This window comes from Cucurbita pepo, chromosome 20, assembly GCF_057944985.1.
Source record: "Cucurbita pepo subsp. pepo isolate OVF chromosome 20, ASM5794498v1, whole genome shotgun sequence".
NCBI lineage: Eukaryota > Viridiplantae > Streptophyta > Magnoliopsida > Cucurbitales > Cucurbitaceae > Cucurbita > Cucurbita pepo.
The window spans coordinates 8,881,803-8,951,886 of record NC_141817.1 but is presented as its reverse complement, the minus strand read 5'-3'; the positions used below and the strand labels follow the sequence as shown (position 1 = coordinate 8,951,886).

Sequence of the window (70,084 nt, the reverse complement as noted above, 5' to 3'; positions counted from 1 at the left end):
ACCCTCCCTTCCAAATTGGAGGTTAAATCATCTTTTCTTTGATGCTCTACTGTTAAATCTCCTCAACCATTTATGGCCCCAATTGGTATTTGATCCCTTTAGTTTGATCTACTTGCCACTTCAAACTTATTACCTCTCTCTATTCGGATCTTCAAAAGCTCTTTCGGTTGGCTACCTTCTCTGTCTTAGCCTTCCTAGCTTTATTTTATTCCATTTGATCCCAGCTCGTGATACAGATGATGTTAGCTTCGACGAAGATTGACTTACCTATTCAAAAGGAATTGGGTTTCTATGCCATTCTCTTGAACCAGGACTTCTCATAGCCCGAGCTTTAGTATAAAATGGAATTCTGAGTCCAGGGTAGGAGGGTAGGGTAGGGTAGCGACAACGGAAGACTTTCAGGAAAAACCAGGACTCTTCCTCCACTTGGTGGAAGGAAGTTTTACCAAGGAGACTTAGAGCCAAATTGAGCAAGACGCAAACTACAGAGATCAAATCAGGTCTAGAAGCATGAAGGCAAAATGTTAGAAGGTACTACGACTACTATAAGGTTGACTTTGGATTAGCCCTATAGTACAGTAAACAGACCACCAGAGAACGTAGGAAAATCCTGTTGGTTATATTGTTCTCTATTACTCAATCCCATCACCTAACAGAACTTTCTGAAAAGATACATAAATGATTAATACGCTTGTGAACATCACATAACCAGATCATAAGCCACATCAACTATCAAAGGAATTGTTATTATTCAAAGCCTAATTCATAAGAGCTAACCTGCCTACTGCAACAGTTATAAAAAATAGATCTTCATTTCATAGATTCTCACTAATATAATGTACCTAGTTTTCCAGTAGATGGAGTTAAATTGAATACAGGTTTTATGAGCTAGCCTACAGTCTACAATAAATAAAATACAAAACCGTGGATGTGTATAAACATGAATACACAAAAATTATACTACATGGAGTGTTACCATGAAAACGGGCTCGCACCCAGAAGAAAAACTTCATTTTCAACATCCTTAATCCATTGACAAACTCGATTGCAGATCTTTATCGCCATAGCCTGCGGAATCATATGTTCTACAATCAGAAAAGCTTTCGTTTCCCCCAAAGGGAATGTAATTCACATTACCAAGGAAACATAACAACAAGGCCACAGGCACACACAGACACAAAATCGGAACATAGGGGGAAAAAATAAATATTTACGAGGATGTGTTCCAGTGAACAGTGATAAAGAAGGGAAAAAAAAAGGAAGAAAAAGAAAGGAAGAGTAGAAAACCATGGAAGAGGCTCCAAACTCTAATTTGATTACTTCTACCCTAAACAATCCATCTAGAGCACAAACAACTAGCTTGCCAAAACTTCCTTTATTATGGAGGAGGATTCAGTAAACCTTCTGTAACAGATCTCTATCCTCCCAATACAAGCACGGTCATAATCAGATTAGCACAAATAGGAGTGTAGCATTGGTTGTTTTTTGTTGTTTCCAAGGATAACAATGGAAAACGTTCTTCAACTGCTAGTCGGGATTTCTTTGGCGCCAAAACCAAACTTACCATGGATTAATGCAATTTTTTGAAGTCAATAAGCATAGATTCATATGGTTTGATGCACTGAAAACTCTATAAGTGGAATTATGGTTGGAAAGAAATCAGAGAATCTCGAAAGCAAGCAACTTAAATGGTCAGATCTTTTAAGTCCACGAGATTAAAGGCCTCATGGTGTTCTCTTCCCAAGTCTTCTGTTGATTTTTCTTTACAAGATAATGCTTAAATTGGGACGCTTTCTATTTCCATTGTAATTTTATTTATTTCCCTTCCATGCAGAATTTTTTAGCAAGGAACTTGTATCTTATCAAAAAAAAAAAAAAGAGCATTAGTATCTTCTCATTTATTTAATGAAAAGTATCGTTTACATGTTTCATTTGTTATTTTAAAAAAAATGAGTGTAGGCACAAGAAATCAGCATGGAAAGACTTGATGTTGCCATCAATAAGTATGCAAAACAAACGGTAAAGATGATAATGAAAACAAACGATAAAGATGATAATGATAACTTTCTTATCCAAATCTCTAATGTTGAACATGGATAGCACCGTGAAAGACATGTATCAAATTTAAGTAAACGATAAAAAAATTTCCTTTTCTTTTTATTTGTTTTCAAAGGAGAGGATGAAATCAGAATTGACCACAAGAAAACGCATAAAGGTGGATCCGTAAGAGAGACCACTCAAACTAGAATCTCTACAAGCAGAAAAGCCAACTAGCTACGATACATGAATCGTCATCCTCCAAATAACTCATAAGGTTTTGGAGACTATCTTTCAAGATTCTTACGTTCCTTCATTTCAAATTATGAGTACGAGAAACTATTCCTCCACAAACTTCGTGCATCTAAATCATGTCCAAGCTCTTGTTTTTAACATTAGGAGTTAAATCCAATAAACCGTTCATGTATTGAAGAGTTGAGGTTCTAATAGCTAGAGTTCATATTGTTTAGCTAGAAGTTTCAAGTGTGTAACTTTTCAAGCATCAACAAAAAGTGTTTTTCTTGTAAAAAAAAAAAGAATAGAATTAAAATTCACCATATCAACAATCATGGAAGACCAACATGCAAGAATATGGTCACTATGCCTTCATACAAATAATTTTTTAGCCAACCAGAATACTCATAAATCTGACAAAAAGAAATACCTTATCAGCCAATGGATCAAATGCTGCATAAAGCTCAAAATCTTGGGTGACCCAGCAGAGTAGAACTGCCAATAAAAACCAACATTAAGACTTGACTGTCTATATGTTCATGCATCTTTATATCTAAGCAGATAATGAGTTTAATGCAGCTGAAACAGATTCTCTCCTCTTGCATAATTCAAACCTAAGCATACTATACAAGATTCTGCAAATTAGAAGGTATTGGTTCTTATTGTAAAAAATTATGTTCAGATGTTTATGCCACACAATAATATGTTGAACGTGGGGCATACTTTGATTAAGGCTCTGGAATGAAAAAACTCCAACAAAAATCAAACTCCTTAGCAGGGTGGTGGATTGGTGATATAGAATAGACAAAGTCCAAAGGGATAAAATAGATGTAGTAGAGCAGAAATTGATTGTGATGGATAATCGGAAAAAAATATATATAAGAGAAACTAAAGTCAAAGGAAAACGTCTGATACTGATAAAAAGAAATATAATGAATAAAGAACAGATATGGCCAATAAAGTTGTGAATTTGGATGAAAAGACAATAAGAAAAAAGAAAAAACCTTACCATCAAGAGTGAAAGGCAGTATAATTATGAAAACTCATTAAATGATTGTATTAATCCAATTGGAAATGTCAAGGGAAAACAAAAAACGTACCATAGTTTTCATCTCTTCTAAACTGGGTTTTGTGAGGGCCAATTTCTTTATCATGCATAGAATCATAAATATTTTGGTATGCTCTGTACAGTCTGCAATGATAAATAAATCAAAACAAATATGTAAGGAAATAAAATTTACAATCTCAAAATGCATGATTAATAAGAAGGAAAAGCCATCTAAAAGTTATTGTATGGGATTAGAAATTTGCCACAAATACCTCTTCTGTTGTTGACGACTGCTAATTGGAGATGAAAATTCAGAAGCAACGTACTGATCCAGATATATACTGCGGTAAATGAAATGCCAGAGTCCACCAGGACCACCCATCCCAGCAGAAGATTCCTTGAATCTTTCAGTAAATTCTGATGGAACTCTTTGTTGGCCCAAATGAGGAGATATGGTTCTATAGCGAGGCAAAGAATCAACAGGCACATCTTCAACATGCATCCCACCATCTAACATAGATCTCTGAACTTCACTAAGAACATTTGACTTCAAAAGGACAGTCTCAATCCGAATCCTGAAGTGTCAACCAGAACATGCAAAGAAAAAAAAGTATCAACTATCAATCATTGAATAAGCACCCAACAAACGTCTTACAATAACAAGAAAAACTGCTTTGTGTAGTTGGCTTGAGGTTGAAATAATCATAAAGGCATAATGAGGTTGTGATCAGCCTAACTCTTGACAAAATTTTCAAAGTCATCTTATGTTGCTCCAATATGCATTTTAATCATGACATTTTATATAGTGCATCATCCTTCTAAAATACATGATAAAGAGGGTCAGGAAAAAAAATTCTTGATAGAAAGAAAGTAATTTGGTCAAACTTAAATGCAATTTATGTAGCCGACCTGAATTTTTAAAAGTATGTCAGGTGGGTTGGCCGGACAGGATATTCAGTGTAAGGAAAACAAACATTATGGATAGTAAAAACATATTCCATTTTTTTGCCTTAGTTGACAGCCAAAATACACTCTGAAGTACTGACATATGACATCTATTCACCTGCATTCCTTTAAGTGATAGAAGGAATCTGAATTAGTTGTAAGGAGCATAAAGTAAGTGTTAGCCTGCCACAAGACATTTATTCCGTCAATATACAGTAAGGATAATATATACAACATCACAGTTATTTATACCCACACTATAAACCTATTAAATTACAAGAGTTCAGCCGATAAAGAAAATCACAATACTTCCATTCTTACTAATGGCAGCAGTTTACAATGGAAAAGAATTGGACTCTTAACATTTAGACTATTAATATTAAATGAGGGTGAAGAAAACAAGGTAGGAGTTTTGCAATTAAGATCTCTGATACTACGTTGAAACAAAACAGAAAATCTTAAAGTCATTAAGTCTTGAGTCTAGAGTCCACTTCATTCAAAAAGTTTCAAAGAAGTACAAGCCTAGGAGAAGTTGAGAGTTCCTCTCTCCCTACCTCATACTCACTACAGCCAGAATCTGCTTCTCATCCACAGGAGAGATTCCTATTTACTCTCTAGTCTAGATATGCCGTCTGCTCCATCGTTAACTTAGTTATAAAGGACCACCACACTTACATCACAAAACTTACACGGCAACATATTTTCCTCCTATCAGCCTAATTTCATGTCAATACCTCGAGGACAAAATAGAAACTAATTATAGATTTCAAAGAATAAAAGTGTTAGCCATGAAAACCAAGGAACCACATAGAGACTAAATTGAATCCTAGACTAAATGAGTATTTTACCTAATAAAATTTAAAGGAACAGTCTCACTCACATCAAAATAATGAACATATGCATACAAAAATGCCATAGGATTGTATCTTGGAAGGCATATTGGAGAGAAAGACTCGGATGTCCTGCATTAAAAGGGTTAAAAGATAAAATGAAAAATTAACCACTTGAGTATTGATAAGACGTCAATTTAAGATAATCCACATCAACCAAATCAAAGATATCTAAAGTACCCACAGCTCATTCATCAGAAGAGCCTAATGTGAAGTTATAAAAGAGTGAATCTGAAAAGACATGGGAATGAAAGGTAAAACACAAAACAGACAATAGAAGATGATGAAGAAACCTGTTTGAATTTCATAAAGACAATGACGTTGCCTCTTAAATCAAAGGAATATCTCATAGTAATGAAAACAGCTTAGGGCTTCTATAAGAAATCAGGAAACTACAATCGTGATTTAACTATTATGAGCATATGTGCATGTGCATTCACATACATAGATATAAGCATGTAAAGCACACATACGTATAAGAAACAATTATACAATCTCCCACATGAAGTAGCAATGGTATGCAAAGGCAGCAATCTAATAAGGATAGAACATTAACTATTACAGCTTCATTTGTGAAAAAGTTTTTTTTTTTTTTTTTCCCTTTTTTTTCCCCTTTTCTTCTTATAAGAAACCTGAAAGGATGTATTGAACAAAAAGAAAATAAGGCCCGAAAGAAGATGGCTCCCCCTCCCAAAACAGAAGCTAATACAAAAACACCTTCTAATCCCGAAACCACCACCAAGAGCTAGTTACAAAAGAATTGCTCGAAGTGTGAAACCACCACCAAGAAGCAGTGAACTGAACATTGTTCCAGAAAATAAGAAAATCAGTAGACTTCCTACAGCTGTGCCAAAGTTCATTTATTGAGCTCATGTCAAATGCAAAATTTGGTTGTTCTACATGAAGCAGAATAATATAACCTAAAATTTGAAACTAACCTAAAGGACTCTGATGACATCACAAAGTTGGCAAGTAGTAACATATCATCGGGATGAAGAGAAGCCTTTTGAGCACCAACAAGACTGATAACCTGCAATCTAGATTCAATTCTTATATATTCTATGGAGAACATGATACGCTGAACTAAGGGACAGGAAGGGGGCCAAGAAGATGAAAGTTCACCTTATGTTTGCACATTAAAATTGCAAAAAGAATGCCAGAATCAGCAACATCTTGTAATATCGCACCTGCAGCTTGTCTTGTACCATAAGCGAGAGGAAGACAAGTGTATGCATGAAGAAAAGTAGCAGGGTTCCTGAAGTTGGACCAATCAATTAGAACTAAGGAAAACAAAATCATAAATTTAAAAATGAAATTCCATTGCCCTTCACTGAACATGATACCAAAAGTACACCCACCCACACTCCATCATAAAGAAAAGTTGAACATACATTTTATACCAAAAAAAAAAAAAAAAGGAATTAGACTATACATTAACTGAAAATTGAAATAAAACATAAAAAAGGGAACAGTTGCTAGGTTATGTGTAATAGAAAAGAACAATCCAGAAATAGATGCTCGTAAGATCCATATACAAGTATTATCGAATAAACTGCAATATCAAGTTAACAAAAATTTGATGATGAATTTTTCTATTCAAAATCATTAGTTAATAGAGGTCTTATAACACTGGAGTTGCCTGGGTGGTGCCAAATTTTTGCATAAGCAGAATAACAGTTCAAGAACGAGCACAAGCAATTTACACGGAGAAAAAGAACAGGCTGGTGTTTCTCATCCAGAAAAAAATATAGGTAGGTTAAGAGCGCTGAAACTAACCAACCAAATGAATGGATGAGAGAGGAGAAGACAACATCGGTTCCTCCAAGAAGAGAAGTCATATCAAACTTGGGATTTCTCTCAAAACATCTATTTACAGACTTTGTTAGAATAAGTATCATCTGCATGCACATATGACAATATATTAAATACGTGAAGAAACCATGATAGAAACAAATATTTCATTCATAAGAATTTAAGAAAACAATAAGAAAGATGATCACTCGATTGCACAAACAAGCCAATTCATTTAGGAATGCTAGAGACTAAAGACAAGAAGAAATATTTCAATGGGTTACATGCAGAACCAAGGTTACCTGACCATATATAAGTTCCAACTGGCCTCTTAATGATTCATAAGGCTCTTCTGTGCAGCTGATGCAAACCAAGTAAATTGGACCCTTCACAAGGAAGACCACCTGAAGATGGGGAAATGATAAACATTTTTTATTTATATTGCAGAAGAAAAATATGAAAGTTGAAAGCAAAAAGAACAGGATCTGTCTCTCCAGTTTCTAGTTTCAGTACACTAGTATCATAAGCTCCAGAAGAAAATTTAACAAACACAGATAACCATTTGAAAGTGAAGTTATAACATTTGCGTACAGATAATTTCAAAGATCGGATGAAACTACAAATTTTGCACACACATAAATTACTCAGGTTGAAATCAGCAAGTAAAAGTAGCCACTTCAACCAGTGAGAAAAACATTTTTGTATATCGCGTGTCACAACCCCGCTACGAGAAAGTAGGTTGTGACCCCCATACGTCAAGAAAGACAAGGGGTGACCTCAAGTGGCGCCCATCCGGCCACATGAGAGCCAAGATTGAGAAGTTCCATGATGCGACCGAGGAGAACGGTGCATCATCCAACACACCAAGAGTGTGCATTGAAGCCAGTCGAGGCATACGCAAAGTTTGAGAGAACGAGGCGACATGAATGTCGAAGACGAGCTTGAAGAGGGCTGGGTAGGGCCCCGGGCCATAACCTCAGAAGTTGGGGTTTCGATATGAATTTCGACATACAGCCCAGGAATAAGTTCGTCGATATGAAAGATGAAAACTCACTAAATTCGGTGTCAATTGGATACTCGACGGACCATGCACGAGGCTATGTCTACTCGCCAAAATGATGTCTACTCAAGAAGAATTGGAAATGTCTCAAAATGTACTATAGGGGGAGACATGGTGTCAGCTCTCCACCACCCCTAGGCCCTGTGGCCTAAGCGAGCTACCCTGTGGCACATGTGTATGTCACAGTGAGGGCGAGCATTTTGAGACGAGTGCCTCGGCACGGGTGTGCCGGTATTGCGGCCTAGCTCGTGTGTCAGTGGCTGGATTATGCACCCGCTATCCAAAATGGATGCCGTAAATGGTCTAGCATGGACACAGGAGAGTCTAATGCTCGATAAGAACCCGGGTGGATGGATGTTTAGGATGTCCTGATGAGATGATCAACACATGGGTCAATTCCCAACGGATGTGTCCAAGCAAGTCAAGATGGTCGAGCTGTCCCGAGACATGGGATGACATCACGATGCATGGGCGTGTATGCGACGTTGTTGGTTAGTAGACGATTGAACATGCACGAACAAACGGCGTGTGTGGCCAAACAAACTTGGATTCCGCACAAGTAATGTTTGGTTGGCGAAGACAAATTTCACCCAAGGTCCAACAAAGCCGCAAAGCAAAAAATGAATATGGGACTTGAGTTACCCTTAAGGCTTATCATGAGCGTGTCAAGATCAAGACACCGCACAGTTGAAGAAGTACGACTGTGACAATGTGCACACACACCTTCCCTACTCAAGAAGAAATCAACACACCCATACGTTTATATCCACACCCATTGTGAGGGATATCCATTCATTTTTTTCAACAATTTTTCATATGAATTTTTGCTAGAAGAGCTCAATATCTTTGTTTAATGCTCTCTATTCTCCGATCCACTTGGCACTTGGCACTGAGAGAGGGAATTATTGAAATTTGCTATAATTAACAAGATGAGTGTCGTCTGGCACATTGGCTCCTTCGGAGAGAAAATGTCTATATACCTTCTTGATGATTTAGATTACGTTTGTAGGCTTAGAAAATATAGAAATACAGTACATTAGGAGATTAGTGAGAGTTGCTTGAATATTTGTGAGTCAACAAAGAGAACTAAAGACCCATCTACTTAATGAGAATAAGAATCAAAGTGAAATGGAAACAGTATTGACTCAAAAGAAAAATTGTGGAATGGGAGCTGAACTTCTAAAAGTTACGGAATAGAAATTGGAAGGAGGAGGATGTCATTGATTTTGTATACCGGTTCATAAAATGAGACTCAAATTCAAACTGATGTGAAAACCAAAACAAGTAGAAAGAAAAGAAATAAATGAACAATTTAGTGGGAGTAAGGGACCCAAGAATGAGGATGGGAATGGAATTTATCCCCTTTTCTTTTTGTAAATGAATGACATTCCAGAATTATTCTCAATATTTAAGTTGGGTCCCACTCTATCAGTTCATTCCCTTGGGCCTTAATGAAGTGAACAGCAAGAAGGGACATGGCAAAGATCCATTCTCATTCCCCTAAATCACCTAAAGTTCAAAGAATACTCAGCTCAATAACCAACATTGGAAGTAACAATGAGACACACACATAAATAAATAAATAATATATATATATATATATATATATATATAATAAAATAAATAATAAAAAAACAGACCAGGTGTTTTCCAGCTCTAACCCATTTGACACGATCACCCCTGAAAAGCAATTAATTAATCAGAACTGTGCAGCAGTGATTCAGGAACATTACCTGAGATTTTGAATATCATAATGCTTAAAAATATTAAAACTCGTAGATAACATAGCAAAGTCCAGCGACTTACCCATCCTCCACAAAGGAAATGATTGCCTGCAAGCTGGCTGAAAATCCTGCTAGCTTGTGCTCGTCTCCATATCTGAATGTCATTAACTACGTTTAAATAAGCTCCCAGTAGAAGGTTGAAAATTTTAGTGCTTTAAAATTTAAACATGTAAAACTGTTTATTATACTAGAATGCAGCAAAAGAACAAACCTGGAATAAATAGGCTTTCCAGAATGGCTCAGAACAAAGAAATGCTTCTTCCTTTTTCTCCATGATATGGAAGCATCATCCTGAACTTTAAGAATTAACTGATCAGGGAAGGTGTAGTGCTAGTTATCAATGTTTGTAAGGTCAGCCACCACAATGAAGCAAAAGTGATGAGCAGTTTTTCTTGGCAACTAAAAAAACATAACAGAAAGGAGCTATATGTTTAAAGTCTGTATTTTCATCATAACTACTGATGGCAGGGCTTACCTATAAACAAAACATTGCTCCATGCTACATATAGTAAATTCAACAACGCTAGCAAACTCATAATGACTTGAAATTCAAGTGCTTCAAGTTACATTCAAACAGGTTGGGTTGGATGGTACGTACTCGTTGGGGATGTTACTATTTAGGACAATAGTAGAACCTTAGTACAAGAGAATGAGGATTTCCCCCATATTATTCACCAGGATCTTTACCTAGACTGGGCTAACCAGATGTGGGGGGATGAGAAGTTGAACCCTCCTCAAATGATTAATGAAGAAACCTAACTGAGTGAGAATTAGAAGGGGCTGGGCCTGATTTGCAAACAGCATTCTGATGTATGTTTTCCCATGATCATTGGATTGGAAATAATAATCTCAAGAAGAAAAAATCTGTTTTGGGATGATCGTTAGATTGGAAATAGCACTCTCAAGTCTGATTTTGTTTCCAAGACTCTACAGGGTAGCAAACTCAAACATTCTCCTTTTCAATGTTGGGCAACCGGTTGGGATTTAAAGTTTAAAGTTTAAAGTTCATAATTACGTAATGAGGCTCTTTCACCAAAGTGGTTGTGGCATTTTTCAAGGGGTAGAGTGCCTCGTAGTGGAAGATTATTGTATGTATGGACCTCACCCTTTTGATTGAGTTTCAGGTAGCAGACGAAAGGGTTCTGACAAAAACCTCTGGTCTACTATTGCTTTGAGTTTTCCTGTCCTTTCAATTTGTTAAATGTTCTATTGGGGATGGTGTGAATACTCATTCTTGGGAAGATTTTTCAACAAGGGAGAGACCCCTGAGTGACTTATTTCCACATATTTGTCCGAGGATGCAAATAGTCACATGGTTTGAATAGTCACTGTTTTGCCCTCTTTTGATATTTATTCCTTGCTTTCTCTGGGTTTTTGCTACCCCTTCACTAACCAATGGATTTTTGTGCCCCTTCACTAACCAAGATGCAGATGAGGTAGTACATTTCCTTTCAACTATTTTTGACCAAGTGATTCGTCATGGGAGAAGGGTTTCAAAGCCTTCAAAGAGTTTCTCTTGCAACTCTTTTTCCATATCCTTTGTGCCCTTACTCCCTCCCAGGGAGCCTATACATTCTCCTCTTCTTAAATTGGAGAAGGCCATGAAAGATTTTCTTTGGGAACGCGTACATGTGGGGGAGGTTCGCATTTTGTTGGGTGGGAGGTGGTCTCAAGGCCTTTGAAACTCGGGGGTTTGGGTAATAGGAATCCAAGATGTCAGAACAAGGCTCTTTTGGACAAGGCAATTGTGAGTAGGTATTGTTCACACCCTTTTGAGTGTGATGTAGTCAGTGGGAGGTTCCTCTAAGTACCTCTAGAGTCCTATGTCGTCACATTTTCCCCCTCCTCTCTCCATTTATAAAATACTATTGGGGATGGCTTGAAGGTTTACTTTTGGGAAGATTGGTGTAGACAAGCCACTTTGCTCTGTGTTTCCTCAGCTATATCACCTGTCCACTAAGAGGTTGTGTTCCGTAGTCTTTGTCCTACTCTTTTTAGATTTTCCTTCATCTTTTTTCTTTGGTCTCTTTGTGTTTTTAGCCATCTACTGGCATATAGAAGCTGTCAACATGGCTACCCATCTTTCACTAATTGGGGACTCTTTTGTGAGTCAAGGGAGGATGTATACTCGTTGGTTGATTCCCAGTCTTTCATGGGGCTTTCTTCTAGTTCTTTTTTTCCCTTTTCTTTGTGTCACTTCTCCTCCTCTTGAAGCCTTAGCTTTCTTCTCTATTTGAAAGGTTAAGATTTCCAAGAAGGTCAAGTTTTTTGTAGAGTAGATTCTTCATGGGAAAGTTAACATCCTTTGAGTTGAGTCCACATTGATGCTTCCTTTGTCATTGAGGGGCGGATGACTTGGATCATATTTTAGGAGATTTTCAATTTTTCATCTCAATTTGGGAGCATTGTTGAGCTTCCTTTGGGGTTTGTTGGGTTCATAACAGACATTGTGGCTCTTTGATTGAGGAAACTCTTGAATCCTTCCTTTTAGGATAAAGGAATTGTCCTTTGGCAAGCTTGTATTTTTGTGAGGGTTGAGAGATTTGAGATTGAGGTGTGGAGTATACCATGAGTTTTAATGGCTCACTATGGTCTTCGATCTCTCAGTTCTTTTCCCCCTATAATTATCAACTAGATTTAATTTTTCTGAATTGGAGTCATATTTTTTGTTTTGGAGCTCCTTTTAGTAGGCTGATATTTTTTAGTACGTCCTTGTACTTTTTTTTTTTCTTTTCTCTCAGTGAAAGCATGGATTCAGATTATAAAAAAAACGTTGCTATAGATTGCAGAAGAGAATGCTCTCTCTCTCTCTCTAGCCCCTAACTGGTGCGTTATGTGTAGAAAGGACATGGAGGAAATGCCCCATTCTGATTTTTTCTTTGCCTGCTTGTTGCCATAGCCTCTTCAAAGTTATCCTACATCTTTCACAACAGATGCTTAAAGCTTTATCAGCTTATACACGAGAATTCTAGCTTATATCTTCTACTCTTGCTTCTTAGAAATCAAACCAAAAAAGGAGATAAATTATCAGTAGGCCTCATTGAGAGATTTGTGGAGGAGTTGTGGGAGGTCATTAAGTTTAATACCTCAGTTTGGACCTTAATGGCTAAGAACTTTTGTAATTATCAGTTAGGTCTTTATTCTTTTGGTAAGAAATTGTGCTTTCATGGAGAGAAATGAAAGATACAAGGCATACAAATAATAAATGAATAAAATCAAATAAGCTCCACAAAAAGGAGTTTGGCCCAATTTCAGAAAATGACTCCAATCTAAAAGAAAAAAACCAAGCTCATAGTCGTAATTACCAAAACAAAAAAAAAAACAAAAAAAAACAAAAAAAAACTAGTGATCAACGTCCACGAGGAGGCATTGAACCTAACGACCTCCCAAACCTCCTTTACCTCTTTAAAATTTCTATTATTTTTCTCAAGCTCAATGCCCCACGAGATTGCAAAGAGACTAGCATACCACAATATGAGAAAACAAACCCTCACTGAAATGAATAAAAGAACAAAGACAGCAGAACAAAGGAAGCCCATAATGAAAGGGAGCCAGCCAACAAAAGAAAAACAGAGACTACAAAGATAACCAAAATGATCCCGAACAACACCTATCCAAAGATCCCTCAACCCTTCTAAAGATCTTCTTGTTTCTCTTAAGTTAAATGATCCACAAATTAGTCCAAACAAAAGTAACATGACAAAGTATTCTTCTCTTGTCCTAAAATGGCAGATGAAGAAACACATCATCAAACAAAAAAAGACCTATTGTAAGACAGAAACACTTCAGTTTATCACAAATCAAAATTGCACACTGACTACTGCACAGTATGTGATCCACATCTTTTTTAAACACATTGTCATAAAATTCAATACTCAGAGCCTCACTAATATTAGTGAGGATGACTCTTAGATAAAGTCGTGTTAATCCTCCAAATCTTTTAACTTGGTTTATACATTCAATGCAAAGGAGAAGAGAAAAAAAAAACATATGGTAGTGAAGGGCACTCGACTAGGACAAAAGTTATCTCCAGAAGATAACACACCCCAAGGGCCAAAGTTCCATACAAACGTATTCCTTAACCTAGGCAATGGCCTAACCCATGAAGAAGATAATCAATGAAGATATACCAAAACTTTCACATTCAAGGACCGATCTCCTAAAATCAAAGTTGTACAAAGTGGAATCTCCATATAGGAACCATCATCCTAACAATGGTCTTCCACAAATTGAACGAGTGACCATCCTCGATAGAAAATTTCCTAAACATGAAAAAACAAGAGAGACCCAAAGAGATTTCTTTCAGCAAGTTCCTCAAGGTGCCTTTACCACACAATCCAAGACCCACCCAAAAAGATATCACCCATATTTTCTCACTATAACCTTGCACCGGAAAGCATTCAACTCTAGAAGGAACCATAATAGCCATTTAGCAAGCAAAGCCAAATTTCTATGCCTCAAATTTACTTGAACCCAACCCACCCTCCTCACAGGATCCAGAGACAATGTCCTATCTAACGTGAGAACCCAACGAGATTGCCTTCCGTGAATTCCTGATTTAAAACATCTTTTAAGAACCATGATCAAATTACTTAATGATTTATGTTATTATGCATATTAAAACGAATAGGAAAGACAGATCTTTCTCTTTTAATTTTGAAACATTCTAAAGAGAAAACAAGAAAAGATAAGTGTCCTCGGAACAAGATTCCACGGCATTTATGAACAAATATCTTGGAAACAGTTACCAAGCAAGTCCCAAACATCAATATTCATTCATGATCTACCCTATAGATAATGAGACGCATGGAGTTCAAAATCCTCCAATCAAACAGTCATCAAGGGTTGCCAAATAACAGTACCTCATCACCATGCCGCTTTCCAGGAACCCAAGAGTGTACAGAATTCGAATTATCACCAACAGAAGCATCATCATTCAGTTCCTGTATCTCGTCATCAGCAATTCCATCCATCTCCGACCTCCCGCTACTAGCACCGCTGCTTCCCCTTTCACCTGCATACCCACTACTGCTAGGACTGACCGGTCTATCCACCTCAATCTCCGAATTAGTCCTCCCCCACACAACCCCCGTCCCATCAATACCCTCCCGCACCGAATTTCCGGTCGCTCCCTCAACCACCGCCGCCGCCGAGTTCCCCACAACATTCTCTTCACAAACTACGCCGACCCTTGATTCCTCATCACTCCGTTGAATTCCAAACCCAAAGCCATCGGCCGCGGATCCATCTGAGACGACATTGACATCCTCCTGGTCGGAAAGCAGCTCAGGACGTGGTAAAGTCAATGCTAAAGACGCCAATTCTTCTTCGAGAGGTTTAGGTGGCGTAGTGGGTGATGTTCTAGGGTTGAAATTGTCGAGTTCATCACTGGATGATAATGAACTCAACCCAGAAGACATCTTTGGGAATAAAACTTGAATTGTCGATTCAGTTCTCCGATTGAAAACTCAATGTTGATGATCAGAAAGAGGGAAATGCGATCACACCTGAAAGCGCATCGCTAAGATTTTAACTCACACTTCAATTCACATTATGTAATTATGTGAACCCAGCAGATTACCGGGTCGAGCTGGGTCGGGTCGGTTTCATCCGACCGTATTCTTTTCCCCTTCCCCACCCGGCGAGTGGATAACACGCGTTTTACTCTTTTTAAAATTATAATTTGAAGATACTCCATTAATAAAAATTATAATTTTGTACACTTTTAATAGTATTTCATAAAATAGAATTTTTTTTTTTTCAAAACTTAAAAAATACATCTATTATATTTTAAAATACCATAAAATTTTAAAATTAACATTTAATGTCTTTTACTTTTATAAAAAAAAAAATTAAAATTTCTTACCGTTAATATAGGGATGAAAATTGTCTATTTACACTTCATAAATTATCTACAAACATTTTAATGTCATCTCGAAAAGTTCAGGAACATCTTTGAAACCTAGTACCGTTGAGGTATTTCTTAACTTTTTAAAAAATTAAAAATAGTGAAGTTTTTGAAAAAAAAGAGTTAAATTTTTTTTTTTTTTTTTTTTTTGTAATATTTTATACATTTGAAACTAAGAAAAATAAATAAATATATATATATATATATATATATATATATATATATATATATATATATATATATATATATATAAGTATAATGTGATATAAATAAATAATATTTATGTTTGGTTTGGCAAGTAGTTCCAGAGTTTTATTCATTTTAGATGATTAATAAGAGTTGTTTTTAGCTATTTATTTTTATTAAGTCAAAATATTAAAATAATATTAAATAATTAAATTTTAATTATTTTCATTCATTATAAATATATTAAGAATAATATACTTTACATTTTAGATTTTGTATTTGTTTAGCTTAACTATCCTCAAATAATATAAACTTGTAATAATATAAATAATTAATATAAGAATCAAATTAAATAACTAATTGTAAATGTTTTACTTCAAAAAATAAATGTATTGAAGAACTAGTCAATATGTCTAGCTTAATTTTTATTTATCAATAAATAATTATGAATATTATGTCTTACTCATACAATCGATTAAATGGTTATTATTTTATTATACTTAAATTACATAAATAATTATGTTAATTTAATATATTAATTGTTATTATTTTTACATGCATAGAAATGTCAAACCATTTTTTAATAATAATAAATAATGTTTGCATTTATTTTATACAAATGCCTTTCTTTGAATTATTAACTACGAAGTTAATTTATTAACTTATTATTGTTAATTATGAGTCTCAATACATTTAGTAACTTAGAAGTTGTATTTTCCTCTCTTTATAGGTCACTCGTAACAAAATGTCCAGGAAAGATTTCTCGTAACGAAATTTCCAGGAAAGACTTCTCGTAACGAAATTTCCAGGAAAGACTTCTCGTAACGAAATTTCCAGGAAAGACTTCTCGTAACGAAATTTCCAGGAAAGACTTCTCGTAACGAAATTTCCAGGAAAGAAAGCTCGTAACGAAATTTCCAGGAAAGCTCGTAACGAAATTTCCAGGAAAGACTTCTCGTAACGAAATTTCCATGAAAGAAAGCTCATAACGAAATTTCCATGAAAGAAAGCTCGTAACGAAATTTCCAAGAAAGATTTCTCGTAACGAAATTTCCAGGAAAGATTTCTCGTAACGAAATTTCCAGGAAAGATTTCTCGTAACGAAATTTTCAGGAAAGATTTCTCGTAACGAAATTTTCAGGAAAGATTTCTCGTAACGAAATTTTCAAGAAAGATTTCTCGTAACGAAATTTTCAGGAAAGATTTCTCGTAACGAAATTTTCAGGAAAGATTTCTCGTAACGAAATTTCCAGTAAGAAATTTCAGGTAAACTATTAATTAACAAACACCTGTGCACAATTCTCCATAATTTTAGACCTTCAATCCTCAATAATTCTCTGAATCATAAATAGCTTCACCTAACATTTTGATTACAAACAAGAAATGTGAAAATGCATACTTTATGACTAGAGCCAAATAAATCACTTAAATGGTGACCATTTTAGTGAAATAAAAGTATTTAGCATAGAGATTTAAACCTCCCATTCATACTTTATTTACACATTTCAAATTCTAGGTTATCCTGCATAAAACATATAGGCATTTAGGCTAAAAGCACTCAAAAATACTCACTCACAACCTTTTCAAAAAGACCTAAACATGTTGAAATTGAAATCTTTGTGGAACAAAAATGGTTTTGGCTGGCAATTTCAAAACCATTTTCAAAAAGTCACCTGATATATACTCTATAGGGCATCATACACATTCCTAATCAAAATATATTGCAAAGCTAAAGAGAACCAATTTCCTCGACCAAGATTTGGCATATCTACACATTCACAGTCCTAAGTTCCTCACTTCAAACCCCATTTGTGTCGATAAAAATTTACTTGTAAACATTACTTCACCATAAGTTTCTATCGTTCTCAGGTAGCAGATGTCAAAATTCAGAAAATCTAGTGATCTCAGAATACTGATAATTCCAAACTATATCAAAGAGAATGATGATCAAGGCATGATGCTGATATAGAATGTGGACTAAGCAAAGAGATTAACGAGTTCTAAAGAAGTATTTGATTTAATAATACTACAGAAAGACAAACCATAACCCTTCAGAGCAAGCTTCAAGCGAGACATAAACAACAGACCTTAGATGCTTTGAGCAAACTATCTAGCCATCCAAATATAGTATTATTACAATTAATTAAAGACAAAATTGCGGTTCCTCTCGACTTACTGCGATTTTTTAGATTCTTTATGTTTTCTCTTCCTTTCTTTGAGAAGATCAATTTCACCCTTCTTCCTTCTTTTACCAATCTGATAATAGCAAGAGAAATGTCTCAGTCAAAACAGTAGAATACAAAATCACATTTCAATAAGAGAAGTGAGTTTTTTTAAAGATGGATGAGTAATGCGAGTAATTAAATAATGGGACTTCCAAAAGTATTATTCTTAGATGACTTAGGGTATTATGCATTAAGAATAAATGAACATTGCGGTTATTTATTCTATGCATACATATATTTCATTAAGACACAATAAAAGCCATTATTGGTATAAAAAATGAAAGCGAAATCACTGCTGTATATATGTTTATCACTAGACTATTACGAAAAATTCAAGCACCATCACGAATAGAATAACAAAGCAAGTAAATTACCTGCATCGCTTCATAAAGTTTTTTCTTGTTCCGTGACATCACAACCAATGGCAGGTTAGCATTATCTTCGGCTATTTGTTCCGGATCAGGGAGGTCCGCATCCTCACCACCCTCATTCTCCTGATCAGACGACTGCTTATCAACATTTGAAGTTGCTGATGAATATTGTACTCCTTGAAGCTCCAATTTTAGCTCGTCATGATACTGTTTCTCAAGAGCCATCATCTGCATTGAGAACAATACAATACCACACAATAAGAGCTTACACATGCGTTTTAGCATCAGTTGGACTGAAATGTCACTGCTACTACCATTCGTTCAGTAGCATTTAGCAAAAGTATACCTTCTGTTTCTTTTCAGCAGCTTCGATAGCCTCAGCTCGATCAATGATACCTTCAGCCAATAATTTCTGGGGATCATCCAAATCTTCTTTCCCTACTCCCGGCAATGGCAAGACTTCACTTTTAGCAGCTGCCTTCAAACGGTTAAGGGTCTCAGCATAATCTGGAACATATCCTTCTGCCTCATTGTCAACAAAAGGTGACAAGTGTGGTGGAGGAACCCTGTGGGTGTTTAGCAAATTGATATATAAATTGAAGGATTAAATAATAAGAGAAAACAAAAAATTATACTAAATTTTGCGTTACCAAGAACGTGCTAATGCAGAAAAAAGCAGAAAAGAAAATGCGCTGTTTAAGAGTGGGATTTAAAATAATCTTCTAATTTCATCCCCTCGGGCACATCTGATAACATAATCTTTTAATTTCAAAACTACTAGGATGGTATTACATGCAAAAACATTGAGTTATGAATTTATAGAAGGCTTTAATCCAATACATTTTAAACAATTTAGAAGGGTCCGAACTTAATGATTCATACACCTAAATTTACTTATAGGAAACAACAAATGACAACCTGAAAACCACAAAATGCGTTTTTTTTTTCATCCCCTTTGTCATATATATATATTGCATGTGTATTGCTTTAGAAACCAACATAGACAAGCTTCAGATTTGTATAACTATTTTATATTAAAAGAGCATCTGAATACATTCCACAAAGAAAATTTGGAAAGCCTATATTACTTAGATAATCCTCAAAAAGACATAAATCACATAGTAGATTTAGAAAAATGAAAGTACCTTCCCACCAAATAATCTTCAGTCGGCAAGATCAACCGTGTATTCACACAATCAAAAACCCATTGTGGCTGAACATACTCTCTAGATAGGAACTTGTGAGTCTGGGTTGGTCGGTCTACAATCTGCATTTAAAAAGGATCAGGAAGTGATAAAATGATGCTGCAGGAGGCCAAGTATTATGATAATCATACATAAGATACACCAATGTGTCATATCTCTTGGCAAACCTGATGGGTAATAGTCTTGTCAGATTCCGTAAAAGGTGCTCCATCTCCTTCCCAAGAAACCATGCCACCAAAAGCAGGAATAACAAAAAGTAGTGATTCTCTAGGAACCTAAACATGGAAGTTGGGAGAACATCAACAGACAATAAATAATAAGATCCAGGTTTAAATTCCAACACAGAAAAGCAAATCAATAATTTCGAAAGAAAGGGAGGACCATTAAGACAACATTTTTCAGTACCCAATATCCATGGTAGTAGAGACATAAGACAACTAATAAAAAGACTACAATTTCCAACATCCACCAAATAACTATCTAGTAGAATCAAGCACTTACAGAAATGATTTCTTCCCTCCATTCCGAAAATCTCTCTCTAATGTTTTGGAATTTATATTATGTTGAATTTTCAATTTATGCATAGTCTTCTTACACAATTCTATCTCAAACTAGCATCTCTATTTTCAGGTAGAATGCAAACAGCATAAACACAGTATTATAAAATGGAACAAAATCTTACCTCACGGCTTAAGAAGAACTTCATGTTCTTAAAAAGTTTCTTACATTCTCTAGTATCTTCATCCTCATCTTCATCCTCATTCTTACCAGCTGCATCTTCAACAAGATGCATCAAAGCAGTCGGCTCATTTAAGGATAGCTGGTGTTGAAGCTGCGCAAGTCTAAGTTCAGAGTTTTCTTCAGCATCTACTTGTTCATATCCAGATGAACTAGAAGTCTGAGAATCTAATAGGGAACTTCTAGTGTTGGCATCAAAGTATCTTGACAAAGCATAAAGATCTGCATATTCACAGAATAATAAGAATGACAAAACAGAAGTCTGAGGATCTAATAAGGTGACTAGAACTAGAGAAATTTAAAATGACAGTTTTTTGAACTAGACATCAAAATCACCTGCTGCCAAAGCCTCCAAATGAGGGTCCAGAATCGGTGGATACTTCAAATTAATTGAGTGATATACGTGAAAGTTCACAAAGGCAAGAAGAGTCTGCACCCATAAAAATCACAAGGCATCTAGTAAAGTTCAAAACAAATAGGTAACCATTAACATGACACATGAGCATTGCACTATTTTACCCTTTGTAATATTAGAACCGAAAAATTAAGAATCCAAAAGAAATAGATACTGTAGTTGTTGATTTATATCTAATCCAATAGCAAACCGGTTGAACTTAACCAAATGGAATATCAAGATTCTTTTATCTATCATATAAACCAGTGAACATTTGGCTAGAGTGGAACAAACAGGCCCAAAAAATGAGTCCTCAACTACAACAAACGACTCCAATCTAAAAGAGCGGTATGAAAAACTACAAGAATATAGTACCAAAGTGTTACCTCATAAAATTCCATGAAGTTAAGAATAACAGTTAGGTCAACATCATCAGTCAATGCCTGATGCAGCGAATGCGGTGTCAGCCATGTAATCTTCTGTCCTTCTACCTCAGCCTAGACAAACTACAAAAGTAAGAAAATGTTCTGGAACATAAAATGCTTCACAGACTAGATATCATAATATAAATGCGAAATACCTGATAATAAATGCCTTTCACAGATATAAAAACTTTTCGTAGTTTATGAGTTCGAGAAATAAATGCTTGCCATTCATGACTCAACCTAGCAAAAGATATAAAAGGAATATAAGTGATGAGATATTGAAGTCATCAGTTTGTTACCATGCCAATAATACAAGACAAGTTGACAACACATATTTGTACTTCATAAAAATTTACTGAGGCCAGTAAACACCAACCTTCGACAATTATGAATGCGCTTTGCCTCAACCTTTAACCTCTCTTGTGCAGGTAGTGCGGCAAAAAGGTGCACCATTGAGAGGCAATCATCCAAATCTCTAAGTGCATCAATGAATTTTGGGTATCTAGAAGGCCAAGCGTAGCATGCAACAATTGGAAAGAGTTCATTATGGGCAATGAAAACAAAAAATTTGATTCACTCGGTAGGAGGGGAAAAAGACCGAAAGAGCTGTACAAACCTCTCCCTTATTATCCTGTCTAATACATATGTAGGCCTGTGTTCTTTCAGAAAGTTTGCACGCTCCTTATTCTTCTTTGCATCAGCTTTGCTTATCTTCTTTTCATATGCCCTAATATCTCTGAATTTCTCCAGAAGTGGCTCATGATGAAGAAAAGCAACGTCCTTCAAATGGTAGTAAGTGTGGTGATTTCCTTTAACCTTCTTTTTTGGCTCACGAGGAAAAACTCCCTTGAAAATGCATAGCTTCCTGTCATAATGATAAAAAACATATCCATTGTTTCAGATGATCATTTTCAACCAAGGTAAACGTAAAACAAACTCATCCTAAACCCTAAACCAGTTTCACTATAATATTTTAAAACTCGTCAAACGCTTGTTCATATCAAGTACTTCAAATCAAAGATAAACATGTTCAATCTTAAAAAAACGAAGATCTTTACTTCGAAACATCGATCATTATGCATACAAAACTATCCACTTTATCCTCGGTATTACTACGAATTCAGATGAAACTCCAACTTAAGCTACATAACTGACGCAACACTAAGAAGCCAGAATCAATACTAATCAAGCGTTACGCCTCATTCCTGATGCCAATAACCATACAATTCATGCGAGTTAATATAAGAGATACCTGAAAACTGGCAAACTAACTTGCAGCTGCTTCACAGCCTGCGACCTGGTCACATATCTCGCTGCGTTACCCTCCTTCTTCTGCCCCTGATAAACGACAGACAATAGAAAAAAACTAAGCAAATATTCCGATCTAACCGCTGGATAATCCTGAATAGTAGAGATTATCAGCATAAAAAACACATGGAAACAAATTCGAACTTACCGGAGGCCTGTAATGCTTCTTCCTCGTAACTTTGTTCACCATTTTTTACGTGGTTGAACGGAAAAGAAAACAAAGTAATCCGAGCAGAGTTCAATTACAGGAGTGGAGAAATGGAGGAGCAGAGCCTGGGCGGCGGCAGAGAAGGAAATAAGAGAGAGTATGATAGGGGAAGAGAAGAGAGGAAATGTGAAGGCAGGGGAGAAATTGGGCGGCCGATTGGAAACTTAGGGCTGAAATGGCTGGGCTGGCTGCGCTACTGGAGACAAAAGAAAATGGGCTTAGGAGAGAGGAAATGGGCCTTGGGAGAGGTAAAGTGGGCTTTGCCAATATTATTACTATTTTTATTTTATTCAATTTTTTAAATTTAATTTAATTATTAAAAAATTTTAATCGACTCTTATTAAATAATAAACCCAACTCCACCGTACATAATTTAATTATTTAATTTTTTTAACTGAGTCACTAAATAAAGAATCCAATCATAAATATACAAGTTAGGTTAGTTTCACTAGTTCGAATCTGTTTTGGATGTGGTTTGAACAATAAATAATAAGAAAAAATAATATTAACATCTATATATATATATATCGATATTGAGATCGGGTTAAATGTAACAACATAAGAGATTGTATCCCGATGAGTGTCTCAAAACGGTGGAAAACTGTGAAATCTCACATTAGTTGGAGAGGAGAATGAAACATTACTTATAAGGGTGTGTAAACCTCTCCCTAATAGACGCGTTTTAAAACCGTGAGGCTGATGGCAATATGAAAGGTAACGGAGGCATGCAAAGGTTTCCTCGGGCCAGACGGAGATTGACCCTAGAGTGCATAAGATAAAGCGAATAATATCTACTAGTGGTAAACTTAAATAAACTATTACAAATAGTATCAAAGTTAGACACCGAGCGGTGTGCTAGCGAGAACGTTGGGTCTCCAAGGGAGATGGATTGTGAGATCTCGCATTGGTTGGAAAGGAGAATAAAACAGATGATAAGTGATATGTTACGAGTCAAAATGGTATTATGATAATCTCATCTTTCATTGCGTCATCAAAGACTTCATGATACATACCGGAGATCCTTTATGAGATGGAACTAGTGGACCGTCTGTTTGGGGAAGAGAGTTCGGAGATGAACTTTCCCGTTATGATGGGTATGGATGCGTACATTACGATATTTATGTACGTCATGATATTATGCAAGCTCCTTTCACTCTGTGGCTTCGGTAGTGTGAGCATGCGCTAAATGAAGGGCAGACTCGTGGGTACGTATACGCCCGCCTGGTGGGTTCATGTGCACATATGTAAATCGTGTGTAGAGAAGTACTACACATCCAATGTTTACCCAGACCAGAAAGTAGAGTTTAAGACCATGAAATGATTTTATTAAAGAATGTCCAGGATTGCTTGCATATTCATTTTCCAACCCAATAACCAAAGTCATTATTATAATATATTATAATAATTAGTTATAGAATATATCTCAGATATATTACATTTTATTTTATTCTCAAGATTTAGTTAGTTTATATTTTTTTTATTTTTAGGTATTAATTAGTAGTTTGTATTCTATTGAACAGGAATGAAAATTGGACTCGAGATCTACTGGAACTTTTGATCTCACTTATGTTTGATGTACCTTCGATCCCAATTCTATTTCTCATTCTTAACATGGTATCAGAGTCTAAAGCCAAACTCTAACTCAAGCAGTGAAGCCTTTACAGCCGCCGATCATCCATCGTGATAAGTTTGATCGTGATAAGTCGAATCGAGAATCAGAACAACCACAACTTCCTGCTTTCAACAGCTTCCAAACCATCGTCATTGCTTCCGAACCTTAAGCAACCACTACTAGTCCTCAAGTCACAAATTACAGTCCCTGACTAGTCCATACATCACCGCAAGTCGCAAGTTTGTGAGCCTAGCATTATGTCATGTCCATACATCACTACTAGTCCATACATCACCGTCATGACTTTGTTTTAGACTCAATTTCTATCTAAACTAAGACCTACTAGTTCATCATGTCAGAACAATTGAAAATTTCAGAGCAGGAGAAGAGGAACCACGAAAGAAAAGTGACAAAAATCAGAACGGAGGACGACGAATGAATTGGGTATATATCATCCTTGTAAGCCCACATCTCAAAGGTGTTATTATCCAACTTCAAAACTTCGGATGTTTATTTCATCACTCTAGTCCACCCGAGTATTTTTTTTGTTCCAATCAAATTAAATGGGACAAATTACCACCCCTGGAGTAAATCATTTATGCATAAATCAAGAAGTAGCTCTTCAAGTTCTGAGATACATTAAAAGTTGTCTAAAAAGAAAACCAATGTGTCTCGAAGCAAATACTTGTTTAGAGCTAATTTGGCAGATATTTTCAGTATTGGGAAGACAAAAGTGTTATTGACCTATACACTTTTTATTTTTTGGAAGACAAGTTGGGTGCTATTAACCTACACTCGTAAATACAAATTGGATGCTATTGACCTACACTTGTAAAGACAAGTTGGATTTTATTGACGTACACGCTCCAACTTGAGGAGAGTATTAGAATATATTATAATAATTTGTTATAGAATATATCTTTTAATTATGAAATATATCTTAGATATTTGTAATCCGTTAATATTTATTTTTAGGTATTAGTTGATAGCTGGTATTCAATGAAAATGTGATGACATCAATAAAAATTGGACTTTAGATACGCCCGGCTTTTGATCTCACCTATGTTTGTTGCACCTTCAATTCCAATTCTATTTTTCATGACTATTTTTCATTGTTAACCGTCTTCAAGTAAATGCAAAACCACATACAAAACAAATAATGATATTACAGTGATGGCCACGGGACATAGGACTAAAGCTAAGGTAGATGCATCCATATGGTTTTTTTTTAGTTCCTACATTACTTCTTGGTTTTATTTAAATTTGTGTTATTTATTTTTCCCTATTTGTGTTTTTTTCGCATATAAATATGTTATGAACGAAGTGACGAGTTTTTTTTAATGACAATATAAAAAAACTCGGAAATTGAACCGTGACATATTCAAATGTTGAAAAATTGAATCGTGATATATTCAAATGTTGATATTTAATAGTCTCTTAACATGAATAGTCAATTAATTTGAAAATCATTTTATCCCGTTGTCTATGTTAAATTAATAACTAAAATCTCATATAAATCTCATAAAATTTAAATATCGAACCTTAACGGTCACCCCGAAAAAAAAAAAAATGAACTCATAAACGGATCAAAATTATGGATGTTTTAAAAAATTTAACCAACTCAATTAAAATAGTATTTTAACCCCAAAACAAATAATAAAAATTATTATAATTAAACTCGAAAAAAAGAAAGAAAGTAAAAGGTAGAATTAATGCAATATGAACACCCTCATAATTCAAAGGTGCTTTTTGTAATTTTGTATACCATATTTAAAGACCGATATTAAATTAATCTAAAAATTCTGAATTGGTCCAATAAAATTGGGACATCCAAAAAGTTTTTCAAATTTTGAAATAATGACACAAAAATCAATTATCACTTTATTTATTTTTTTTCCACAACCATCATAGGATTACAGTTGTTGCTGCCGAAAATTAATACAAAAATAAACAAAATTTGACTTTTAATATTAAAAAAACAATTAATAAATAAAATTAAAATTAAAGAGGGCATCTTCTCAGATCAGTTATTACATTTCCCAAATTGCCCTTCGGATTTAATCTTGAACGAAAAAAAAAAAAAAAGTATGATATTTTTTAAATATAAAATATTCCGAATTACAGACATGAAAAAACGGTGATCGGAGGGATCGAAACGCCGCTCAGATGCGACGGTCAAACGGAGAAACAGAAAAATTGACTGGAGAAGAGAGAAGGATCAAAAATTTTGGTGGAACAGAGATCAAAAGACTTACTCGGTCAAGGAATTCGTATATCCTAATGGAATATTCCGGTAATTGTTCTTCGCGTTTGTTGATTTCGATTCAATCTTCGAATCCAGTTTTTTGCCAAATCGCATCACGGACTCGACTCAGATCTCTCCCTTTCAATGTTCTTCCGACTCCTTCATGAACCGAAAACGAAGCGATTCTCGTTTTCGCGAGAAATTCGTGCGGCGGAACCCTAAATCTCCCATCCTCGAAATCACCGCCGCCAACGCCGTCTTCCTCATCATCGTCATCGTCTTCATCGTCAAATCCGTCTCTCCGATTCTCGATATACTCGTTCCTCAAGATCTTCGACCAGTCAGGGATGTTGACAGGCAGCGACGCTGCGGTCACCGTCTTTACGCTTCGGTCTTCATCGTCGACAGCCGAAATCCGCTTTGAGATTCGCGATTTGGAGACCGAACGGCGGAACTCCGGAGAAGCGCTGGAGCGAGGAGAGTTGAAGAGGTCGGACTCGTCGAGCTCGAAGACGGAGTCGGTACGGCGGTGGTCGGGACCGTCGGCGGTGGGAAGAAAGCGGAACTTGGAGCGGGAGAAGTAAGTGTTACCAGTAGCCATGGAAGGGAAGAAAACAAAAAATCTTTGATTCTCTGTGTGTTGTCTTCACTTCTGGTTGGTTTTTGATTTTGGGAGTACAGATTGTTCAGAGAAACGGACTTTTAAAAAGTTTTTGGACGACGAAGAAGAAGAACTAAGAAGAACAGTGGATAAGATTTTCCGCCAAAATTACCAAACAGTCCTTGTAATTTCTTTTTATTATAAATCTTTTTCTGTAAATTTTTTGGAATTTATAATTTATTTTAAACTCCAAATGATTCCAATAATTCTTTTTTCCCCCTGATTTGATTCCTCCCCCACTGTCATATGCCTTTATTCTCCCTTTAAAAGTTTATTTTCATTTTTTTATTAATTTTAAATATACCATTTTTTATTTTATTATTTTTTTTTATATATATTTATGGTAAGGTTTTGCGGATTGTATCGAATTAAACCACATGCTTCACCGCTTGTGCAGGCCTCCGTCAATTCCCGCACTCCCCAGGCAGAGTGTTTCACACGTTAGCTGAGCCCTTGATCCGCGTAGACCAAGGGCGAACACTCATCGTTTACGGCATGGACTACCAGGGTAGCTGGACCCAGTCGCTTTTGGTGTTCCTTCGTAGATCTCCGGATTTCACCTCTACACACGAAATTTCACTCTCCTTTGCTTCACTCAAGTGAATGGGTTTCGAGAGCATTCCACCAGTTTTTGGCGACTTTCACTTTCAACCCGATTCATTGCCTACGTGTCCTTTACACCCAGTCATTCCGAAGAACACTTGCTCCCCCTCGTCTTACGAATGTTATCTTTATTTATTAAATTGAGAATTATTATTTTATTTAACAGAAAGAATAAAATGAAACAATTAATTAAAAAATATATAGTAATTAAGTTTGTTAAAGCTAAATACTAAATTCTTTAATTGCAAATTTATGAAATTTTCATAATAAATTATTTTAAATTAACTAAATTAAAATTAAAAAATTAATAAAAGAGTTTGTAAACCGGGTCGGGAAGGTTCTGACAAATTGCGTCACGTGCTAAGTGCTGGACCAGCGATGACTGCCACGTGTGACGCTACAAAAAATCTTATCCTCGGAAGTAACAAAAATTTACTTTGAAAAAAGAAAAAAAAAAAAAGAATAAAAGAAAAAGAAACCGCCACGAAGGCAATGGAGAAGGGGGGAGGGTATTTTGGGAAATGTGACTTTTTTTTGTCTCATTCGAAACTAAATTGGACTATGTGGGACCCACCACCGAAGATAAATCGATGACTCATCTGTTTTATTTTATTTATTTTTTATTTTTTATTTTTGTTGCTAGGTTGTTGCTGTTGTTTGTTTCTATGTTTAGGAGTTTTGTCGCGACGCTATGGAAAGTGGTCCCCAACTCTTCCATTTGCTTGTTAATGTGATTGCTGCCACGTGTTATATTGTTGCCACGTGGTCGCATTATGGCATCAAGAGATCCATATTGCCACGTGAATGTGGGCCCCAATGCTTGCCTGGGACTAGTGGGCTTTGTCTCTTACATGTGTCCTCCATTCCATTTTTTTTAATTTTTTAATTCATTATTTTATTCATTTTAATATCAAAATGAGGGGCCCTTAGCCAATAATAGCCATAATATACTTATGGGTATTAAAATATGTTATTTATATATATATATATATATATATAAATATTTATTTATTATTAAATTATAAAAATTACTGACCTTCCATTCTTTTTCCTCTCGAAAATGTCATTATTTTAATAGTTATAATATTTCTTTATTCGGATACATAAATGAATTGAGATCACATTTAAACGAGAGTCATCTTTAGAATGACTTTTAAACGAAATGAAAGTTACTATCTATACCAACAAAGCATATGCCCAAGCCAAACTGGCGTCTTTGATATCCATAGAGTTTGCAAAAAGAAAGATGGTGATATCCATTGTACATGAACCCTAATTATGTGATATCAATTTGGTTGTACCAACTAATAAAGCAATGGGTATTAAATTGTGGGTATGGTTGGAAAGGAAAAGATAACCCATTTTCAATCTCATTATACTTCAAAAACGACAACTCTCACTTCAGTTGTCTATGCTTTTCAGGTACAAGTTATCGATTCCTAATCTCTTTTCGTGGATCTTGTTTTTGTGACGATCTGATTTTCTTTTAGACTTACGAAATGATATGATTATGATACGACATGTAAATGACAGATGTATATATATATATATATATATATATATATATATATTGTGATGCGATATGTTATGTACGGTATGTATATGATAAAAATTGTTATGTCTGGAAACATGAAACAATATAATATGACATATTTATGTAATCTGAATGACATGATTAGACATTTTACCAGCAATTAAGTAAGGTTTGATATGTTTGGTCCCTACCCTCGGATATTATTATTTCTTCTTTTAATCTCGTTAATTTTTCTTCCATTTACGGATATTATTATAACGGTTGAGTTGGATTGGGTTGAATTTTTGACAAAGAGACAAAATTCTGTTGATTAACATTATCCCAGTCAAAGAACTTAAATAGGATTACAGTCTAAACCTTATTTTACTTTTTTTTTTTTAATTAAGAATTGAATTTTATGAGGTTTTTGTTATCGATGTAACATATGTTAGGGTAGAGATTGTAACCGTCAAAGTCCACCCTAGCAGATTTTATAGGCGGTCCCTTTCCGGCTTTTGCGCTAGTGAGAGATTTCAACAACATTATAAAGAATGCTTCATTCTCCACCCGGAATCTCACAATTCACCCCTTTCGGCTCCTCCCCAATTTGTTAAAAATGAGAAATAGAAATAAATTGGAATCGAAGGTATGTTTTCATTGATATTCATAAGCTTTTATAATATCTAAGATATATTTCATAAATAATATATTCTCTAAATATTATATTTCTAACACAATTGACGTGGAATCTCACAATTCATCTCTTCTGGAGCGCAACGTCTTCGCTAGAAGTTGTTCCTTTCTCCAATCAATGTGGGACCCTCGAGGCGCACACACACAAATACACACGCCCACACGCGCTAGGACCCCCAATCCACCTCACTTACACACGCGCTCGTATTAAAATTTTAATTTGTTTGAATATTTGCTTATAGATTTTTTTATTTATTACAATTTTAGGGTTTAGTAATATTAAAATTTTAATTGGTTGGTATATTTGGTTATAAAATATATTGAATTATTCGATTTTTTTTTTTACAATTTTTTTTTTAATTAAACGAACAACCCGACAACCTAACAATCCAACTCATCTTACAATTCTATTTATCTATACAACGAGCCACACTCGTTGGTTTGAGGGGACTCCCATGAGCTGACAGTGAACGAGAGACGACGAGTCTAGAGATAAGGGTTTGGTATAGGACCAAATAGGATTGTGTGCATATTAATCTAAGTCAAAGGAATTATCCGATCAATTACTTTTAAAGTTGATTTAAATAAAGATTGAATTTGAGGTACATCGGGTTCAATATAGTAATAAATTGATCCGACATATTTGACATATTCTAAAAAATTTAACCTTTTTACTAATTGGGATGTAAAACAAAAAAAATATGCTGATCGATTGTGGGTTCGTAGCCGCGTGCTCTAATCTTCTAAGCTACCGGCCCCAAAAATATCCTTAAACTTTGGGTTCAATAAAAAATTAAATAAAGGATTCAATCAACCCAAACCAACGTGGAGTTCGGTTGGATTCATTGTTTAATAAACGTTGTTTGAATTGAAAAAAATTATAACTGGAATAATCGAGCTGAGTCTAAAATATTTCATAATTTGACTCGATCTAAATTCGATCGACACCCGTGACCAATTAAACATGGTTTAGTTGGATCGGTTCAGTTACATTAATTTCACCTCTTTTTCATCCTTTTTCAAGTTGTTTTCAAGCATGTTACTATTTATATATACTCTTTTGAGTGCTCGATTATGAGATTGTATGTTGTATGTGATTGTGTGTGGATTGTTTAGAGGATCTTCGATTATTTTCGGGAAATAAACTTGTTTCAAAGGAAAGAGGTCCGTATAATTTTGAGATAGTTAGCGGGTATGAGGAACAGTCCCATACGAATATGACTCTTTGAGGACTAATAGAGAGTCGTCAACTAATCCCTCGATAATACTGGCAAGATGAGATGATTTTCAAAAAAGGAGGCAGAAGAACCCTTCTTTCTTCCTAATGAGATTGGTAGTGATTTCTGTAGAGATATTAATATTGGATCGAGCATGTAACAGTCCAAGCTCACCGCTACTAGATATTCTTTTTTTTGGGCTTTCCTTTCGGACTTTCGATTTTTAAAATGCGTCTACTGTGAAGAGGTTTCCAGGGTGTTTTGTTCTCTTCCCCAACTGACTCTTTGGGTCCAACGTCCTCGCTGACACTCGTTTTTTTTCTCCAATCGATGTGGGATCCCACCAAATTTACCCCCGAAGCGTCATTGCTGGTACATCGCCCCATGTCCACCCCTTTGGGATTCAGCCTCTTCGCTGGCACATTGCTCGTTGTCTTGATTTGATACCATTTGTAAGAGCCCAAGCCTACCGCTAGCAGATATTGTCCTCTTTGGGCTTTCCCTTCCATGCTTCCCCTAAAAAATTTTAAAACGCGTCTACTAGGAACAAATTTTTACACCCGAGGATGTTTCATTCTTTTACCCAACTCATGTGCGATCTCACAAAGTTATAACCTACACGAAATATTTTATGGGGTCTGATTGTTACGTTTGTAAAAGATCTTGTACATTCCGTTGTGTTTGTTGTAGATTCAAATTATGAGATAATCGAGGGATCATCACGAATATCCCTTAATTGCCCCATAAATCGTTTTGTTTTAACGGATCTCATCAAGATAATGACTCTTAGGTTGAATTGGACCTCGAAAAGTAGATTAAGGCTAGTACCGGGAACAATTAGTATCTCCGATCAAGTTCAACCAAGTAAGTGATTTTACTATTGACTTAGTTTGATGAATTATTTGAAGTATGAACGGCAGGTGTCCTATGACCCTTGTACATGTCGGGCCTTGTACTTATTTAATGTCTGTTTAGATGTGAGTATACTATGATATGAAACTCAATATGTTGTGTTATGTTGTAATTGTGAGATATACTATGTTATGGAATATCAGGTGTGAAATTGCGCTATGTTATATGTTATGCACTATATTACGAGATGACATGAAATGATTAAGCTAGGTATGAAATGAATGAAGGTGTAACTTGTATCGTAGATACATGCCATGATTTTAAGCTATTGGGACCTCGTGCATCTTGTATGTTCTATGCATTGGGATACTTCTCTGCTATGATTAGTACGGATGTGTACACTACGATGTTATGTTACGGTATTAAATACATCATAAGACTATTCACGTTGTTTTCCTTCCATGGCATTCTGGCAGATGAGTGTACACTACTTGAAAGCCAGTTTTAGGGGTACATATAGGTCCATGTGCACGTACGTGTGCTGTGTGTAGAGAAATACCACACATCCAATTCTACCTAGAATAGAAGTAGAGAGCAAGGTCATGTTACGATGTTTTTATAGAAAGATACATCCCACCATGATTGCACGTGTATGGATTTTCCGACCTTAACAATGGGGTAACTTGAAAGAATTTCTTAAAATACTCAAGTTACGTGCTACTCTTATTTTTAGGTAACGGCAAGACACCCATGTATGAATGACGACATACAGTGAAGGTCATGAAACCAAAGGTAGGGCTACATTTATGTTTAAATTGCAGCCTTTATAGGTTAGGGCGTTTTAATTAATTTTAACCTATTGTTATTTCATTTCCGCTGTCATTGATATTTACTTTTATTGTAGTAATTTTACGAACGTTTAAGTCCATGACATCGTTTATGATTTTTTTTTAATGAATTTTATGCACATAATAGACATGTAATGCATAATGGCTTCGCTATCCATGCATCTAGGTTAATTAGTGTCACGACTCGATTTTTTGGGCTTCAGATCTCAGTTCATGACTACAAAGACAAAGAAACAACACTACAATTAAATACATAACGAAATTTCATTACAAGACGGTGTTGTTCACATTTATTACGAATGGGGAAACAGGTTTGAGATACAATTATAAACCAAAATAAAAGACTCAAAATATACAAAATGGACTAACACTTCACAACAACCACCACTATGATGCTCTCGAACACTCCTCCACCTCCACCGATAGCCTACAAATACCTAAAAAAATGAATGGAAAAAATATGAGTATAAAAATACTTGTAAGCAACCTATTTGTTGACTCTCATCGCATCCTTAACCTAGTAGGTATCTACCGGCTTTACTCTGTAGCTTAGGTAACTTGTTTTGCTTGTGCAGTAAATGACCGACGTCCTAGGTTGAGACGCTACCTCATAAAAATGTTGGTGAGATAGTATGGTGTGAACTAATCTAAACATCATTCACGGAAGGCTAGCTGGCGTACACTCTCACAAGACCATAATGTCACCAAAGTTTGGGCGATGCAAGCTCGTGTGTGCTGGCCAACTACTTGGTCAACCTATATGTCCCACGCCCCCCTTTCAAAAACGAGTTCAAAGCATAGTGGCCCTCCAGAAGGTTAAGGCACACATTACCGAAACATGCTATGCCTACCTCTACGGTACAAGTACCAAAGTGGAAAGGACAGTGGAGACTCTAATGACATTGTTCACATTGTTCTAAGAAGCCTCTAGGTGGTTTAAATCTTGTCTCTCTTTTCTACGACGTTTAGGACTAACTTCTCGAGCTATTCCATAGTTTGGTAACAAACAAATCTATACCTTTAATCGTAGCTAACGATCCTAGGGTACATGGTCTACTAAAAGCGTACTGACCTAGGTCAACGTTTAAACCGCTCTAGTTATAGCCCTAATCTCAATTTCATTCTCTCATGCATGCTTTTAGCGAGATATACCTATTGATCACTTAATCTCAATTTCTTTCTCTCGAGCTGTCAATGAAAAACCATTTTCAAAGGAAGACACCCGAGACACTTGATCTACAACCCTTGCTAACGCTATGATACACGTATGCACCACAGGGTAGCTTTTATATCTTATTTTTTTTCTTTTTAAATATTAGATGCATAAATTTATCAAATTGATTTTCAAAAATATTATAGGCATAAATTATTAATTTGATTTTCCACATATTAGTTTTATTAACTATAGCTTGGTTTTTTTTCTCATACTATTTATAAAATAATAACAACAAATAAATAAATATTATTATTAGTTTATATTTTATATTTTTAAAATTATATTAATATAACAAAATAAGGATGTCAAATAAAATATTATTGTAAAAATAAATAAAAATTATTATGTTATCAAATTTAATTAAATAAATAACGTGTGCATGGCAAGTGGTATACCCGAGGGTCATAGTCCAAGCCCACTGATAGTATATGGCCCGTTACGTATCATCGTTAGCTTTAAGGTCTTAAAATGCGTCTATTAGAGAGAGGTTTTCATACCCTCAGAAGGGATACTTCGTTTCCATCTTCAACCGATGTGGGATCTCACAGCCCAGCTCCGTTTGGGGCCTAGCGTCCTCCTTGGCACACTACCCTATGTTTGACTTTGATACCAACGATAACGACCATAATTTCCTAGTGAAATAGAGTCGTTACCATATGCATGATGTAATCTTTCTATACGAAAACATTCGTATAAAAGCATTCATAAACGATGTCATGGACTTAAACTTTCGCATTCAAAGCCTTAAAACAAAGTAACAACAATATTGAATGTGAAATATAAATAAAGTCAAAGAAAAACATTATAATGATGTCATTACCTAATCTAAGATCTACGAAATAAAAATGCTACTATCCTAACATAGGTTCCATAGTCTTCAACACAACGCCACCGTCACTCGTACAAGAGTTCGTTGTCTTAACTTGAAATATAAAGATAGTCAAGGCTGGAGTATTTTAAGAAATACTCAATAAGTGACCCTATTATTGGGGTCGAAAAATGCAAACACATGTAGAATGATGAGATCTTTGATTTAAAATCATCTTCTCTTAGGTGGCTTTTCAGTCCGAGAAAATTGGATGTATAGTACTTCTCTACACACAACCCACACGTGCGAGCATAGGCCCACTAGGCAGGCACGCACACCCCTGGCCTGTTGGTCAAACAAGCTTCTCTGGGCTATAGCCGGACACCTAGAAGGAAGAGCGACCGTCATTGCACCATGCTAAGCATGATGGTCATTCTCGTTTCATAGTGTACCCATCCACACTCATCATAAAGGAAAAGTGTCCCGATGCATGTGAACATACAAATATGCATGAAGTCCCCATATTTTCATCGTAGCATAATAAATCATGTAGCACAACCCCATTCTTTCATCACAATCACACTCATACTCATAAATCATTTCATTCAATCATGACATGGGGTTGTACTTCGTAGTTTTTCCTTATTTCAAAACATTTCGTAGCATGTCATAGCATATCATGACCTAATATAACATATCATAGTGCATCATGACATCTCATACATTACATAGCTTATCGTAACATAACATAACATAACATTTCATTCATACCATCATATCATTTGGCATAACATAAAACGACAGATATCTCATCACAAGGCATGACACACATATGACACGTGCAAGACAACTGGGCACATGCATCGTATATAATACAATTCTTCACTCACATACATCCTAAGAAAATTGGTAAGAGGTCATGAAGTTCCTATACTTCAGTCATCGAAAAGGAAGATGCACTTTGTTGGTATATGTAATAACTTTTACTTCTTTTAAGTCTTTTTAATCATCATATTCTCGAGATCGCTATCATTCAGATATATCCTCGTCTCATTCATATTTCCCTCCTTTAATCGGATATCACATTCATACTCCTAACTTAGAATAAGTCTTAATCTTTATTAATATTATAATGTTAAGGTCAACCAAGTGAGGATGAATGAAAACCACTCTTTGGATTCAACCAAATACATTGACTTCTTTTGTTGTGTGTGAAAGTTTTAAACTATAAAACTTGGTCCAAGTTTTGCATATTTTAAGAAAACGATTCTCGGTCTAAATCACGTGTAAAAGAGGTATCAAAGTCTAAATCACGTGTAAAAGTGGTATCAAAGTCATGCCCTCCCGGTATCCAACCTTGCTAAACTTAAGGCAACGTTCGTTCGTGTGCAAAAAAATTTCCTACCCGGTCGAGTTAGGTTGTGTGTTCGACATTCTACTTTTTCAAATAAAATTATTTTAACATAAACGATGTCATAGACTTAAACGTTCATAAAATCCATTTCAAATGAAATTAAATCTCAATTAAATAGTGGAAACGAAATAACAATAAGTTCAAAGTAACGAAAACATCCCGATCTAACTTAAGGGTTAGAATTTTAACATAAATACAACTACCCTAGCTTTGATTCCATGGTTTTCACTGGGACATCGTCACTCGTACATGGATGTCTTACTTTTACTTAACAATAAGTAGCACGTGGCTTGAGTATTTAAAAATTGTAACCACCTGAAATTTTTTACTTAATTTAAGGTTTTCTTGTCATATTGTTCTCCAATAAAATACATGGTTTTCTAATATCTCATAGGCATAGGGCATACTTATTAACATAGTTTACATGACGTGGTACATGGAGGTTCATGAATCAAATAACATCGATAACGTAACATAGTTCCACGGCATAGCATAATATCTAATATCATAACATAACATATATCATAGCATATACATTACATAGTACACGTCATACAATCATAAAACACAACACATGCAGGAGCCACAAGGCACGTGTTGTTCATACAACAAACAAGTCATCAAACCAAGCCAATATTGAAACCACTTGCTTGGTTGACCTAGGTCAAAGTTACTAATTATTCTTGGAACTAACCCGAATCTTCTCTTCAAAATCCAATTCAATCTACGTGAGCCTATAACTTGGGATTAGAACACATTAAAGTGTTCCGTTTGTCTGAGACATCAATTAATCATTTAACTTAGCTTAAAATGATTTAAATTGAGCAAATAGGGATCATATTGACCTTAGACACTTACAATAACATCAAAACGGTAAAACATGATATGAATAACAAAAACGAGGTCTAAAATAGTCCACTAAAGGACACCTCCCGACTATGTTGAACCTAGCCGAACCAAAGCCGAAGAGGGGCAGGGTTGTGGTCAGGTAGACGGGTCAGTCACGGGCTAGCTCGCACGAGTAGAAGGTAAGTCGATGCGCAAGTCGTGAGTCGGGTTACCGAATTGGGTTTGGGCGGGATCATATGGGTCGCTCAAGTTCTAGACTTCTGTGATACAGGTGTTACTAGGCTAGGTCATGTTAGAGTTGGGCTAGCAAGAATGGGTCGCAGGCTGGCTGTGTTTGCTCGACTACTAAGCCTAGGAAGCTTCCATCCTGAACCTGTGGCTCAGTGGTCTAGGCACCAAAGCTACCTGTGGCTCAGTGGTCTAGGCACCAAAGCTAAGGCATGGTTTTTGTCTTGGTCTCGCCTCGATGGACTTTTTTTTTTTTTTTTTCACAACCAAACTTTGGCTACTTTCGGTTGATTTTCGACCCCGTTTGTTGAATCTAAACCTCTTTTCGACGAGCAAACCCTTGACGATAATGTCCTTAAACATGGAGACCAACTTCAGTACTATTCTTCTAACTCGAGTCAACAAACATATAATGAAATTGATGAAATTCTAACCCAAAAAAAAAAAAAAAAAATTGAAAATCGATTTATCCTGTTAGGTTGAATGGAGCTGTGACCTATATGGGTCACGACCTCATATTTACAGATGTGTACAATGAAGATTACATGATGGGTCTTGATCCATAATAACAACGAGTAAATCAGTAGATTCTCTTACTATGTATAGATATAACCTATTCTACGTCTATCATATCGTAAGATCTCTTACGACCATAATTCTTGAAAGAAATTTGGAGAAGGGTTGTCGAGAGAATTTGAACAAAAACGAGTTAAGGGTTTTTTTTTTTTTTTCTCTCAAAACGGGTTGCTACAAAAACTAGCCTATGTACTCGATGTAACAAATTCATAAACTTATTTATATTATAAGATCCATTAAATTAAACATTGAGTTAAAATAATGATGTAACATCAAAAACTATAGTATAATATTTCATTATTTTCTCTAAGAGCTTCAAATGTCAACTTCCATTTGATTTATTTAATGATGTTTTTATTAAGATTGCAAAAATGGTGTGATTTGGAGAAGGCTCTATGTGGGGATGAAACATATAACCCTCTTCTCATCGTTGACTTTCCATATGTTTTTTCAACTATAAATAAAAACCTCTCTTTTTTTCATTAACATCTAAGTTTTTGTTATCATGAATTCAAATTCCCATATGCCTTTCTCTTCTGATTTCCATTCAACTTCCCTCCTTTACAACCTCTCTATTTTGAAGGACAAGCTCCACCAAATCCAATCCGTTGTCTCCCTCGTCGTCTACGACTTTCAAAACTCGACCGAGTCCCTCCCTCGAGACTTGTCGCAGTTACCGACGGTCAACTCTCTGATCCAGGAACTCATCATGGCTGCTTCCTCCATGTTGTTCACATGTCAAGAGATGAATAACCTCGCTGTGAACTCGTCGTTACATAACGATGTTGTCGATAATAATCTCCATGGTCTTGTTGACAACGATAATCGACCTTCCATCGCCCTTCTCGACGTGGCCAACGATCATCGGCATCATCAGAATTGGTACTGTTGAACACAACTTTTTGTAGGAGACACTCGATCTATAAGCCTTCTGTGTTTTGTATTTGACAATTAGGTCATATGATTATTGGGTTTGACCTTATTGGACTAGTAATATATTTTAACAGGTACAACATGACATCTACTACTAATAACGATGACGACAACAACAATAGTAGTAGAGTAACGACAACGAAAACAACACAAGATTATCGAACTACGATCGATATTGTCGAGCTAGACGCGACAGATCTTCTTGCAAAATACACCCATTATTGCCAAATTTGCGGGAAAGGGTTCAAGCGGGACGCGAACCTACGAATGCACATGCGAGCACACGGGGACGAGTACAAAGCGAGCGGAGCGTTGAGTAACCCGGAGAAGAGTCATAGAAGGGATATGAACATAAACAAGAAATTAGGGACCAAATACTCATGTCCACAAGAGGGCTGCAGATGGAACCAAAAACATGCCAAGTTTCAGCCATTGAAATCACTGATTTGTGTGAAAAATCATTACAAGAGAACCCATTGCCCCAAAATGTATGTCTGCAAGCTCTGCAGCGGCAAGAAATTTTCAGTGCTATCAGATTTGAGGACTCATGAGAAACACTGTGGAGACATGAAATGGGTTTGTTCTTGTGGCACCACATTTTACAGGAAAGATAAGCTCATGGGTCATGTCGCTCTGTTCGTCGGGCATGCCCCGGCAATCAGTTTGTCGGTAAGAGCGTAGTAACTTGCAGCCGATATGTAACGAGCTTATGAGTTTATGTTTGTTCTTGTTTAATTTGATGGATTATGTATGATAGAATAATATGTTGTAAATTGTCACCAAGATGTATTATCACAATTAGTTCATTTTCAGTATTAATTCTCATTTAGTTCATAACAATTTCGTTTCATATTCTCATTTATTTGATTATGTTAAGAATGAGAAAGCTCTGATAACATATTGAGAAATAGAAGTGATATCACAACATTGATCTTGGTGTTCTTAAATATCAAAATTTTCTTTACAGTAGAATCAACCAAACACATCTTTATTATATTCATCACTCTAATTAGTTTGGATATTCACTTGTTCCAATCAAATTAATGGAACAACTTATAGAGTAAATCAGTTACGCATACTTTTATTGCTGAAAAGAAAATTAGCTTGCACAGTTGAAAAACTATCTCAAGATGCAAATCCCATCAAATTTGAACTCAAATACAAAAGTCAATAACAATGATGTCACAAAGAATTATGGCACGGTCACCGAGCTCAAAGCGCTTTCAATCTCGCTCAAAGCACTTTTGTCTCACTTTATTTCTCGTTCTTAACAGATTCATGTATGAGAATAGATTCTTATACATGTGAAGATGCAGAATAATTGTCATAATATGACATATATTTTATCTAGTGACATTTGAGTTAAATATTATCATTTTATATTTGATTCTAGGCAACTGAGAAGAACTTTGGTGAAAGTATGAGATATTTATCAAAGTTATTGACTACCAATTGTGAATGTAATAGAATCTCTTCTCTATAAATCATGTAAATTTGTTGTGTGTTTGTTTAATTTCTATTTGTAGATATTGATGAACATGTATGTACAATCAATTTGGTAAAATCAAAACATTTTGATAGAATAATAAATTATTTGTTCTTAGACATCATATTTTCAAGATATTACTCTGTTCGTGCGGCATGCTCTGGCGATCAGTTCATCCGTAAAAGCTTAGTAATATGTAATGGCCTTATGTGTTTATGTTTGTTCTTATTTTAATTCGATGAACTCTATGTTATATAACAAAATTTGCATTATATAAACCGAATTTCATTAAATTAAAGAAGCAAATTCAACGATTCAGAACAGACAAGCCGCATTTTTACACAAAAAAGAAAACCCTAATCTCTATGAATCTAAGAGCTAGTAAACTTGGTAACCGCCTTAGTACCTTCAGAGACGGCGTGCTTAGCCAACTCACCAGGAAGAACAAGGCGCACCGCCGTTTGGATCTCCCGAGAGGTAATGGTCGGCTTCTTGTTGTAGCGAGCGAGCTTCGACGATTCCTGAGCGAGCTTCTCAAAGATGTCGTTGATGAAACTGTTCATAATCCCCATGGCTTTGCTGGAGATTCCGATATCAGGATGAACTTGCTTGAGTACCTTAAAGATATAGATCTTGTAAGTTTCGATGCTCTTCTTCGCTCTCTTTTTCTTCTTATCGGCGGCGTCTTTGGGCAGCTTCTTCTCGGCTCTCGGCTTCTTCTCCGCCGGTGCTTTCTCCGCCTTCTTCTCCTCCGCTGCCGGCTTCTTCTCGGCGGGTTTCTTCTCGGCCTTTGGCGCCATTAATCGCTGTGATATTTTGAAATTGCTTTGAGATTGTAAGAGGGGTAAGTTTGGGAATTGAGGGGGGTTGTTGGTACTTATAGATGAGGATGGTGTGATGTGATTGGTTAGTTTTGTTTAGACGCGGATTAGTGACGTGGACGGTGAAGATTTGAGAATGTGTATCTGACGGCCGCGGTTGATTTTATGGCTGGTTTTGGCGACCGATTTGAATTTTAGGTACGTGTCTTTCCTTTTTGGGCTTCTTTTGAAAAATTTCAATTTCGCGGGTCATTTTTGAAAGCTTAAAATATGTCGGGGATTTAGTAGCAAATAAACTTAACTTTGTATTTATGAAATTTAAAAATATATAATTTTAGTATTATTTATTTATTTGCATGAAAATAATTAGGTTATACCATAAACTTTCAAAAATTTTAATAATATATTTAATCTTTTAAAAAAATAAAATTAAAATTCATCCCGTATTTATTTTGTTAAAAAATATTCATAAACTTTCAAAAGTTTCAATAACTTTAAACTTTCAAGTGTCGTTATTGTTAGTATATAGACAAAAACCGTTAATAAAACTTTTTAAAATATCCTTTAAACTTTTAAATTCATTGTATTAGATAAACTTTTAAAAAACCGTTAATCGACAGTGACTTCGTAAAAAACGGTAGATAGTAGTGGTCGAAGGCAGCTTGGTTTGGGCATGCCAGTTCGTTACTATTCACCTATTTTTTTAGGTTTTTAATATGAAATCACTGCAAGCGGGTAAGATTCAGATTACCTTCACATTTGTTTGAGATTTGAATCACTCTACAAGCAAGATTGATTATGTCTAATTCTACATGCAACCTAAACTGCATAGAATTGCAAAAAAAAACTTAGTCATTGACCAAAGGAAGGCATAAATGCTCATTTTACTGCATTTTCCAAGTCTCATTTACCATAATAACATACATGACTTCATATAGCCTAAAAAAAAACTTTAACGTTACTTGAGGCATTTCAAGAGTCTGTAACATTCATACTTTACGACTATAATTAGCCACTATGTATACTTTATGACATTGATGTCTCTTGGTTTATATCAGTTTCAAATCACAGATCACTACGTGTACTCAAGGATAACAAACGAAGAACACGAGGAAATCAAAGTCAAACTTAAACAATAAACTGACATAAAAAGTGTTACAAGTACAAAACATGTCTATAAAGTCAATAGACAAAACAGTTTACAAAACATCGCAAGTTTTGAGATGACAATAAAATAATATTTAAAATGCATAATAGAAGATGACTCGATTCAGAGGTCCCCTTCCAAGCTAAAGTAGTGCAAGACAGGCTCCCCACTAAATACAATCGAAGCTACCTTAGTAGTACTTTTTATGTGCCACGGGCTCTAAGTGGGTGACATCACATTCACACGTGCTAAGTAAATCCTCACCCGTCGAGGTGAGTTCATGATTAGGAATTGCACCCCAATCGTCCCTACATAGACTTAGTCAACTCGTGTAATCATAGCAGACCCTAAACGTGGCTCAAGGACAAAATAAAGATAAACACATAGGCTGTAGCTCACTATCATGTCATACACATCCTTCAAGTCACATAGCATCTAGTTCATACATTAATCACGACATAACCAAGTATTACAACCTCATAACATGCACCTAGGCGCATAAATGATATTAAATCATACATATTTGCACAAAATACATACATATCAAGTCAAGTACGGTCAAGCATAACATGTCATAATCTTAACGAAACATTCAAATCAATCAGAGTCAAAATCTGCATTGCAGAAGTCCTAAAACGTGCAATCGAGCTAAACCATCACTAATTCATAACCATAGGCTTACCTATCCATTTTCATGCTCAATTCATCCTTAAATAATGCTAATAGTTCAATATTAATTGAGCTCGGACAAAAGCGGGTATTTCCTCAAAATGCATGTACCCATGATTGTAGCATTTTTTTGGAATTTTTTATTTATTTCTTAAAACTCGAGGTGTTACATTAGGTTGGGTCAACTAGCAATCGTGTTCGTTCACAATTCAACTTCAGTTAACCCGTTTGATCAATGGTTGAGTTGGACTGATTATTCTTTATGCTTATGTTTTAAAGTTCATTTACTCCCGTTTGCCTCTTTTTAAGCTGAAATTACATTATGAGTCTCATTTGTATGCATGAAAATTTTAGTAGTTGCATATCTAGATGCACGAGAATTACATTACAACGAAAGATAATCATCTATCTGTGTACATAGGTATTGGGATTTAGGACTTGGAACTACACAAGTAATTGTCAAGACGAGTGCTTCTATTGAGTGTAGGAACGGACCAGAGGTTGAGGCCACAATATCATGAATCGTTACTGAAAGGAGACTTGAGACTACACAGGTAGTTGACTCATGATGGTTGCCCTCGGTGAATGTGGTAATAACCTCATGCCACGACAGAGTTTGTGACATGCAAGAGAATCGTGGGAAAGAACTTCCTAGAAGCTCTGATAGCTAAACTAGGCCCGAACTTCTTAGTGCCTAGAAAAAAGTCTGTGGTAACCTACTGGGATAAGGATACAATGAGAGCCAAGAAGTAGCCTGTGGTCGGGGGGGGGGGGGGGGGGGAGTGCTCGAGAGCTGTATTGCTCTAGACGGGAGTCGATCCAGGGTGTCAGTTTAGTCTGTATCTTCATAAGCATTCAAATGATCACCATCGTTTTCTCTTCAATTATTTTTTATAAGAAATAGTCCATTAGTAATTTATGTATATAAAATATTTGGTTAAAAAATAAATTATCCTAAGTCGTTAGCTTTTATTCTATAAGATCTAGAAAATCATTAATGATTTATAATACGTGTGCAACCATATAAAAAAATAACAATTGCATATATAATAATGTTTCCCAAAAACTATAGTTTATAATTTCTCTATTGGATACAATGTCACTATATTTAAAATGCGGCTCTTATTGTATTATATTCTAATAATTTGATAATTAATATATATATATATATATATATATATATGAAAACTTTCCATTTCTCACATTTTATTATTATTATTATTATTACTTTATTTATAATTTACTTTTAATTTTTTTTTATTTCCATTCTAATAATTTTTTATTATTATTATTATTACTAAAAGGAGAAATTTTTTTTTAGAAAAGTTTGAATTTTTATGAGAAAATAATAAAATAATCGAGCAAATTACCGGATAGACCTGGAGTTCAAAAGATATTTACAAAATTGTCACTAATAAGAAAATTTGGTACAAGTCAGCACAAAATCGATGAAATCTTGAAATCTAACCGTTGGATCTTCTCCAAACATGGATATGTTATAAAGAACATGCAACTCATGAAATCCAACGGTTACAATTCAAAATGAGATTCGATGTGCCTCTAACCTATGTGCCCAATACACCAACTAGTAAATTCATCCATTTTCACCAATGCCAACTGTTTTTTGGGATGACAAGCAACGTTTCTCATGAAGACCATGAAAACGATGGAGTTTAGGATCGAGGGTGATCGAATAAATCGTTATTAGGTGTGTTTTAAGTAAGATTAGAGGTAATCCAAAATTCATCCCCTACCGATCATCTCATTGGGTGAAACCAATCCGAGTAGCTTTGTGGAGATGAGAATAAGAGTTTTGGGCCCGATGAGGTCCCCATCGTGCGGTCCAATGAACCTTCATTTCTACATAAATATGGTTAAGAAGCCGAGAGGAAGAATTGGGAAATTGGGAGCCTCACGTGAATTCATCCGTCCAAATCCATTTCTTAAACTTGAGAGTAAGATAACGAAGATATCTCACGAAGGAAATAAGGTTGGATAAGGTCTAAAACATCCCTACCAACGAGAATTTTTCGATTTAGCTCAGATGAGAAACATGTTTTCTGGCAAACTCTTACAATGAATATCTTGAGCTACAATCCACGATAAGGTATGAAATCAATCCCTAGCCCTCCCTTACACCGTGATCTTTAAGTTGTATGAAGAAATCGAGGCCAAAAGTTGACTATAGAGGGATGGAGAAGAAGGGTTTCAGGGGTAGCTCGCTAATGGCAAACGCACATCTTCTTCCTTTATGAGGAAGAAGAGGATTACGTGACCAATTTCAAGGTCCAAATATCCTCGTCCTCCAAATGATTCAAGTTTAATTAAGACCTATTTACAAGAATATGAAGAGTTATTCAATATTTGAAGGTAATTTGATCCAGTTTAGAACATAAACCAAGTTAGGGATACAAGTCCGAGGGATAAGAAAAAGACAAGACTACTTTAATGGGCCCCTGAGCAAGATTCACAATATTGTGATGTTTATGATACTTTAAATGACTTACGCACGATATTATGAAATATTCACGACTTATAAGATTGGAATTGGGATGTAAAAAGCCTTAGATGTAGGTTTTCAGACTACATCGCTCGGAAAGCAAGAAGCCCTAGGCACAGGTTGTCAGGTTCATGTCTCGTACCATAAATCCTAGAGAGAGTGTCTTAGGGAACAAAACGAGAAATAAGAACAAGAACTAAGCACAAGAACCAAGAACGAGTGATAAGGACTAAGAACTATGGTTAAGGACTAGAACATGGATCACTATCCAAGTTCTCAAAATTAAGAACCTAGAACCTCAAAATTATGGTCGTTAGATCAAACCAAGGTTAAAAACTTAGAACCAGTTCCAAAGTCCTTGAACAGAAACGAAAGACATAAGTTTTCAGGTCAAGAACAAGAATATGACAAGGAAGAGTGTAATTCCCACATCGACTAATTTAGGGAATGATCATGAGTTTATAATCAGATAATATTATCTCGGTTGGGATAAGGCCTTTGATTTAATTGTTTTAAATTATTTAATTGAGAGCTAAAAATATTGCAACTAAATTTTAGATTTACAAATAAAATATATTTATAAAAATTATTTAAATAAATAATAAAAGGACCCGCGAAACAGAGCCCGCTAAAACTAAGTCCTTGAAAAAATTTCACGGCAACGAAATTCATCGAACCTCGATAACGCCTCCCCTGATCTCAACCGTCCACGTCATTGATCCGCGTCAAAACAATTCAACCAATCATATCGCGCCGTTTCCATCAATAAATATCAAGTCCCTCGACCAGATCTACAGAACTCACCATTTGCGTTCTGAAGGATTCCGTCTCTTAGTAATCTCCAAATTCTTCAGTAGCTTAGCAATGGCGCCTAAGGCTTAGAAGAAGCCTGCCGAGAAGAAGCCAGCGGCGGAGGAGAAGAAGGCCGAGAAGGCTCCGGCGGAGAAGAAGCCGAGAGCCGAGAAGAAGCTTCCCAAAGACGCCTCTGACAAGAAGAAGAAGAAGGCCAAGAAGAGTATCGAGACTTACAAGATCTACATCTTTAAGGTTCTCAAGCAAGTTCATCCTGATATCGGAATCTCCAGCAAGGCCATGGGGATTATGAACAGTTTCATCAACGACATTTTTGAGAAACTCGCTCAGGAATCCTCTAAACTCGCTCGCTACAACAAGAAGCCGACCATTACCTCTCGGGAGATCCAAACGGCCGTGCGCCTTGTTCTTCCCGGTGAGTTGGCCAAACACGCCGTCTCCGAGGGTACTAAGGCTGTTACCAAATTTACTAGCTCTTAGACTGATGAATATTAGGGTTTTCTCGTATTTAAAGCGGCACGACTCTTCGAAATCGTTGATTTCGCATCCTTTTGTTGCATACTTTTTAGTTAAGTGAACAAGAATCGATTTATATAACGTGATTTCGTTTGTGACTTGCTTGATTCTGGCCACATTGTTCAGATTTTATTCTGGATCTCTATAGACTTGACCTAATTTGTACTTCACGAGTTTGTACCTGACATTAAATCTTATTGCAACTCATATTCTACGGTTCATTATGTTTCTATGATCAAGTTGAACTGATTCATCGCCTTGATGGTATACTAGTATAGTCTTGTAGTGCATAGACTGCTACGATCCTGATCAATATGCCTCATACCTGTCTTAATTGTTGGTTTCTCAACTTGAAACTTTGGTCCAGCCTATACTCAGCTTAGTTTGTCTTTGATCTTCTTAGTTCATACTCCAGTGTGAATCATTTGCTCTTAGATTTCCTTACATGAATGTGCAAGTGATTGAACAACCTGTCGATTGGCCATCTGTTTTGTTAGTTGAAACTCTATGTTACTCCATAGACTTGCAAGATTGTTCTATGATGCCTTTAGGATTCACCCAAACAAACCACTGCACACTGAGTTTGGCATATCTTCCATTTGGTGATATGGGTGTCAAACCCATAGGCATAGGCATATGTCTTGATTGGCGGTGAGGAATTGTTGCACTCCTGCCTTCAAACAATGACCAGAGCCCCATCGATCCACAAGTTAAGCTGGGTCACATGGCCATTTTGGAGCATCTTCTGTGCCAGTTTGAGCAATCTTAGGGAGGGGAATTAACCATTTGTTGAGCAAAGTTGTTGGGGTTTGTTAAATCCTCGTCCACTCATGCTACATACTAAGAACAGTAGTGGATACGGCTGATGCTTCACCTGAACCAGTTTTAGCCCCTTGGGATATATAGCATACAAGTTCAACTTCTGACTCCAATTAGCCCTCCACTGCAATTGCCAATCACCTAACCTAGTACAAGTCGGACAAAAAGTGCGTAAGAGGAACAATTACTGGAAACGATGACTAATACCTTGTATGTTGAGGAGCAAAAGGAGGAATTCGCCCGAGGAGGGTCTCACATCTAATTAGCTAGTTGGTGAGACAATACTTACCGAGACGATGATCAGTCACATTGAGATTAAGACATAGCCCAGACTCCTACAAGAGGTAGCAATGAGGAATTTTCCACACCATAACTCAGTCTTTTTGTTGCATCATGCACCTTTTGATAGGTACTCTCCAAAAAAGGAGATAACTTGCTTGGATGATATGAAGTTTTTTCAAGTATTCACCCTTCTTACGTAATTACCTTTATACGAAGCGATTTTTCATAAAAATTAGGCAAAATTCACTTATAGTCCTTGAAGTTTAGGCTTGGGTTCGTTTGGTCCAACCATTTTAAAATGAACCCTTTTAGCTCATAAAATAATAATAAAAAAAAAGTTATAGTCTTCGAAACTAGTTGACCGTTATTTGACAACAACGAAAGACGTGGTAGCAAGTTAATACCTGCTTTCTCCAATCCTACCAAAAGAAAATGAGAAATTTTACCGGGACAGAGACAAGAAAGCATGAGACAAGACATCTCTAGACATCCTTCAATGAGATCGAAAAAATGATTACTTATATATAATTTTTAATGTATTTTGTGACATTCCCTCTATCTCTCTCTCTCTTCCCCTTTTTGATTTGTTAATTATCATAGTAGCATTTAATTTTATCAATATAATATCTCTAGTTGACTAGAACAAAGTGGTCAAGATTGTTCCTTTGACTTTAATCGATTAATTTTGACATTGCAGCCATACCAATTAAGCTCCAAAGACTTGATGTTGCGAAGTCGTGAAATGCATTGGATGATCAACAAAAATCCAAACAATCTCCACAACAAATCTGTTTTTTCCTCAATCGTATGAACAATTTCCACATTCTCTCATGAGAAATCTCAAATTTCCTGTCCCACCATCATCGCTACACGCTGATCTTTCTCCATCAATTCTCATTTCTCCACTTTTTAAACGCTTCTCTAAATCTGTGGACATGATTCATCCATTGCCAAAACCCTGTTTGAAACCCCTCCAATCCTCTCCCTCCGATTGCGTTTGCTCCAAAAGAAGCTTCGTTTTGCTTCTAGATGAGAGTCCTGGAAATTTCATCTCCAAACGTGTACGCAACCTGTTCTTATTTGATCCAGATTTGTTACGAATTTGATTCTCTGTGTTGATTGTTTTTCTTTAATGGCTCTTTCGATCGCTACATCTGCTGCTGTTTCTGCTACTCTTATTACATCTTCGTTAAATCATGTGAAATCTCTCAGAATAGTTCCGTCTTTAATTGTTTCGGATCGGAACCCTAATTTTCTGTCGAGAAAATCGCACATTAGGGCGTCGGCTATCCGGCCTGTTCGTGTGGCTGCGCCTCCAACGCCGCCATCGACGGCGGATTCCGAGAAATCTGAAGCGGAGAATTTGGATGAAGTGGAAGTGGATGAATCGGGCAATGAGAGCTCGTCTTCGCCGTTTTCATGGAGGGATAATTGGTACCCTGTTTCCCTGATTGAAGATTTGGACCCTGCTTTGCCAACGCCGTTTCAGCTTCTGGGAAGAGATATTGTTCTTTGGTTTGATAAATCAAGAAGCGAGTGGGTTGCTTTTGATGATAAGTGCCCTCATCGCCTTGCTCCTTTGTCTGTAAGCTTCCTGACTTGTTCTTCCATTTTTTAGCTTTGTGAAGCTGCTGTTCTTGATAAAATGGGAAGAACTAAAGAATTTTATGCACAGAGTTTTGATTTTTTTGCAAATTTTCCTTGAATAAACAGAAGATAGTTTAGTCTGATGAACAGAAGATAGTTAGTATGATGAAATCTTGCTTACTTCGACGCGTTGATGTTTATTTTTTAGGAAGGGCGTATAGATGAAGATGGCAATTTGCAGTGTTCATACCATGGATGGTCCTTTGATGGTTGTGGATCTTGTGTTAAGATCCCTCAGGCATCAGCAGAAGGCCCGGAATCTCGGGCTCATCAGTCGCCTAGAGCGTGTGCTACAAGGTTCCCTACTCTGGTGTCTCAAGGCCTTCTTTTCGTTTGGCCAGATGAGAATGGTTGGGAAAGAGCCAATGCCACCACACCTCCAAGGTATTCAATTCGGGATTTGCAGTTCTTTTTGTGTATACGTCTTGATTAGTAGTTTTTACAATGATAATCTTTCACCATGATTGATCAATCCTTCGTTATCACTGTAATTGTCTAGGCTCCCTGATGACTTTTATAAGCCTGAGTTCTCATCGGTTACGATTCAGCGGGATCTATTCTATGGTTATGATACACTAATGGAGAACGTCTCGGATCCTTCCCACATTGATTTTGCTCATCACAAGGTAAGAGAGGGCTAAAGTGAGGGATCTTGTTTCAATTAAACTTGAATTTTCCATCAATGATTTCGTTATAGATTGAATTATTATGCTTGTTTGTGTATTTCTGTTCCTTCTAGACCTGGGGGATGCTTCAGTGAAGCAAAACATATTACGTATCAAGAACCGAAAAACTTCGATGCTACCTGGCTAGTGCTGTTAAATATTTACTATGCTTTAGAAAAGATCGAAACAAGAATATTTCATAGGAAAATTCTGATCATAGTACAACTATACTAGAAAATTTGGTCGGAAAAATCACTATGAGATCCCACATTGGTTGGAGAGGGGAACGAAACATTTATAAAGGTGTGGAAACCTCTTCCTAGCAGACACATTTTAAAAACTTTGAGAGGAAGCCTGAAAGGGAAAGCCCAAAGAGGACAATATCTTTTAGCGCTGGACTTGAGCGGTTACAAATGGTATCAGAGCCAGACATCGGGTGGTGTGTCAGCGAGTACGCTGGACTCCCAAGGGGGATAGATTGTGAGATCCCACATCGGTTGGGGAGGAGAATGAAACATTTAAAGGGTGTGGAAACCTCTCCTTAGTAGACGTGTTTTAAAAACCCTGAAGAGAAGCTCGAAAGGGAAAATCCAAAGAGGACAATATCTGCCCGCAGTGGGCTTGAGTGGTTACAATCATACTTTTCTTTTGTTGAAAATCTCAATGCCTGAAAAAAACATCTTCACAGGTTACAGGGAGGCGGGATCGAGCAAAACCTTTACCTTTCAAGTTGGATTCTAATGGTCCGTGGGGATTTTCTGGTGCAAATAAGGGGAACCCAAGGATCAGTGCCAAGTTTGTTGCTCCTTGTTACTATATCAACAAGTAAGAAATTCACTCATTTTCATCCTGCATTCTCATTTCAATAATGCATAGCTTAAGATTGTTGGAACCATCCTTTGCGTATTCTCTGATATTATATACCAATATTTGTGCTTATGCAAGTATGATGATCAGGAACCTCATGCAATGAGCAAAACATTAGTGGGTAGCTTAGCATAATGGCTGATAGTTTATTGAGAATGACACTTTAGTTTGGCTAGTGTGTCTATGTCTGACACGACACTCGTTAGTGCAACGGATGTGGTGTTGTACACTAGTGGTACATTGAAGGTCCAACATTTGTTAGATAAGCATCGAACACTTGACTTTGAATAAATTTTGAGAGCAAAATAGATATCACTCGTTTTTAAGAATACAAATCCTTCCCACATTTGTATCCGTGCTTCTTTGATGCTAGTTGATTGAACTTTAGGGAAGGTGTGAGGCAGAGGAACCTATAGAGATGCTTAGAGAAGAGAATATGATGAATGAGCTTAAGAAAAAAAGAACAACACTAATGTAAACTTTTCTTCTCTTCAGAGTTGAGATCGACACGAAGCTTCCTGTACTCGGAGATCAAAAATGGGTAATATGGATTTGCTCCTTCAATGTGCCAATGGGTCCTGGAAAAACTCGTTCTATTGTATGCAGTGCTCGAAACTTCTTCCAGTTTTCGATGCCTGGTCCTGCGTGGTGGCAGGTAAGCAGTGCTCATTATCTCTATTGTTGTTGATCATGCAATGTGTTATAATATGCGAGATCACTGTGTTTGACTTACTATTTTCGCTTTCGTATTAGTTGGTTCCTCGGTGGCACGAGCATTGGACGTCAAATAAGGTATATGATGGAGACATGATTGTTCTTCAGGGTCAGGAGAAGATATTTTTGTCAATGGAAGGTTCCACAGATGTAAATAAAGAATACACTAAAATAACATTTACGCCAACGCAAGCTGATCGTTTGGTACTGGCGTTCCGAAATTGGCTGAGGCGGCACGGAAAGGGCCAACCTGAATGGTTTGGGGCTAGCAACCAGCAGCCTCTGCCATCAACAGTTCTATCTAAACGTCAGGTATAGAAAATTTACCTGCATCTGGATTGTTGTTATAAAATTATATGCATGAATCTTCTGATCAATTCAAGAAGCTGGGATAAGGAAACTCGTACACCAAACATGGATTCAACTCAGACCAAACTAATTAAAAAACCCAAGGATGTGGTTTAGTTGATTTAGTGTAATGGCCTAAACCCACCGCTAGCAGATATTGTCTTTTTTGGACTTTTTCTTTCGGGTGGATCTCAGAATCCACCCCCCTTCAGGGCCAATGTCTTTGTTGGCACATTGCCTCGTGTCCACCCTCTTCGGGGCTCAGCCTCCTCGTTGGCACATCGCCCGGTGTGTGGCTCTGATACCATTTGTAACGGCCCAAGTCCACTGCTTGTAGACATTGTCCTTTTTGGAGCTTTCCTTTCGGGCTCCCCTTTAGGTTTTTAAAAGGCATCTACTAGGTAGAAGTTTCCACACCTTTATAAAGAATGTTTCGTTCTCCTCCCCAACCGATGTAGGATCTCCTTATAAAGAATGTTTCGTTCTCCTCCCCAACCGATGTAGGATCTCACAATCCATCTCCCTTCGGGGCCTGTATCCTCGTTGGCACTCGTTCCCTTCTCCAATTGATGTGGGAACCCCCAATCCATCCCTTTCGGGGCCCAGCATCCTTGCTGGTATACTGCCTCGTGTCCACCCCCCTTCGGGGCTCAGCCTCCTCGCTACACATTGTCCGGTGTGTAGCTCTAATACATTTGTAACGGTCCAAGCCCACCGTTAATAGATATTGTCCTCTTTGGGCTTTCCCTTTCGGCTTCCCCTCCAAGTTTTAAAAAGTGTTTACTAGGGAGATGTTTTCACACCCTTGTTTCATTCTCTTCCTCAACCGACGTGAGATGTCACGTTTAGGCAATGAAAGCAAAAGTGTGGGTTGGTGAAATTATAGTTTTATGGGTTGATTTATCTCAATATATATTTCGAATACAGATGCTGGACAGATTTGAGCAACACACACTCCATTGTTCATCATGTAGAGGAGCTTATAAAACATTTCAGACACTGCAAAAGCTGCTAATTGGAGCAACTGTAGTGTTTGCAGCCACAGCCGGCATCCCTTCTGCTTTGCAGATGCGTATTCTTCTCGCCGCTCTTGCACTCGCAAGCGCCGGTTTGGCTTACGCTCTCTTTGAACTTCAAAAGAATTTTGTGTTCATTGACTATGTTCATGCTGAGATTGATTAGCACAGAGGCTGAAAGATGCATTTTTACTTGGGTATAGTTACACGAAAGATGCACAGTTGAATACTTCGCAACAAAATTAGATTAAATGATATGTTAATTTCCATTTAATTAGCTCCAAAAATTTGAAATTGTTGCAATTTAGTCGTTTATTTTGGAAGGAAAATGAGGTTAGATTGATTAATGAAGTTATATTATGTAACAAATGGAAGTTTACCTAAGTTACTAAGCATATAGTTTATTTAATTTCTTACGAAATAATTCTAACAATAATAGAATTAAAAGGGTTATTATTAGATATTAAAATCAAGGTTTAGAATCTTAATATCAACATTAATGTTGAGATCTCAATTTCGTAGAAATATCAATAAATTGTCTAAATTGTAGATTCGACGAATTTCATACCATGCCCTAAACTTGAGCATGTTAATAGATTGGTAAATTTTCAAATGTTGAATAAAGAATTTCAAAAGAAAAGGAGTCGAGCCTCATGCATAGTAAAAAAGTGACTAAGACTCCAAAAAGAAAAAGGAGTCGAGAGGTAAAAAAATGACTAAGACTCCAAAAAGAGAGGTAAAAAAATGACTAAGACTCCAAAAAGAAAAGAAAAAGGAGTCGAGAAAGTAAAAAAATGACTAAGAAAAGGAGTCGAGAGGGAAAAAATGACTAAGACTCCAAAAAGAAAGGAGTTGAGCCAAGTTGAGCCTCGATTAAAGGAAAACGTACTTTGTTCAAGGGGAGGTGTTGATGATGAAAGTCTCACGTCGCCTAATTTAGAGAATGATTATGGGTTTATAATCAAAGAATACTCTCTTCCATTGTCAAGGAGAGGTGTTGGATGATGAAAGTCTCACGTCGCCTAATTTAGAGAATGATTATGAGTTTATAATCAAAGAATACTCTCTTCCATTGTCAAGGAGAGGTGTTGGATGATGAAAGTCTCACGTCGCCTAATTTAGGGAATGATTATGGGTTTATAATCAAAGAATACTCTCTCCATTGATATGAGACATTCATGAAAACTTCTCAAAGTGAACGATATCATACCATTATGAAGAGTCGTGTTCGTCTAACATAGATAGTTTCCACAACTACAAATCTCACTTTTTATAGATTCAAAAATTCTTTCACAAAATAATCCATCTTTTCGTTTGTAATGAAAAATATAGAATTTTGTTATGTCAAATTTAATGAATATGAAAAAATAAATAAAATGGTCCAAATGAGATTAAATCAAAACAATAATCAAATGGATTGAAAAACATTACACACCTTTAGATAATAATTTTACAGGAAAAGGATCATCACTAAGATAAATGTTAAAACAAAAAAGCAGAAAATCTATGAACATTGTAGAACATTCATAATTAATAACCAACCAATTAAGACTATGAAAATAAATTAAAAGGGTCGGTCATATATGAATAAATTCATGATTATACCAGTGATATTATGTTCACATCCTCAGGATTTTTCTTTCCAATACTTGTGCCCTACAAGTAATGTTGAAAATAACATTGGATAATTCATTAAGGAGAATCTCAACAATAAAATCAGAAGTAGTTGATGCCAGCCATGAAGAACAGAAGAGGATAAAACCATATTTTTATACCAAAGCAATATAAAACCACAAATTCAAGATCAATGAGGGCTTATGACTATGACAGAGATCTCACTGGGCCACAGAGCTTCCTGATTTTTTTCTTCTTTTGATTTGTAGGGAGAGATTCCATTAGTGTTCTAGACAAAATATAGTGTTTCTAGAGAATAAAGATAATAAACCTATCACTTTGCCAGAATCTGCTGCTGAGCTTGATTCTCTTGCTGCTGTTGATAGTTGAGTGGCCTCCTGAACAGCATTATGTGCGGCTCTGGGCGGTGAATTGCATAATGCACCCATCCACGGCTCTGCTGAACCCCAATCGCTCGCCATTCATTCTGTTCATCATCACTTAATTGAATTACAATGAATTCAAGGCATCCAGATTCTATCACACAATCTATGATTCCCAGTGTTGGAAACCGCTAGGGTTCACAGTACGATGTAAGAGATCGCTCTTTCAATTTAATCACATTTCCGATTAGCGGAACAGGATTTAAACACAAGAAAATTTGATACAGGATAATCATGAACATCCAATTTCAATTCCACATAGGAGAATCGTGAAATTACTTACCTCAGAAAGAAGGCGATTCTTGGGCAGAAGTTTCGCCACATCAGGAGTAAGCACGACATGCCTAAAACATCCATCAACAAAAACCATGAAAATCAAACCATGCCGATGGAGAAAATCACAGCATAACAAAAAAAATCCGTAATCGTAGATCAGACGAGGAAGATTAGTAACAGACCTGTACTCATAGATATCATCAAAGTATTTCTCAGAGTACTGGATCTGACCCATCGCACCGGATTTGTGACAGAAAGATCACAAGCACTTGTTCAATCTGAAGAAATCCGAACAAGATCAGAGAAAGAGATTCAAAATCGAAAGAAAAACGTAGAGAGAGTTGGGAGATGAAAAATCGCAGACCTTGGAAGAGCGACGAAGAAGAAGATGAAGAACCGTGAGAAGTAGGGGTTAAAATAGCGTTTTGAATTTGGGAAACGGCGCAAATATGGAAAGTTGAGGGGGCCAAAATGAAAATTAAGAAATTATTTTGAATTTGCGGAGACGCCCCCCGTTTGAATTTCAAATTTCAAACAAAATTGTTATCCGTTGATACGCTCTAACGGTTATAGATATTAATAACAAAATTGGATTCCTTTCAATTCTTTCTTTCAAATTTCTAGAATCTTCTAGATCTTACTAATATTAATATATTTGTATGTATATATGTATATATAGACGTATATGTATGTCTGATAATGTAAGACTGAAGTTTTATTTGTTGATATCAACGTAAAACATAAACATCTTTTTATAATTAGAAGTAATCACGAGAGCCATGAAATGGATCCAAGGCTGTCTCAAGTTCTTCATGTGCATCGGAGAGTCAAGTTTTGATCTTGGGACCTGTGGGTTAGGCCAACCACGCTTCCACTACGCCTTTTTAATTAGTTATTATACTAAAATTATCTTACCTACATATGTGATTGTCAGCAACAAGCTTTATGACACATGAAAAGTGCCCGTTTTGAGCTTTATTATAAGAGCCAGGTTTCGATCCTGGGACCTGTGGGTTATGGGCCCATCACGCTTCCGCTACGCCACTCTGATTTGTATTTATTAACAATATTTAATAACAAGTTCGTCTTTCTTTGTTTTAACATGGATAGATCATGAAATAGTAAAAATCAACATTTATTTTTTCTAAAAATCTTTACGATAAGGATTAATTTGTTACAAATTTTGACTAAATGCATCATGTGATTCTAGAGTTAAGTTCGTTTATAGGAAAGATGAAAGCTCAACAAATTTTGTGTCAATTGAATAATCAACGGACAATACATAAGGTCGTACGACCGCTTGCCAAAATGATGTCTACTCGAGAAAGATTGGAGGAGGCATGGTGTTAGCTCTCCACCACTCTTGGCCCCTATGACCTAAACAAGCTCCATGACACATACATGTGTCAAAGTGTGGTCGAGCGTTACGAGATGATTGTTTCAGGCCTCTTCCTTTGAAATGAAATTTTTGAAGATATTACAAGACAACACAAGTGTGCCGATATTATGTCCCAACCCGTGACAGAGGTTGAATTATGCACCCACTAAAAAAAAAAAAAAAAAAAAAAAAAAAACATATTCAATGTCCGATGAGAACCTACTGTGAAAGATCTGAACCATGAGGGGCTTTTAAACAGTAAAATTTGTTCAACCAAACCTGGATCTGAGGTTTCCATCCCCACAAGTTTGATCAATAAGTTGCATATAAACGATTTTCTGTTCACTCAAAGGAAACTGTTTCTTCATACCCATTCTCTGTACAATTCTCTCAAACCAACAAACCGGTCCTCGCAAATAAGTTTCAAGTTATCGATCAATTCTTCATCTTCGTCTTCGTCCCTCAATTCCAGATCAAATACGTTGCAATCCTCAACTGCTTTATCTCGTGAAATCAAGTCAGGAAAAAGAGTCAAAGGTTCGAGAGCAAACAAGCAGCTTTACCGAGGTTACGAGGGGAAGGAGAGAAGCAGCTTTACCCAGATAAAAAAAACAGATTCCGAGCTTTCTTTATGTCGTGTTTTCCTTATTGAGTTGGCTCGAGTCAAGATATGGTATTTATGGATATAGATTTGAATTCCGAACTCTGTCCCTCTGAAGCATACATACTAGAAATAGTAAAATTCAACTGATCACTGTAACTAATCTTTGTATTTCATGTCAGACATCAAAGAGGTAGATAAATGGGTACAAATATTACCTGCAGACAGCAGTAATTCTGGAAAATCTCAGTTTGAAGATTAAAGCCATCCACAGGTTTATCAGCCTGAAAGTCACCATGAAAAGCCTTGTAATTGGTTAACTTCTTTTTCGTTTGAAATCCTTTGGACCAGCAAGTTTTGAGTAACTTAATTTCATCTCCTTGAGAAGGTTCATAGCCAACTCCACCTTCCCAATCTTCATTGAATTACTAATGAGAGACTTGTAGATATAGCTCGAAGGTCGGATATGCTTAAGCTTCATCTCCCTGAGGAGTGTCAAAGCTTCCTCGACGTTTCCAGATCGACCAAAACTCTCTATCAAAGCAGTATAAGTACGCAAATCAGGTTCAATTCTCATTGCAACCATTTCCCTGAAGTAAATCAAGCACATATCTAGTCTACCCACCTTCCTTAAGCTATTTATTAATGTATTATACGACACAATATCTGGGGCGATGCCATCTTCTTTCATGGAAACAAACATATGAAGAATTTCATCCATTCGACCTGCACGACCTAGCGCATCCAAAATGATGTTATATGTGTACAAATCTGGTCTATATGACAGAAGCTTCATCTGATTAAATATCTGAAGGGCTTTATCAATCTCCCTACATTCGGAGAAGGCGAAGATTATTCTGTTTATGACCAGGAAGTTTGGAAACGTCATCTCGATTATTTCTTTGACATATTCCAGTAGCTTGCTACTATCATCTGTCCTGGCAAAGGCCTTGGCAAAATTCATGTACGAGGTCGAACTCAACGGTTTACGGGAAACAAGGGAATCTTTAAATACTTGACATAAAAGGGTAGTGTCTCCTCTTTCACTTGCTGCAAGCAAAACCATATCATATGCCTTGGAGGAGCTAAGAGATATTTTCCTATCACATAATGATTTAAGTAGTTGAGCAGCAGCTGTAAGATTGTCTGACCTACACATCTTATCGATGCAAACGTCGAAGGTTTCGTGGCTACACATCGAGGCATTTTCCCTTGTGGCAGTATTCTGATTTAAGACTTCATCCTTCACCTTCTCTTCATCAGGAGAGATATTGGTAGTAGATGGCTGATGGCCAAAGCGTCTGATGGCATAAAGCAGCCAGTTTTGAGGGTTACCAACTGGGATGGATGTAATGCTATTCTGTATTAGACATGCAAAGACAAAATTCGAAGGATAAGTCATGTGTATGTCAAGGTGGGTAAGATGTAGTTTTTAACAAAGTTTAAGCTCAGAAAGATAAATGATATTGATGAATTGTTAAATGACTATTGAGCATTCAAAGCCGGGTTTTCGATAATTGATGTGCACGAACAAAATTTTAGTAAATTAAGTTACTGAAGAAAGATTGGTTATATAAGCTCAGAAAACATGATCCATATCAAAGCCTGCCAATGACAGATTAAAAAGGATTCAAAAGTGATATGAAACAAGATCTCAATCATGCAATATGAACTTCATGCAATATGAACTTCAAGGAATATGTAAAAAAATATTCTATCTTTTCTTGTATGGTTACAAATTTTGGGTGGATGATAATCTAGAGTTATAAAGTTATGGTGTTTCATTAATGTATTTTAAATCTTTTTATTTATATAGTGGCTAATTATGATCATAAAGTAGGAAGGTTAGAACTCTTGAAATGCCTTAAGGAAGGTGAGATCCCACATTGGTTGGGAAGGAGAACAAAACACCCTTTATAAGGGTGTGAAAACCTCTCCCTAGCAGACGCGTTTTAAAACCTTGAGGGGAAACCCGAAAGGGAAAGCCTAAAGAGGACAATATTTGCTAGCGATGGGCTTGGGCTGTTACAAATGGTATCAGAGCCAGACACCAGACGATGTGCCAGCGAGGAGGCTGTTCCTTGAAGGGGTAGACACGAGGCGGTGTGCCAGTAAGGACTCTGGGCCCGAAGGGGGGTGGATTTGATGGGGGTCCCACATCGATTGAAGAAAGGAACAAATGCTAGCGAGGACGCTGGGCCCTAAAGGGGAGTGGATTGTGAGATCCCACATTGGTTGGGGAGAAGAACGAAACACCCTTTATAAGGGTGTGGAAACCTTTCCCTAGAACGCGTTTTAAAGCCTTGAGGGGAAGCTCGAAAGGAAAAGCCCAAAGAGGATAATATCTGCTAGCGGTGAGTTTGGGCTGTTACATGGAAAGTCAAGGGCTTTATTTTGAGGTTATACGAAGTCATGTATGTTGTTTTGTAAATTGGACTTGGAAAATGTAGTAAAAAGAGAATTTCTGCTATCTTTTAAGGGAATGCTAATCGTATGTAGATTAAGTTGCATGCTGAGAATCATTCAAGCTTGACATGATCGATCTTGCTTGTGGAGTAATTAAAATCTCAAAGAAGTTTCTTTCGCTTGAGATATTTGATTAACTTTCCCTTGAGGTGTTTCCTTATTGTTTTGAGGTTCTAGGATAGTTTAGATCTCAAGGTCTTATTCTTCGATAAGGTTGCTAGATCGAATTCCCAAGAGTGTCTTCCTACACGGATTATATGCTATCTAAACCGTTGTGGTTGTTTAATCACTTTTAGCTTATAACATTGCTTTCAACATATTTTTTGGCTCACGTTTTCCAAAACATTTTTCTCAAACGTGACAAGGCCGACAACTAACTTGTGACAAGGCCGACAACTAACTTGTTCGCTAGGATAGAACAAGTATTGCACAATCACTGTCGCGTAATTGTGACAAATGGTATCAATCATTTGAAATGAAATCAGCTCAATTTGGGAGTTTTCGCATTCATTATCTAGGGGTTAGAATATCCATGAGAGTTCTGAGGGTTCGGAGACCCAACTGGCTAAGGTTACTATATCAAAAAGTCCAATAATCAAGACCTAGAAGAGACTGAGAAATAATCTGGATTCCACCTATCAAGAACATCTACAAACTACTGCCATGAACTCTAATTTGGACATTCTTGATAGACGAACACGACTCTCCACAATGGTATGATATTGTCCACTTTGAGCATAAGCTCTCATGGCTTTGCTTTGGGCTTCCCCAAGAGGCCTCATACCAATGGAGTTAGTATTCCTCACTTATAAACCCATGATCATTCCCTAAATTAGTCGATGTGGGACTTCCATCATCCAACAATTCTTACACATCTATCAACTTCAGAACTTAGATACACAACAGAATTCTTCTTCCAATCTAATTGGTAACAAACACAGTTCACAGCAAAACAATCGATTTCCGGAGCAATATTACACCAACAAACAAAAACGGAAGAAATTTAGAGGTACCACTTACAGTGTACGGGTAATGCAGAACATTCCTAGCAGACAGCAGGCTCCACTTACAGTGTAAGAGCATTAAGTCGTTAATACAGAGATACAATGAAGCAATTAACCCACACAAACTGAGAATCAGACTCCCCTGAAAGCTAACCACAATCTCCACCGATTGTTAACATCAACGTTACCGTCGATTTCATCTTAAAAAGGACCCATATCTGGCTGCCCCTGTAATCGATATCAAAAGCTTCCAAGCAGAAGAAACTGACACTCACAACGACGCTCAAACCGCCGCTGAGCTGAGACACACGGCGGCGAGTCACAGTCCTCTACACTGAGACCTACACAGCCCTGCTTCTTCACCGAAGCCACCCACGCCACTGATCTTCCAGTTTTCTTCTCCGTTCCAGCGCCTGCGTGCTATTCTTTTGCTCTTACGCTGTGGGTATGGTGATTTTCAGCCCTAACTCAACGAAGATAAATGGTAAAATTACCATAATACCATCTGTAAAAATTTACTTAAATGCCCAAGATATTCCTAATATTATTATTCTTTTTTTTTTTTGCATTTTATATAAATATTTTTATTTTCATTTTATAATTAAAATAAATCAATATATTCATTTAATAATAAATAGATGGTATAAAATATATCTCAATTTATTTTTAATTGAAATTTAATCTCAAAATTTTGTTCGATTTAATAATAAATAAATTGTATAACAGACCTTGTTCGATTTAACCTATTACGTATTGTCGTCAACCTCACGATTTTAAAACGCGTCTATTCGAGAAAATTTTTCACACTTTTATGAGAAATGCTTCGTTCTCCTCTCTAACCGATGTGCTTTCTAAAAAAAAATTATGAAAATTAATTAAAAGTTAAAAACACTTTTCGTCCTTAAACTTATATGAAATAACAATTTAGTCTATAAATTTTAGTTTGCAACCATTTAGTTCTATAATACTTTAGTCCATGAACTTTAATATGTAACAATGTAGTCGAAAGAAGCATGGTGGGCCCATAACTTATAGGTTCACATAATATATTATTAGATCAGAGTGGCGCAGCGAACCATTTTTTTTTATAAATAAAGACGTGAAAACTCCTTCCCAGATGCGTTTTAAAATTGTGAAGCTGACGGCGATACGTAACGGGTCAAAGTGGAACGGTATTGAGGGATCCGACATCAATTAAAGAGGAGAACGAAAAACATACCTGTTAGAGGTGCGCTTAAGTTGTTACCGTATTGAGAGATCCAGACGAGAGGAGAATAAAACATTTGTTATAAAACTGTGGAAACATTTTCGTAACAAACATGTTTAAACCTTTTGTCTTGATTCATTGTCTGAACGGTGGCACATACACTTAGATATATATTTCTCGATGTTGAGGACATCCTCGAAGAATAAATAATTTGATGACATTTCTAATTGAGTGTCTCGTGTTTCAAAGAAATGATTGTTCGTTTATAGTATAGTTTTTAATTTTCTTTATGGCATAGTTTTTAATTCTATTTATCTCAAAAATACTTTTAAAGTTTCAAAAATTTTAATAATAATACTCTTAAACTTTAAAAAAAAGAATACAGATAAAAAAATATAATATTAAAACTTTTAAAAATTTAAAAGTATTTTTTAGATAAAATATAAAATTTAAATATATTTTTATTAATTTACCCACTTCTATGATTAAATTTTGAAATAATTTGAAAGAGGATAAAGTTGAAATAAAATGGAAATAAAGTAAAATTCAAATGGATGAATTAATTTTTCTTAAAAAAAGGGAAATTTTGTAATATTGTGACATTTTGGCTTTTAAAAAAAAAGACAAAAATAATTAAAAAAATGTTTTGTTGAGTAACAATTGGTCGAGAAATTTAATTTAGACGTAAACGTTTTCTTTATCACCTCTCAACCAGATTGATTTGTTTGAATCTTTCTGTATGATGCTCACGTGATCGTAAAGGTTGAAGATCGAAAATAGTTTCAACCTTTGATCGAGGTCTTAAGATTTTTGTTTTGAAATTGGTATGAATTTTTCAAATTCTATGATACTCTTATGAATTTAGAATACTTGAGATATTGAAATTGGTATCTTAGATCAGAGGTTACTTGTACATAATTATGCGTTATAAAATCGTAAGACTGACGATGATATGTAATGGGTTAAAAGTAGACAATATTTGTTAGCGGTGAGGTTTGGCTATTACAAATAGTATTAGAGTCAGACACCGGGTGGTGTACCAACGAGGATGTTGGCTCCCAAAGGGATGGATTGTGAAATTCCACGTCGATTGGAGTGGGAACAAAACATTCCCTATAAGAGTGTGGAAACCTCTCTCTAGTATCTGACAACGGTACGTAATGAGGCTAAAACGGATAATATCTGTTAGCCTGACTTACACAAACATTCCTTATAAGAGTGTGGAAACCTCTCCCTAGCAGACGCATTTTAAAACAGTACGGCTGACGATGATACGTAACAGGCTAAAACGGACCATATCTGCTAGGTGGGCTTGGACAATGATAGAAAATGTTCTTTAGTACCCACTTCGACACATGTACACATGTACGAAACAATCTCTTCCCATGTACCATTTGATAATACTAGTTTCCTTTTTTATCGTGTGAGCCCTAAAAATAATAAATAAATCGTTTCTCAAATTAAAGTTCACGTGTTTTATAGATCCAGTTCTTCCCAAATCCCGAGTTTGAACGAAAAAAACCCTAGAAACTCGTTTTTTCCTCTTGTCGTGTGAGATTTGATTCAAGAGTAATATTTAAGGACATTATAGGTTAAAGAACGGGACAATATTGTATGTATGTTATTGGTAAAATTACCATTATACCCCTAGGTTGAGATTTCCGTCCACTCCAGTAAATAGTAGAAAAAATTAAAAAGTATTTAAAAAGAAAGTAAGACGAGTTTAACACATGACAAATTGTGGTTACAGAACTGAGCTGGCTACAACGAGACTTGATTGTAGCGTTATCGACATCCCCGAGACAACCCAAATCTTGAACTACAAGTGTATCAACTTGGACTACAAGTAAACTCAAAACCCAAATGCACATGGTGAGCATATATTCCTCTACTCCCTCATCAAGAAAGCCAAAACAAACACATTTCTTATCCACATATACACGACACAACAAATCAAACCCAACAAAAAACACAACATTTGTTGAAGAACATGATGAGCAATACACAAGGAGAAGCATCATCATCAACAACCTCCATCATTGAGGCACCAAAACCAAGCTCCTATGGACATCAACATGGGACAGCAAAACGCACCAAGCTCATGAGAATCATAGGACGAAGCTTGTTGGCTGTCATGTTCCTTGTCGGTCTTGCTATTGTCATTTGTTGGCTTGTTGTCTTCCCCAAAACCCCAAATCTTATATTGGAAAATGGCCATGTAACACCCCATAGCTTAACTGATAGAAAGCTCAATGCCTCCATATCTTTCACCATCAAAAGCTATAACCCTAACAAAAGAGCCTCCATTCATATGGATTCTATGAAGATGACACTTGATGATATGGGTCAGACGTTTACCACCACGATCCCTACGTTCACGCAACCGCCCGGAAACCAAACCTTCTTGAACCCCACCGTCGAAGTCAACTTCATATACCCTTTCGGGCAAATGAAAGATTTGATGCTATCAGATGGGTTGAATCCCGAACTTCACTTCTCAGCTCATGTCAGGTATAAACATTTGACTTTTAAACATTTGACTTTTAAGATAGATATATAACATATCAGCATCTCATCAAATTTAGCTTCCATCTGATTTTTGTCTCGCTCTGTTTCTATCAGTTACATTGTCGAGAAATGGGCATCGAAACGTCGATCGCTAGAGATCTATTGTGATCGAGTCAGACTTAAGATCAATGGTTCAACACCTTTTGATAATACAAAATGCAAAGTGGATCTTTGAGATATGATCCGAGTTTGTTCTTAGCTGCATAATCCCGAAGATTTGTAACTCGAAGTAAAAGAATAATTCTTTCTTCCATTTGAAGTTTGATTTATTTTTTGTTTCTTCTTCTTTGTCTATTAATGGAATTTTCTTACTATCTTTCACATACCCGAAAAGGGTATTGTCATCGTTTTTTACGTTATTGGGAGCGTTTGAGGTCAATACTGCCGCTATTTGGCGAACTTATAATAATTAAAACCAAGTTTCAGGTTCGTTAAAGTTATTAGGTGAGTAAATTTTTCATGACGATATTCTAAATACGATACTATGGAACCTGGAGTTGAGTTTCGAGAAGCGTAATCAAGCTAGTTCCAAGGATATTTTGTGACTCCGACTTAATGTAAACCATTCCAGTATATACATACATGTCTCATGGAAACGTCATTCTCTAGTCCGTAGTCAAGCCTAAAGATATGTATATGAGCTATCTGGTGGGTTCATATACGCGTACGTGGATCGTGTGTAGAAAATTACTGTAAATTCAACCTTACCCTATTTTGATAGGAATAGAGTCGTTACATAAAAGGCTTCCCGTCCCCAACCATTTGACGTTTCTAAGAGGAACGTTTCGAAACCGAGATGTCATTTATGGGACTAGATGCAAATTTTAATAATCCACCAATTGCATTGAATTACAATTATGAATATGAAAATAATTTATATAGTTTTCAGGGAAAAATTAAGCAATAGCTCAATAGGCCCTTGCTCTGCTATGTTTTACACCTATGTGACCCATCTACAATATTGCAATAAAATTGAATTATTATCCAAATTAAAATCAACCAACAATTATGCATATATATATATATATATATATAGTAACTCGAGTAACCCGAACAGAGTCCAAAACCTAATCCTCTATTTACGGGTTGGATTGTCGGGTTATTCTTTTTAAAAAATCTTACTTATCAATAATATATGTTACGTTAATAACTAAAATCTAATAAAAATTCAAATATCAAACATTTACAAGTCACAACGCATCACTAACATCGATTGCAAACACGGGTATTCTTAATGTTCATAATAATCTTAAAAGTATTAGGTTTGGTTGGATTGTAACCCTATTTTTGAGTCGATTGGGTTGACTCGGAACTGGTCCGGCTTTTCAGTTGCTAAAATATCCAACCAAATGCAAACCAAAAATCTAACCCAGACACGTTGGGTTGGATAGTCCGAGCTTGTCGGTTCTCAAATTATATGAACACTCGTATGTAGAATTATCAGATCCAAACAATATCGTATAAGAAAAGAAAAAAAAAACCCCATATTTTAAAATTTGAGAAAAATAAAAGTGAATAGTAATTTAACATGATTTTTGAGAAAAGTTGTCATATTTATGAACACAAAACAAGAATCCTAAGAAAATGAACACATGAGTACTATATTATGTTGTCTGTTTCTTCCTATATTTATTTGGTTTGCAAATGATATCCCCAAACAAGACACAAAACATGACCACATAACCTTGTACAAACCAAACAAAAACATCCAACAACAAATAAATCTACACCAACCGTCCCCCCTCGAACATTAAATATGTTCGTTTTTTTTTTTTTTTTTTTTTTATAAGGATCGTGTAGTGATTCAAATATAATCGTATTGGATACAAAATTAAAAATTTATTAAAATATTTTGAAATTACGCTTCGGGTTTATAGATCAAACTTGGTGTATACGCGTAATTATACAAACCCTAAATAGGGTTTTATATATTTGTAAATCTTCTTTTGGTAGAAGAAACCCTGTAAAATAAGGCAAACAAGGATTCTACCTCTCCCCGTCCGGCGACCTCGAAGAAGCTTTGATCTGAAAATTTCCTCTTGCTTGCAACCTTCTGCTTTCTCGGCGTCGTCGGGTAGCTTCGTGCGGTGGGAATTCGATGTCGGAGAGATGTCGGAGTTCGGCAGCTCTCTCCACCACAATCCACTGCTTCTCCGCCGCCGTCTTCCTCCTTGCTCCGATCACCTTCTTCCGGTGGCTTTGGTGGTTCTTTTACCTTTTGGTGATCGGATTTGTGAAATTGAGACATGGGGTTGAGAGAAAATGTCAGAATTGAGTTTTGAATTTTAGAGAGAGAGAAAGAGAGAGGAGAGAGAATTGCTATTTATAGGTTTTTTTTTGTGTTTTTTTTTTTTTTTTTTTTTTTTTTTTTTTTTTTTTTTTGATATAGAGCGGAGATCCCACCATCCCACATCCGTGACAAGAGACCATTTATAAAGGTGCGGAAACATTTTCCTACCATACGCGTTTTAAATCTTTAAGGGGAACCTCGAAAAGGAAAGCCCAAAAAAGACAATATCTGCTCACGGTAGACTTGGACTGTTACAAATGGTATCAGAGCTAGACACCGGGTAATGTACTAGCGAGGAGGCTATTCCCCGAAGGAGGTAGACACGAGGCGATGTGCCAGTAAAAACGCTGGCCCCAAAAGAGGTGGATTTAGCAGGGGGGTCCCACATCGATTGAAGAAATGAACTAGTGAGAACACTGGGCCTTGAAAGGGTGAAATCCCATGAAATTTTCTCGGTATTTATAAATATTCTAAAGAGATTGGTAAATTACCCGTTTGATCTTTAGTTTTATAATTCTCGAAATTCACAAAATGGTTAGAAATTATGTTTTACGTGTTTTGTACTCTTGAATTTACTCGATCAACCCAATCCAATCCGTACCGTTTGGGTTGAATTATAAAATAAATGAAATTACCATTTTCTTTTAATAATAATTTTTAAAAATTGAGTTATATATCTTAATTTAAAATAAATAAATAAATGTTTTAATCCTGTCCAATTCAACTCATGAACACTCCTAACTTTTTTTCATTTACGTGCTTGCACAGCGCATTCATTAAACTAATGACGTGATTTGATGCAATGATATGATATAATAGCGATTATAATTTGCTTAAATTACAATTTTAGTCAATTTTTAAATTTATGTTTGTTTAATCTATAAATTTTAAAAAATGTCTCACGTATTTTTCAATTTCGTGTCTACTACATTCACATTTTGTATCGAGTAGATTCATGATCTTTATATTTTCAATTTAGTATCTCACGTATTCAATATTTTCTAAAATTTATGGACACATTATACATAAGATTTTAAGTTCAGGGACTGATACGAATCCAACAACTGATTATACTCGAAAGAGCAATTACAAGAAGCAATGCAAAGAAAATTTAAGTCTCAAATCAAGAAAAGAACGAGCGACAATAAATATCACAATTTGATTTGAAGACTTGTTGTCTGTAGTTGAACTACCATTTTAAGACTATTTATGTCAGTCTTATTTTCTTCCATTTGTATTTAATAGCTTTGGTAGTTTGTAGTTACTAGTTAACTACGTTATGTTTGAATTATTTTTTTGGTTTATTCAAAGACATGTAATATTCATTTTTGAAATCATGTTGGAATACAAAAACCTCGTGTTTGAAGTCTTATGGGTGTTATGTTTCTTTCAAACTTTGATTTAGGTTTTATGTTAAAATCGATTCATTGGATTAGTCATGATCAAGCTAATTCTGTTATGAGTCGTCTTGGTATCTAAGAGTGATCATCATAGATTTCAAATTCGATGTAAGAGTAATTCATCTTCTAACCAGCTCTTGGTTGGAATCAATTCGATAAGTTAGCTTCCTTTGTAAAAGTTTGCAATGATACTAAAAGGATCTTTAGCTTCGTAAAATCCAGCATTGTTGGCGCTTATCATTGATCCATTAGACAAAATTTAATTTTATTTCTAATAAATTAGTTAATTCTTAAATTTTGTCCGATTGCGTCATAAATCTATTGGACACAAAATTAAAAGTGGAGAGACCATGTGATGTCCCACATTGGTTGGGGAGGAGAACAAATCACCATTTATGAGGGTGTGGAAACCTTCCCCTAGCAGACGCGTTTTAAAGCCTTGAGGGCGAGCCCGAAAGGGAAAGCCCAAAGAGGACAATATCTGCTAGCGGTGTATCTGGGTCGTTACAAATGGTATCAGAGCCAGTCACCGGACAATGTGTCAGCCTTCACGCTCTTCCCCGAGGGGGGGGGGGGGTAGACACGAGGCGGTGTGCCAGTAAGGACGCTAGGCCCCAAAGGGGGGTGGATTTGGGGGCGGTCCCACATCGATTGGAGGAAGGAAAGAGTGCCAGCGAGGACGTTGGGCCCCGAAGGGGAGTGGATTGTGATGTCCCACATTGGTTGAGGAGGAGAACAAATCACCATTTATAAGGGTGTGGAAACCTTGAGAGGAAGCTCGAAAGGGAAAGCCCAAAGAGGACAAGGTCGTTACAGACCAATTAGAAAATTTTTAAAAAATTTTAACTTCAGGGACTTAAGGGAAAGCCCAAAGAGGACAAGGTCGTTACAGACCAATTAGAAATTTTTTAACTTCAAGGACTTATCTGAAAATTCTAAAGCATAGAGGGATCTTTTGGATACAAAATTGAAAGTTTAGAAATCTATTAGACACAAGTTAATTACTATTACAAAAGTTACTAAGAATGTTGGGCCTCGCACAGTAAGGACGTTAGGCTTCGAAGGGGGGTGGAATGTGAGAGTCTCATATTGGTGGTGGGGGAGGAGATCGAAACATCCTTTGTAAGGGTGTGGAAACCTTCCCATAGTAGCCCGAAAGGGAAAGCCCAAAGAGGCGAGACTTGATTAAGGGGAGACGTACTTTGTTCGAGGGGAGGTGTTGGATGAAAGTCCCACATCAGCTGATCATGAATTTATAATCAAGAAATACTCTCTCCATTGGTACGAGACCTTTTGGGGAAGCCCAGCTATGAAAGCTTATACTCAAAGTGGACTATTCATATCATTGTGGAGACTCGTGTTCACCTAATAACAAAAGTTACTAAAAACGTAAAATTCGAAGTCAAGATGGTGAATAAGACACTAGTTACTATTACAAAAAGTTACTACATATGTAAAAATCCGAGTCCGGATAGTGAAAAAGACACTACTTACTATTATAA

At 36.2% G+C, this 70,084-nt stretch overlaps 9 protein-coding genes and 1 non-coding gene across 14 annotated transcripts; 4 read left to right on the top strand and 6 right to left on the bottom strand.

Annotated features, from left to right (window-relative positions):
- Positions 1-793: 793 nt before the first annotated feature.
- On the bottom strand, positions 794-15,317 carry LOC111783366 (SAND family protein). The gene is made up of 14 exons (XM_023664294.2): positions 14,652-15,317; positions 10,001-10,080; positions 9,812-9,883; positions 9,646-9,685; positions 7,248-7,349; positions 6,931-7,052; positions 6,277-6,409; positions 6,093-6,184; positions 5,145-5,226; positions 4,383-4,447; positions 3,592-3,894; positions 3,372-3,463; positions 2,702-2,766; positions 794-1,068 (listed from the first exon to the last, which is right to left on the bottom strand). The coding sequence occupies exons 1-14, from the start codon at positions 15,207-15,209 to the stop codon at positions 973-975; spliced, it is 1,902 nt and encodes a 633-aa protein (XP_023520062.2). The 5' UTR covers positions 15,210-15,317; the 3' UTR covers positions 794-972.
- A 2,507-nt stretch (positions 15,318-17,824) lies between these two features.
- On the bottom strand, positions 17,825-22,894 carry LOC111783122 (pescadillo homolog). Its single transcript, XM_023664009.2, has 13 exons — positions 22,698-22,894; positions 22,494-22,579; positions 21,858-22,106; positions 21,618-21,743; positions 21,397-21,481; positions 21,203-21,313; positions 20,759-20,852; positions 20,367-20,644; positions 19,852-19,959; positions 19,625-19,746; positions 18,826-19,045; positions 18,483-18,707; positions 17,825-18,139 (listed from the first exon to the last, which is right to left on the bottom strand). Exons 1-13 carry the CDS (start codon positions 22,737-22,739, stop codon positions 18,056-18,058), a joined length of 1,830 nt encoding a protein of 609 aa, XP_023519777.2. The 5' UTR covers positions 22,740-22,894; the 3' UTR covers positions 17,825-18,055.
- A 3,552-nt stretch (positions 22,895-26,446) lies between these two features.
- LOC111782574 (protein S40-4) lies at positions 26,447-27,360 on the bottom strand. Its single transcript, XR_015414647.1, has one exon. It is a non-coding gene; the product is annotated as a protein S40-4 (transcript).
- Positions 27,361-38,600: 11,240 nt separating this feature from the next.
- LOC111783605 (C2H2 and C2HC zinc fingers superfamily protein) lies at positions 38,601-39,857 on the top strand. The gene is made up of 2 exons (XM_023664523.2): positions 38,601-38,974; positions 39,100-39,857. The coding sequence occupies exons 1-2, from the start codon at positions 38,616-38,618 to the stop codon at positions 39,704-39,706; spliced, it is 966 nt and encodes a 321-aa protein (XP_023520291.2). The 5' UTR covers positions 38,601-38,615; the 3' UTR covers positions 39,707-39,857.
- A 923-nt stretch (positions 39,858-40,780) lies between these two features.
- Positions 40,781-41,374, bottom strand: LOC111782850 (histone H2B.1). Its single transcript, XM_023663669.2, has one exon. The coding sequence runs from the start codon at positions 41,309-41,311 to the stop codon at positions 40,883-40,885; it is 429 nt and encodes a 142-aa protein (XP_023519437.1). The 5' UTR covers positions 41,312-41,374; the 3' UTR covers positions 40,781-40,882.
- A 5,140-nt stretch (positions 41,375-46,514) lies between these two features.
- LOC111782849 (histone H2B.9) lies at positions 46,515-47,075 on the top strand. The gene has a single exon (XM_023663668.2). It carries the CDS (start codon positions 46,741-46,743, stop codon positions 46,939-46,941), a length of 201 nt encoding a protein of 66 aa, XP_023519436.2. The 5' UTR covers positions 46,515-46,740; the 3' UTR covers positions 46,942-47,075.
- A 1,794-nt stretch (positions 47,076-48,869) lies between these two features.
- On the top strand, positions 48,870-53,609 carry ACD1 (Pheophorbide a oxygenase family protein with Rieske 2Fe-2S domain-containing protein). The gene is made up of 7 exons (XM_023663667.2): positions 48,870-49,663; positions 49,874-50,109; positions 50,225-50,351; positions 51,079-51,215; positions 51,753-51,912; positions 52,011-52,283; positions 53,247-53,609. The coding sequence occupies exons 1-7, from the start codon at positions 49,211-49,213 to the stop codon at positions 53,499-53,501; spliced, it is 1,641 nt and encodes a 546-aa protein (XP_023519435.2). The 5' UTR covers positions 48,870-49,210; the 3' UTR covers positions 53,502-53,609.
- Positions 53,610-54,781: 1,172 nt separating this feature from the next.
- Positions 54,782-56,082, bottom strand: LOC111783239 (cyclin-dependent kinases regulatory subunit 1). 2 transcript variants are annotated; one of them, XM_087120434.1, is made up of 5 exons: positions 56,033-56,082; positions 55,851-55,946; positions 55,676-55,736; positions 55,281-55,436; positions 54,782-54,991 (listed from the first exon to the last, which is right to left on the bottom strand). In XM_087120434.1, exons 2-4 carry the CDS (start codon positions 55,901-55,903, stop codon positions 55,284-55,286), a joined length of 267 nt encoding a protein of 88 aa, XP_086976560.1. In that variant the 5' UTR covers positions 55,904-55,946; positions 56,033-56,082; the 3' UTR covers positions 54,782-54,991; positions 55,281-55,283. The 2 variants fall into 2 exon arrangements, with proteins under 2 accessions (XP_086976560.1, XP_023519917.1); XM_023664149.2 differs by lacking the exon at positions 54,782-54,991 and having other exon boundaries at positions 55,089-55,436; positions 56,033-56,080.
- Positions 56,083-57,713: 1,631 nt separating this feature from the next.
- On the bottom strand, positions 57,714-61,571 carry LOC111782454 (Tetratricopeptide repeat (TPR)-like superfamily protein). 4 transcript variants are annotated; one of them, XR_002813114.2, is made up of 3 exons: positions 61,134-61,568; positions 57,866-59,007; positions 57,714-57,773 (listed from the first exon to the last, which is right to left on the bottom strand). XR_002813114.2 is itself a non-coding variant. In XM_087120391.1 (3 exons), exons 1-3 carry the CDS (start codon positions 61,194-61,196, stop codon positions 58,143-58,145), a joined length of 837 nt encoding a protein of 278 aa, XP_086976517.1. In that variant the 5' UTR covers positions 61,197-61,571; the 3' UTR covers positions 58,042-58,142. The 4 variants fall into 4 exon arrangements, 2 of the variants coding, with proteins under 2 accessions (XP_023518970.2, XP_086976517.1); XR_002813113.2 differs by having other exon boundaries at positions 57,714-57,759; XM_087120391.1 differs by lacking the exon at positions 57,714-57,773 and having other exon boundaries at positions 58,042-58,181; positions 58,273-59,007; positions 61,134-61,571.
- A 2,669-nt stretch (positions 61,572-64,240) lies between these two features.
- Positions 64,241-65,208, top strand: LOC111783397 (uncharacterized protein At1g08160). Its single transcript, XM_023664323.2, has 2 exons — positions 64,241-64,835; positions 64,947-65,208. Exons 1-2 carry the CDS (start codon positions 64,315-64,317, stop codon positions 65,065-65,067), a joined length of 642 nt encoding a protein of 213 aa, XP_023520091.2. The 5' UTR covers positions 64,241-64,314; the 3' UTR covers positions 65,068-65,208.
- The last annotated feature ends 4,876 nt before the right edge of the window (positions 65,209-70,084 follow it).

Bases quoted from the DNA above. Each gene is read 5' to 3' on its own strand.
- LOC111783366 (XM_023664294.2), bottom strand. From the start codon at position 15,209: ATGTCTTCTGGGTTGAGTTCATTATCATCCAGTGATGAACTCGACAAT. The intron at 6,185-6,276 runs GTGAACTTTCAT...TCTAGATTGCAG, and splicing joins TTTTAATGTGCAAACATAAG to GTTATCAGTCTTGTTGGTGC. The intron at 1,069-2,701 runs GTATTTCTTTTT...ATGATTCCGCAG, and splicing joins TTGATCCATTGGCTGATAAG to GCTATGGCGATAAAGATCTG.
- LOC111783122 (XM_023664009.2), bottom strand. From the start codon at position 22,739: ATGGTGAACAAAGTTACGAGGAAGAAGCATTACAGGCCTCCG. The intron at 21,314-21,396 runs GTATTTCGCATT...TAGTTTGTCTAG, and splicing joins TGAAAGGCATTTATTATCAG to GCTGAGGTAGAAGGACAGAA. The intron at 19,747-19,851 runs GTTTGCCAAGAG...TTTTAAATGCAG, and splicing joins ACAAGACTATTACCCATCAG to ATTGTAGACCGACCAACCCA.
- LOC111783605 (XM_023664523.2), top strand. From the start codon at position 38,616: ATGCCTTTCTCTTCTGATTTCCATTCAACTTCCCTCCTTTACAACCTC. The intron at 38,975-39,099 runs GTACTGTTGAAC...ATATTTTAACAG, and splicing joins CATCGGCATCATCAGAATTG to GTACAACATGACATCTACTA.
- LOC111782850 (XM_023663669.2), bottom strand. From the start codon at position 41,311: ATGGCGCCAAAGGCCGAGAAGAAACCCGCCGAGAAGAAGCCGGCAGCG.
- LOC111782849 (XM_023663668.2), top strand. From the start codon at position 46,741: ATGGGGATTATGAACAGTTTCATCAACGACATTTTTGAGAAACTCGCT.
- ACD1 (XM_023663667.2), top strand. From the start codon at position 49,211: ATGGCTCTTTCGATCGCTACATCTGCTGCTGTTTCTGCTACTCTTATT. The intron at 49,664-49,873 runs GTAAGCTTCCTG...TTTATTTTTTAG, and splicing joins ATCGCCTTGCTCCTTTGTCT to GAAGGGCGTATAGATGAAGA. The intron at 51,216-51,752 runs GTAAGAAATTCA...TCTTCTCTTCAG, and splicing joins CCTTGTTACTATATCAACAA to AGTTGAGATCGACACGAAGC.
- LOC111783239 (XM_087120434.1), bottom strand. From the start codon at position 55,903: ATGGGTCAGATCCAGTACTCTGAGAAATACTTTGATGATATCTATGAG. The intron at 55,737-55,850 runs GTCTGTTACTAA...TGGATGTTTTAG, and splicing joins GATGATATCTATGAGTACAG to GCATGTCGTGCTTACTCCTG. The intron at 55,437-55,675 runs GTAAGTAATTTC...GATGATGAACAG, and splicing joins AGAATCGCCTTCTTTCTGAG to AATGAATGGCGAGCGATTGG.
- LOC111782454 (XM_023663202.2), bottom strand. From the start codon at position 61,196: ATGCTCTTACACTGTAAGTGGAGCCTGCTGTCTGCTAGGAATGTTCTG. The intron at 59,008-61,133 runs GTAAGTGGTACC...TGTCTAATACAG, and splicing joins TTCTGCATTACCCGTACACT to AATAGCATTACATCCATCCC.
- LOC111783397 (XM_023664323.2), top strand. From the start codon at position 64,315: ATGATGAGCAATACACAAGGAGAAGCATCATCATCAACAACCTCCATC. The intron at 64,836-64,946 runs GTATAAACATTT...TGTTTCTATCAG, and splicing joins CACTTCTCAGCTCATGTCAG to TTACATTGTCGAGAAATGGG.